Source organism: Nerophis ophidion, linkage group LG04 (assembly GCF_033978795.1).
Source record: "Nerophis ophidion isolate RoL-2023_Sa linkage group LG04, RoL_Noph_v1.0, whole genome shotgun sequence".
Taxonomy (NCBI): Eukaryota; Metazoa; Chordata; class Actinopteri; order Syngnathiformes; family Syngnathidae; genus Nerophis; species Nerophis ophidion.
In genome coordinates this window covers 76671329-76743417 of record NC_084614.1, presented here as the reverse complement: position 1 = coordinate 76743417, position 72089 = coordinate 76671329, and the positions used below count along the sequence as shown (strand labels likewise).

Genomic DNA, 72089 nt, shown 5'->3' with positions numbered 1-72089 from the left:
GTTTTTATTTAGTAACTGGGCACACTGACAGTTCCACACACGGCTGCAGGATCAGTGCTTGTGCTCCACAGACACACATTTTAGAGATATCGTCTTTTCAGCAACATCATTTTATAGCTGCTAAAGGACTTAAGGGGCTAATTACAACCAATTTGATCGATGCGTTTTTGTGGCCTTTATTATTTTTTTAAATAATGTTCTTTTTTTCAATATACAAAACCCGAGACCAATGAAGTTGGGACGTTGTGTAAATGGTAAATAAAAACAGAAAACAGTGATTTGCAAATCTTTTTCAACCCATATTCAATTGAATAGACTGCAAAGACATGATACTAAACATTCAAACTGGAAAACTTTATTTTTTGCAAGTATTAGCTCATTTGGAATTGCCTGCAACATGTTTGGAAAAATATGGCACAGGTGGCAAAAAAGACTGAGAAAGTAGAGGAATGCTCATCAAACACTTATTTGAAACATCCCACAAGTGAACAGGCTAATTGGGAACAGGTGGGTGCCATGATTGAGTATAAAAGCAGCTTCCATGAAATGTTTGTTCATTCACAAACAAGGATGGAGCGAGGGTCACCACTTCATGAACAAATGTTTAAAAACAACATCTCTCAACTAGCTATTGCAAGGAATTTAGGGATTTCACCATCTGCGGTCCATAATATAATCAAAAGGTTCAGAGAATCTGGGTAAATCCCTGCACGTAAGCAGCAAAGCTGAAAACCAACATTGAATCCCCTTGACCTTCAATCCCTCAGGCGGTACTGCATCAAAAAGTGGCATCAGTGTATAAAGGTTATCACCACATGGGCTCAGGAACACTTCATAAAACCACTGTCAGTAACTACAGTTGGTTGCTACATCTGTAAGTACAAGTTAAAACTGTACTATTCAAAGCGAAAGCCAGTTATCAACAACACCCAGAAATTCTGCCAGCGTCGCTAAACCCGAGCTCATCCAAGATGGACTGATGCAAAGTGTAAAAGAGTTGTGTGGTCTGACGAGTCCACATTTCAAATTGTTTTTTGGAAACTGTGGCCGTTGTGTCCTCCAGATCAAAGAGGAAAAGAACCATGTGGATAGTTCTAGGCGCAAAGTTGAAAAGCCAGCATCTGTGATGGTGTGGGGGTGTATTAGTGCCCAAGGCATGGGTAACTTACACATCTGTGAAGGCACCATTAATACTGAAAGGTACATAGAGGTTTTGGAGCAACATATGTTGTCATCCAAGCAACGTTATCATGGACGCCCCTGCTTATTTCAGCAAGACAATGCCAAGCCACGTGTTACAACAGTGTGGCTTCGTAGTAAAAGAGTGAGGGTACTGGACTGTTCTGCCTGTAGTCCAGACCTGTCTCCCATTGAAAATGTGTGGCACATTATGAAGCCTAAAATACCACAACCGAGATCCCGGACTGTTGAACAACTTAAGCTGTAAATCAAGCAAAAATGGGAAATAATTCCACCTGAAAAGTTTAAAAAATCAGTCTCCTCAGTTCCCAAACGTTTACTGAGTGTTGTTAAAAGGAAAGGCCATGTAACACAGTGGTAAAAAATGCCCTTGTGCCAACTTTTTTTGCACTGTGTTGCTGGCATTAATTTCTAAGATGATGAATATTTGCCAAAAAAAAAAAAGTTTCTCAGTTCGAACATTAAATATCTTGTATTTGCAGTCTATTCAATTGAATATGAGTTGAAAAGGATTTGCAAATCATTGTATTCTGTTTTTATTTTACGAATTACACAACGTGCCAACTTCACTGGTTTGGGGTTTTGGATATTAATTATGAAATGCTGTTCCTAGATTACATCCATGCTAATAAAAAAAAACTGCAATGATGTATTTTACAGACAAAAAGTTACACACTTTATCCCATGCTTGTGCAACAGCAAACATCTGGGCCCCTGTAGAGGGGGTCCAGACTGAGGCCAAGGGGACAAAAAACTCATAGCCATTGCACACATAAACATGTGTGTAAGAAAGAATCGTCAAAGAACACAAAGGACATTAAAGACTTTAAAAGATGAGAGCTGATGCAACCAGACGCAAAAGTAAAACAACAACAAAAAACAAACATATACACTCTGTGGTGTTCCACGCCAACGTCTGCTGTGGTGGGGGGAGTATGGCCGGAGACAGGAGCAGACCCAACAAAGCAACCAAGAGAGCCAAGTCCGCATGGATGAACGAGGATAGTACTTTATTGATTCCTTCAGTAGAGTTCCCTCGGGAAAATTAAAAATTCCAGCAGCAGTGTACAGAACTGAGATCAAATTTAAAAAGTAAATCATAAATAAGAAGGGCATGTGTTATTGTTTTGCATCCCCTGTCATCCTCGTACAGGGGTGTCCAAAGTGCGGCCCGGGGGTAATTTTTTAACGGCCCTAAGCACATTCTAAAAATACGATTAAAAAAATAAAAAACAGAAAAAGTGCTATAAAAGAGCAAACAGGTGAAATGTGACAAGAAAATGTTGCAATGTTTACTCTAATAACACAAAGCTGCCATCTAGGCTGTTGTTTACTAAAAACATAATAATAAATCAAAATCAGCGTCATTATGGATTATTGACCTATTCAAGGCTCCAACGACGTCACATTAAATATTCCACTTTGAGATGTTTTTGGGGGAAAATGTTGCATATTTTGTGTTTGCCATATTAAAAAAAAATGTTGTTTCTTCTATAAAGCAGGGCCTATAGAAGAAAAAACATAAACACCAATAATACATATATATATATATATATATATATATATATATATATATAAACAAACAAAACCAGGAAGTGCAAAACGTGACTAAATGTCCAAAAACTAAACATTGCATGACCAAAACATAACTTACAGGCGTGACAGATACTTCGGCATGGAATTTAAAATTGCAATTTAGTAAACTAAAAAGGCCGTATTGGCATGTGTTGCAATGTTAATATTTCATCATTGATATATAAACTATCAGACCGCGTGGTCGCTAGTAGTAGGTTTCAGTAGGCCTTTAACACACACAAAAGCACCAATAATCAGTACCTTTGAGTACTGGTATTGATTGCCTGGTACCGGGAGTAAGATAGATGGACATTTTGGTGACGATATACGGTTTGGGTTCAGATGTTAACAGCACCCATCCGTAGTTGTAAATACAATTCTGCAAACTAACTGCAGAGGTCTTGCAAAAGAGGTCAACTTTGAAAAAAACACTGACTCGCCGACACAATTAAGGCCCGCGCGGGCGCTCCCACGTGGTCCTTGTAACGAGGGCCTGCTGGAACACGCAGCTCCAGCCGGGGATCATTCCACTAATGCGCCTCCTCGTGTTGACGGCTTCAGCGCCACAAATCACCCGCCCGTTATCAGCGTGGTGCCAACGGTTAATCTCCCCGTCTGCGGCGGCCAACTACCGCGGGGTGACTCGACTTTTATTGTCGGGGAAGCGAAGAGCGTCGCGTTCTCCGGCTTCATTGCTGAGTCTGAACGGTGCAGGTTCGCCGGTGCTGACGGCGCTTTTTTTTTTTTTTTTTTTTTTAAAGCTTCCCTGAAGTCATCCACCCGGCTGGCAACAACTCGCCGGCGATAACATTGCTGGCCGACAGCGAGGTGGGGGGAGGGTTGGCACCTCCATTAAAAAAAACAAAACAAAAACCACACGCACGCACACAATAGAAAGCCACGGCAGAGCGTTAAAATGATATCAAAACATATCGCGATGGACATATAATATCAATAAAACATGCTTTCGATAAAACATTCTATAAAGTATTTGGCCAGCCATCAAAATGATGAGAATCAGGTGTCCTAATCACTTGGCCCGGTGTATCAAATCAAGCACTTAGGCATGGAGACTGTTTCTACAAACATTTGTGAAAGAATGGGCCGCTTTCAGTGATTTCCAGCGTGAAACTGTCATAGGACGCCACCTGTGCAACAAATCCAGTCGTGAAATTTCCTCGCTCCTAAATATTCCAAAGTCGACTTTATTACAAGAAAAGTGAAGGGTTTGGGAACAACAGCAACTCAGCCACGTAAACTGACAAGAGACGTCAGCGGATGCTGAAGCGCATAGTGCAAAGACTTTATGCACAGTCAGTTGCTACAGAGCTCCAAACCTTTCAATTAGCCCAAGTACAGTACGCAGAGAGCTTCATGGAATGGGTTTCCATGGCCAGGCAGCTGCATCTAAGACATAAATCACCAAGGCCAATGCAAAGCATTGGATGCAGTGGTGTATAGCATGTCGCCACTGGACTCCAGAGCAGTGGAGACTCCTTCTCTGGACTGATCCATCCATCCATCCATTTTCTGCCACCAATTCCCTTTTTAGGGTCGCTGGGGCCTATCTCAGCTACAATCGGGCGGAAGGCGGGGTACACCCTGGACAAGTCGCCACCTCATCGCAGTCTCCGGACTGATGAATCATGCTTTCCCATCTGGCAGTCTCACGGACCAGTCTGGGTTTGGAGGTTGCCAGGAGAACGCTACATTTCAGACTGCATTGGGCCGTATGTGAAATTTGGTGGAGGAGGAATTAAGGTGTGGGGTTGTTTTTCAGGAGTTGGCCCCTTTGTTACAGTGAAATGAACGTTGACTGCTCCAGGATAGCAAAACATTTTGGACAATTCCATGGGATGGCACTTCAAGTTCATATGTGAGTAAAGGCAGGTGGCCAAATACTTTTGGCAATATAGTATATATATATATATATATATATATATATATATATATATATATACACACACACACAGTCGAGAAAATAAGTGTTTGAACACCCTGCTATTTTGCAAGTTCTCCCACTTAGAAGTCACAGAGGGGTCTGAAATTTCCACAGCAGGTACATATCCACTGTATGAGAGAGAACCTAAAACGAAAAATCCAGAAATCACAATCTATGAATTTTTAACAATTTATATGTTTGATACAGCTGAAAATAAGTATTTGAACACCTGTCTATCAGCTAGAATTCTGACCCTCAAAGGCCTGTTAGTCCGCCTTTAAAAGTCCTCCTCCACTCCACTGAATGGTCCTGAATCAGGTGCACCTGTGTGAGGTCGTTAGCTGCATAAAGACACCTGTCCACCCCATACAATCAGTAAGACCCAAACATTCAGCATGGCTAAGAGCAAAGAGCTGTCCAAAGACACCAGAGACAAAATGGTACAACTCCACAAGGATGGAAAGGGCTCTGGAGAAATTGCCAAACAGTTTGGTGAAAAAAGGTCCACTGTTGGAGCAATCATTAGAAAATGGAAGAAACTAAACATGACGGTCAATCTCGATCGGAGTGGAACCCCTTGCAAGATATCACCTCGTGGGGTCTCAATGATGCTAAGAAAGGTGAGGAATCAGCCCAGGACTACACGGCAGGACTTGGTCAATGACCTGAAAAGAGCTGGGACCACTGTTTCCATGGTGACTGTTGGTAATACACTAAGACGTCATGGTTTAAAATCATGCCTGGCACGGAAGGTTCCCCTGCTTAAACCAGCACATGTTAAGGCCCGTCTTAAGTTTGCCAAAGACCATTTTGGATGATCCAGAGGAGTCATGGGAGAAAGTTTTGTGGACAGATGAGACCAAAATTGACCTTTTTGGTCATAATTCCACTATGCGTGTTTGGAGGAAGAAGAATGATGCGTACCATCCCAAGAACACCATCCCTACTGTGAAGCATGGGGGTGGTAGCATCATGCTTTGGGGGTGTTTTTCTGGTCATGGGACAGGACGACTGTACTGTATTAAGGAGCGGATGACTGCAGCCATGTATTGTGAGATTTTGGCCAAAAACTTCCTTCACTCAGTCAGATCATTGAAGATGAGTCGTGGCTGGATCTTCCAACATAACAAGGACCCAAAGCAAACAGCCAGGAAAACCAAAAAAGTGGCTTCGTAAGAACCATATCAAGGTTCTGGAGTGGGCTAGCCAGTCTCCATACCTAAATCTAATTGAAAATCTTTGGAGGGAGCTGAAAGTCTGTGTTACTCAGCGACAGCCCAGAAACCTGACTAATCTAGAGAAGATCTGTGTGGAGGAGTGGGCCGAAATCCCTCCTGCAGTCTGTACAAACCTGGTGAAGAACTGCAGGAAACGTTTGTCCTCTGTAATTGCAAACAAAGGCTACTCTACCAAATATTAAAGTTGGTGTTCAAATATTTATTTTCAGCTTTATCACACAAATAAAGTGTTAAAAAATCATTGATTGTGATTTCTGGATTTTTCTTTTTAGGTTCTCTCTCATACAGTGGACATGCACCTATTATGAACATTTCAGACCCCTCCATGATTTCTAAGTGGGAGAACTTGCAAAATAGCAGGGTGTTCAAATACTTATTTTCTTCACTGTATATATATATATATATACTGTATATATATATATATATATATATATATGCATGGGAGTTTGGCCAACCAGTCTACATGTGCTTTGTGGACTTGGAGAAGGCATTCGACCGTGTCCCTCGGGAAGTCCTGTGGGGAGTGCTCAGAGAGTACGGGGTATCGGACTGTCTTATTGTGGCGGTCCGCTCCCTGTATGATCAGTGCCAGAGTTTGGTCCGCATTCCCGGCAGTAAGTCGAACACATTCCCAGTGTGAGTTGGACTCCGCCAAGGCTGTCCTTTGTCACCGATTCTGTTCTTAACTTTTAAGGACAGAATTTCTAGGCGCAGTCAAGGCGTTGTGGGGTTCCGGTTTGGTGACCGCAGGATTAGGTCTCTGCTTTTTGGAGATGATGTGGTCCTGATGGCTTCATCTGACCGGGATCTTCAGCTCTCACTGGATCGGTTCGCAGCCGAGTGTCAAGCGACCAGAATGAGAATCAGCACCTCCAAGTCCGAGTCCATGGTTCTCGCCCGGAAAAGGGTGGAATGCCATCTCCGGGTTGGGGAGGAGACCCTGCCCCAAGTGGAGGAGTTCAAGTACCTAGGAGTCTTGTTCACGAGTGGGGGAAGAGTGGATCGTGGGATCGACAGGCGGATCGGTGCGGCGTCTTCAGTAATGCGGACGTTGTACCGATCCGTTGTGGTGAAGAAGGACCTGAGCCGGAAGGCAAAGCTGCAGTGCAGTGAATTATATTTATATAGCGCTTTTTCTCTAGTGACTCAAAGCGCTTTACATAGTGAAAGCCAATATCTAAGTTCCATTTAAAGCAGTGTGGGTGGCACTGAGAGCAGGTGGGGAAAGTGTCTTGCCCAAGGACACAACAGCAATGACTAGGATGGCGGAAGTGGGGATCAAACCTGGAACTCGCAAGTTGCTGGCACAGCCACTCGACCAACCGAGCTATACCGCCTGTTTGCTAGATAATTCTATGAAATAAATGAACACCTGTTTTTTCCAACATCAATACTGTACACTACTTTTTCCTTGGCTAATTCTACATGTGAGCACTGAGTCAGCACCAAAGTCCTTGAAAAGATTTACTTGATGGCAAAAGCCTGTCACAAATGCTGATTTGGCGCCGAAAATACTCTATAGAACAATATTTTTACACGCCACTGCTTTTTTTTTTTTTTTTAGAATGTAAAATATTTGACAATTATTGATCTTTATGAGCATATTTATAAGCACAGTATTGTTTGTTTTCATAGTCTGGGAGCTTGAAGAACACTATGGTTCTTTTTTGAATGTATAGTTGCCTCTTGGCAGCTGATACTGCAATTTAAATCCTGTGCAAAAAGATGTTGAAGCGCACTGACCTTACATACTTGACACTTTGAAACAGTTTTACAAAAAAGAGTAGCACATAGGTTCGCTATTTAATTCTAATATTGTATTTAAATAAGTATCAAGAATCGTAGAAATGTTGGTATCCCTAGTTCCATTATTATTAGCATTTTAACAATACTTGTGTTAGGACTGGGCGATATATACTAAATATATCGATATACTCAATATATCGTGGGTTTGTCTCTGTGCGATATAGAAAATGACTATATGGTGATATTGCCTTCACCTCACAGGGGGTCATCAAGGGTCATGGGTCAAATGCAGACAATAATTTCGCCACATTTAGTATGTGTGTGACAATCATTGGTACTTTAACTTTTAATATTGGAGTATACCTTCTCACACAGTTGCTTTTAGCTGCGGGCATTACACTGCATGCTCTTCTTCACTCGTTCTTGTCTCCTTCTCACAGAGGGATGTAAAACAAGAGCACCTTCTTACATATGTCACGTGTGCAACAACACACGCAGCAGAGAGGTGGCCACATGCTAACATTAGCTGTGATGCTAATAATCAGGTGCGGGTGGTAATACGAGAGAGAGAATGTGCCAATCCGGCAACAAATGGAGGAAGAACCAACTCCCAAGAAAAACAGCCCGGGGGGTGCACCGCCTGGCGGTGGTCCGGCTTCAAGCGAGAACACGTCGAACAACCATGCGGCAAAAGCGTTGACACAAAAAGCAGCTCTCAATTTACCGGTCGATCTACGTTCCCATCCTCACCAATGGTCATGATCTTTGGGTCATGACCAAAAGGATAAGATCACGGGTACAAGCGGCCGAAATGAGTTTCCTCCGCCGTGTGGCGGGGCTCTCCCTTAGAGATAGGGTGAGAATCTCTGCCATCCGGGAGGAACTCAAAGTAAAGCCGCTGCTCCTTCACATCGAGAGGAGTCAGATGAGGTGGTTCGGGCATCTGGTCAGGATGCCACCTGAACGCCTCCCTAGGGAGGTGTTTAGGGCACGTCCAACTGGTAGGAGGCCACGGGGAAGACCCAGGACACGTTGGGAAGACTATGTCTTCCGTCTGGCCTGGGAACGCCTCGGGATCCTCGTCTGGCTCTCGGGAAGAGCTAGACGAAGTGGCTGGGGAGAGGGAAGTCTGGGTTTCCCTGCTTAGGCTGTTGCCCCCGCGACCCGACCTCTGATAAGTGGAAAAAGATGGATAGTAGATGGATATATATATATATATATATATATATATATATATAATTGACGGATGTATCTTAAATTGATCTGAAGACAATTGTGTTTAAAGTAAACTGTAAAAAAAATATATTTTCTAAATTTTATTTCTAATGAGTAGGACACTTTTGGATCCCCAATGATTTTAGTAGGATTTTTTTTGGTGTCATTGCTAAAAAAATAATAATAAATTCGAATCAATGTTTAATTTACTCCATCAGCCGAAACATAAAGCTTAGCAAACCAGCCACAATTAAGTGTATTCCCGGGGGCATTGAAGCTAATCTTAGGGAGCTGACTCGCAACAGGCCTAGTAAACACGTACGAATGGCTAACCGCACCACTAGTTATGCGAACATAGTTGTACACGTTGGCTCCAATGACGTTAGGATGAGACAATCAGAGATTACAAAGAGAAACATAACCAGGGCTTGTAATCTCGCTAGAAAGATGTCCAGGCATCGAGTAATTGTCTCTGGCCCCCTGCCTGGGAGAGGCAATGATGAGAGATATAGCAGATTAGTCTCTCTTAACAAGTGGCTGGATAGCTTCTGTAGACAACAGGGATTTACGTTTATTGATAATTGGCCCTCTTTCTGGGGCAAACCTGGCTTGCTGAGGAGAGACGGCCTTCACCCTAACCAGAAAGGCGCTATCCTCTAATCTCGGAACATAGATTTCGCATTGAGCCACATTTGACTAACTGCACTAGTGCAAGCCCGGTCACAGGCAATTATAGAGCCTGCTAGCCTGGGTATGGAGTCAGTTAAGTTAGAACTAGCCAGCGCCAGGCTGGATAATCCCTGTACACATAGCAATTTTCTTAGAATAATACACAACTCACATAATGGTTTTTCTGCTATGACTATGACTACGTCAGAGTTAGACATGCGTTCTACTGAGGTGGCAAATTATGATGCGTTCAGTTTATCGCAGCACCAAGTAGAAAATCTGAAAATTCCCCTCATATCAATTCCTAGATATGGTCGTAATTATTTTAAGTGCACTGCGCATAATAAACGCAACATTATTAATATTGCTACTACGGATAATTTTATCAACAACTCCTTAGAACCGCCCACTACCTATAATATTGGGTTTTCTAAAGATCAGATCATTGTCTCCAAAAACGTTATTAGTTAATGAGGGTCATCCCCCCCCTTGTGGAGGGGGTCCGGTCCGATGACCATGGATGAAATACTGGCTGTCCAGAGTCGAGACCCAGGATGGACCGCTCGTCGGGACCCAGAATGGACCGCTCACCTGTGTATCGGTTGGGGACATCTCTACGCTGCTGATCCGCCTCGCTTGGGATGGTTTCCAGTGGACGGGACTCTCGCTGCAGTCTCGGATCCGCTTTGAACTGAACTCCCGCGGCTGTGTTGGAGCCACTATGGATTGAACTTTCACATTATCATGTTGGACCTGGTCGACATCCATTGCTTTTGGTCCCCTAGAGGGGAGGGGGGAGGGGTTGCCCACATTTGAGGTCCTCTCCAAGGTTTCTCATAGTCATCATTGTCACTGGCGTCCCACTGGGTGTGAGTTTTCCTTGCTCTTATGTGGGTTCTTCCGAGGGTGTCGTAGTCGTAGTGGTTTGTACAGTCCTTTGAGACATTTGTGATTTAGGGCTATATAAATAAACATTGATTGATTGATTGATGCGTTGAAATTTTTAAGCTTCCAATTATTATATACTCTAAATTATTCCACTTTAAAATTCTATTGGGGGAAACTATTGCATATTTTGTGTTTTTTTCCATAACAAAACAGGGTTTTCTTTGACAAAAAGGGCATACAACTTAAATCTTTGAAAAGGTTATATTGACAGATAGACCTAATGTTGATCTACAGATTTAAACTCCAAAATGCCTGTAAAAAAAGAATATTTTATATAAGGAATTTATAAAAAATAGAACTTTAGTAAATGAAAATAAATATAAAAAATATAAAAATAAACTAATCAATATAATCAGAATGTGTAAAAAAGATTATTATATAAATAAACTGGAATATAACAAGAATAATATAAGAGGTGTATGGAAAATATTAAATGGTATTATTAGAAATAAAACTGATGATAATCAATACTCACCATACTTTGTGGAAAATAACAACATGTTTAAGGATAAGGAGGTGATAGTAAATACATTTAATGATTATTTTATAAATATTGGACCGAAACTAGCAGAAGAGATAAATGTAGAAGGGACAAAAATAGATGCAGCAGATTATATCGACCCAAACCCTAAAACAATGTTTTTAAAACCAGTAGTAGAAAGAGAAATCAGGGACATAGTCAAAAGTTTTAAGAACAAAACAAGCAAAGATGTGGATGATATAGACATGCAAACTTTAAAGTATGTGATAGATGGAATTAGTGCTCCATTAGCGTATCTATTTAACCTTTCATTTGAAATGGGAGTATTTCCTCAACTAATGAAAATTGCAAAAGTTGTTCCTATTCACAAAGCGGGAGACGGACACTTATTCACAAACTACAGACCAATCTCAATATTACCACAGTTCTCCAAAATATTAGAAAAAATATTTATAAATAGACTGGATGGCTTTGTAGAAAAAAATAAATTATTAACAGATAGGCAGTATGGTTTCAGGAATAATCGATCAATTGATTTAATTGAAGAAATAACTGATAGTATTGATAAAAATAAATATACAATAGGAGTATTCTTAGATCTTAAGAAGGCTTTTGATACAGTAGACCATAGTATTCTTATTAGAAAAATGGAAAAATATGGTTTTAGGGGTATTGTTCTGGAATGGATAAAAAGTTATTTATCTGATAGAAAGCAGTTTGTACAGATATCACAAAAAAAATCATGTTGGTTAAATATTAAATGTGGGGTACCACAGGGGTCAGTCTTAGGGCCCAAGATGTTCATCATGTATATAAATGATATTTGTAAAGTAACTGAAAACCTTAAATATGTGTTATTGGCGGATGACACCAATGTACTCTGTTCTGATGTGGACTTGCAGCAGCTCCTGAGGACCGTCACCATGGAGATGTGTAAACTAAAAAAATGGTTTGATGCTAATAAATTATCATTAAACCTAAATAAAACTAACTTTATGTTATTTGGAAATAAGAGAAATGATATAGATGTAAAGTTATATATAGACAATGTAAGTATAGAAAGAGTAAACAAAATCAAATTTTTGGGTGTGATCTTGGACCACAGGATCTGCTGGAAGTCACACATTACATACATCAAAGGGAAGTCACACATTACATACATCAAAGGGAAGTCACACATTACATACATCAAAGGGAAGTTGGCGAGAAGTATTGCTGTCCTGGGTAAAACAAGGCACATTCTTCATCAAAAAAACATTACACACTCTTTATTGTACACTTGTTTTACCATATTTGAGTTACTGTCTAGAAGTTTGGGGAAATACATACAGGACGAACATCCAACCACTATTCATAATGCCAAAAAGGGCCATCAGACTGATACATAACACAGGACCCCGAGAACACACTAATGGATTATTTATAAAAACATTTGATTTAAAACTACCAGATCTCATCCAACTCAAGACTGCCCAAATGATTTATAAAGCAAGTAAAGATTGACTTCCAACAGGGTTACAGAAGATTTTTTACAAAGAGAAGGGAATTATAATTTAAGAGGAGAACTACTTTTTAAGATCCAATATTGTAGAACAACGCAGAAACGAATGAGTATAACAATAGCAGGGGTTAAAATATGGAACTGTTTAAAGGATGAAATAAAACACAGCACCAACATAAACCAGTTTAAAAAGCTTTTTAAATCATTTATCATGAGTAAGTATAAGAAAGAAGAGCAAACATTGTTTTAGAAAGACAATAATATATAATATGTATATAAATACAATTTATGATTTCATAATTATACATATAGGTTATATTAAAATGTATATATTACCACTTTATATGGAATTTAAATACATTGTGTATGTATAATATATATGTATATATATATATATACATAAGTGTACAAATGTATATGTTTGATTTAAATGTTTAACTGTGTATATGAGACATGTGCTACATATATGTTGCTTATATATTGTTTAAAAAAAAGTAATATAAGTGAAGCATGTTTTAGATTTTATATATTTTGAACCTTGTTCTTGTTGTGATGGGGTAGGTTTATGTAAGCGTTGCTTCAACCTACACCCTTTCGGCTCAATCATTGCTCAAATGAGTGTTTTTTTTCTTTTTTTGTTGTTGTTCTTTGTTTTATGTGAAGATTGCCGAAATAAAATACATTGATTGATAAACCTGGAATAATAATAATACAAAATAATGACACATTTTAAATATTTTTTTGACCAAAATCCTTTGGGGTCCCTGGGATGAAGCCTGAGTGGAGGCCTAAATGTATGTTTTTATACATATATTGAATATGTTATATAGCAAAGTAAAAGTTGTGTTTCTTATCTAAGTAAATGTAACTCGTTACTACTCACCTACGTGGATAAGTGTGTTCACCTTTGACAGGTACGACAAAATAAAAATAAAAATGATCACCATCGAGTTTAGGTGACTTGAAACAAGCATGCATTCAATGTTTGGCTTTACCGTGTCTACTTTTACTTTCACTTTCTTTGATATTCTGCCAGCAGAAGCGTCTGCCTCACACTTTTCCCCCACGTTCAGTTCCTGGTTCATTTTTCCTGTTTGCGAGTCAAGCGAGTGTTCGTCACTTTTGTCTTTCTCTGCGGGATTAAAAGCGGCAAACATCTTTTTGTTTCGCGCTGACATCATGAACTTGTTTTTATTCTTTCTTCTGGTCGTGCAAATGCACAGCGTGACGCCTGGTAAGTCCTTTTTATAAGTTTATTAATATTTTACTCATAAATCCTCTTTGTGCCTTCACTTAGTTGACTTCTGATAGTTTCTGTTACTTATTAATTAAATTATTGTTGTATTATTTAAGACCTTTATTACTTAATCCTGGTTCTTTTTAAACATATTTATTGTTTTCCCTTTTTCCTAGTAAAAATTTAAAATGTTCCAAGAAGTTTACAGAAGCAGATGAATCCGTTTAGGCTCTTTATTTATTTTCACTTTAGTGTTTCTTGTTCAAAGACTTATTTTTCCAAGGCTTGTAAGAACGAACACAAATCTTCAAACACGGAAGTGTCAGAAACTAATCAAGTGTAGTAACATCACCCCGCCACAAGATGTCAGTAAGAGTCGACATCAAATGGGCAGAACAGGTTGTGTTCAACTCTGTTGTACTTTTTATTCAGCCTCCATTGTAGAAAATATATGTTTATTTTTAAAATGTTCAAACTGTCAACAGATGTTAGTAATATTATTAATGTGTTGTATTTGTCATAGAACATGTGAGTCTTGACTGTGATATCTAGCAGTGTTTGATGTTCACTTTAAGACCCGACTGAAGACGGAAGGAGCTAAAATATTCACAGTGCAAGATTGTTGAACATGAAACAAAATAATAAAAATTCATCCTGTTGTTGTTTTCTTCTTTCAGTGATTCACACGCTGCAGTATTTCCTCACTGCGTCCTCTCAAGTTCCAAACTTCCCAGAGTTTGTGGAGGTTGGTTATGTTGATGGAGTTCAGATTTCTCACTATGACAGCAACAGCAGGAAAGCAGAAGCCAAACAGGACTGGATGAACAAAATCACAGCAGAGGATCCAAAATACTGGCAGAGACAAACAGAGATCAGTGTTGGTAATGAGTTGAGGGACAAACACAACCTTAAAGTTCTTAAGAAGCGTTTCAACCAAACTGGAGGTTTGTTTATGTTGAACTTTCTACTACTTAAATGTATTTGATGTACTCTTTTTATACTGTAGTAAACACACATTACTGCACTGATACTTGTCTCTGTCCATCCCATAATAACCTACACTAATACTGTGTGTGTGTGTGTGTGTGTGTGTGTGTGTGTGTGTGTGTGTGTGTGTGTGTGTGTGTGTGTGTGTCTCAGGTGTTCACATTCTCCAGAGGATGTCTGGATGTGAATGGAATGATGAGACTGATGAAGTTAAAGGTTGGGATCAGAGAGGTTATGATGGAGAAGATTACATATCGTTGGACATGAAGACATGGACATTTACTGCAGCAAAACAACAAGCTTTCCCCACCAAACTCAAGAGGGACCAGGACAAACATCTACTAGAATACTATAAGTTTTACTTCACTGAGGATTGTCCTTCTTACTTGAAGAAGCATGTGAACAATGGGAAGGAGGTCCTAATGAGAACAGGTAGAAACACAACATGTACTTTCACCTTTTAACTTGTTAGCACTCCCCCTATAGGAACATTACTGACATTACACCCTGTCTCTTTATACTCTTCTCTCTTTCTCTCACCTTCTCTCCATCTTTACCTTCATTCTCACCTTCTCTCCATCTTTACCTCCATTCTCTCCTTCACTCCATCTTTACCTCCATCCACACCTTCACTCCATCTTAACTTCTGTTCTCATCTTCTCTCCATCTTTACCTCCGTCCACCTCTTCTCTCCATCTTCCCCTCTGTTCTCATCTTCTTTACATCTTTACATATTTTTTCATCTTCTCTCCATCTTTACCTCCGTCCATATCTTCTCTCCATCTTTACCTCCATTCTCTCCTTCTCTCCATCTTTCCCTCCATCCTCACCTTCTCTCCATCTTTACCTCCGTCCACACCTTCTCTCCATCTTTACCTCTATTCTCATCTTCTCTCCATCTTTACCTCTGTTCTCATCTTCTCTCCATCTTTACCTCTGTTCTCATCTTCTCTCCATCTTTACCTCCTTCCACACCTTTTCTCCATCTTTACCTCCATCCCCACCTTTTCTTCATCCACACTTTCTCTCCATCTTAACCTCCTTCCACACCTTTTCTCCATCTTTACCTCCATCCCCACCTTCTCTCTATCTTTTCCTCTGTCCTCACCTTCTCTCTATCTTTTCCTCTGTCCTCACCTTCTCTCCATCTTTACCTCCATCCACACCTTCTCTCCATCTTCACCTCCGTCCATATCTTCTCCCCATCTTCACCTCCGTCCATATCTTCTCTCCATTTTTACCACATTCTCTCCTCCATTCCATCTTTCCCTCTGTCCTCACCTTCTCTCCATCTTTACCTCAATCTATCCTCTCCATGTTTCCCCCATCTACACCTTCTCTCCATCTTTACATCCGTTCTCTCCTTTTCTCTCCATCTTTACCTCTTTTCTCTCCTTTTCTCTCCATCTTTACCTCTGTTCTCTCCTTTTCTCTCCATCTTTACCTCCATCCACACGTTCTCTCCATCTTTAGCTCTGTTCTCATCTTCTCTCCATCTTTACCTCTGTTCTCATCTTCTCTCCATCTTTACCTCCGTCCACACCATCTCTCCATCTTTACCTCCGTCCACACCTTCTCTCCATCTTTACCTCCGTCCACACCTTCTCTCCATCTTTACCTCCATCCACACCTTCTCTCCAACTTTACTTCCATCCACACTTTCTTTCCATCCACACTTTCTCTTCATCTTTACCTCCATCCACACCTTCTCTCCATCCACACCTTCTCCTCATCTTTACCTCCATCCACACCTTCTCCCCACGTTGTCCTGTGTTCACACGTGACATCACTTCCTGTGCAGAGCTTCCAGAGGTGTTCCTGCTCCAGAAGACGCCGTCCTCTCCGGTCAGCTGCATGGCGACAGGTTTCTACCCCGACGGTGCCGACCTGTTTTGGAGGAAAGACGGCGAGCAGATCTTCGAGGACGTGGAGCACGGAGAGATACTCCCCAACCACGACGGAACCTTCCAGATGTCGGTGGCGCTGAAAGTGGAGGTGACGGCCGACGTGGAGGGCAAGTACGAATGTGTGTTTCAGCTGTCAGGCGTCAAGGAGGACTTGGTCACCAAGCTGGAGAGAAGAAGCATCCTGAGCAACGCAAGCCATGAAGGTGAGAAAGACACATTTAGTTGGAGATGTTTCCCATCACAAGTCCACCTGTCACCATTATTGATCCATGTCACCATGACAACGCTTGACGTCTGCATGCAAAGTAGTCATGAAGGTTTCCTCTTCATGCTTTGTCACTCCACTTGTGCTTTTTTGCTCTCCACAGACAACTTGAGCGTCGCCCTCGCTGCCACGGCGGCGGTCCTCGCTGTGGCGGCCATCATCATCATCATCATCATCATGGTCATGGTCAGGCGTCACAGAAACAGACAAGGTGAGGGACGCCAATGTCCTCTGTCTTCTTCTTCTCGGTGCACTCGGTCCAGGCCGTGAGTTGATGCTTTCATCCGGGCTGCAAAGGTGCGGCCATCTTTTAGTTGCCTTCCAGCCAAACACTCAAAGATCCACAGAGACAGAGCGCACACTCTCACGTAGAAACACGGCGTGACGTGAGGGGAAAAGTCCACTTCACCTTGTTTCTCTTTCATTTCAGCCCAGTACGATCCAGCTGGTAAGTAAAACATCTTTTCTTTGAGCCGCAAGAAACAAAGCCGTGGTGAAGCGTCACTCACATGGAGGTCTGATGTGGACCTTTGTTACAACTTTAGCCGGAAAAGCCCAACTGGAGCTGACTCCTTCACAATAAAAGTCCCTCCTGTGAGCACACGCAATACAAAGTCTGGCATATCTCACTTTTGACAGGAGTCCTCATGATGATGATCAGCCAAATGAGACATCAAGTGTGCTGACTCGTCATGTTTCCAAGTCACACCTCAAAGATCTGATGTGAGTGACGAGGCACCTTTTGGATGTTCTTCCTTCACCGTTTGCGTTTGTCCCGCAGCTCGCCACGGCGGCGTGGAGCTCGACGAGAACGTGCAGGCGGCTGAAGGCTGAGTAAGCTCACATGGACTGTCTGCACCTCCAAATGTTCTTGTGTGAAGATGATGTTCAACTTGGATTCACCTGCTTCTGTCGGGAATGTGCTGAGTGGTCTTCTTCCTCCAGGATGCTTTGTGCACTGGAACACAGGGAGATGTCTCCATCGCTGAGGGACGTCATCACACTCGGAGATGAGATGGAGATGTGCTTTGTTCTTCGTCCGACTGCTCCTCACGCTATTCCATGTATTCTTCTTTGGCCGTTAAAAGACTTTCAAGATCAAACGTTGGTGGCTGTAAAATTGCACGTTTCATGGCCTTGACGTCATGACGAGGATTTCTTCTTTTCTTTCAATGGCCGCTGCTTATGATCAATATCACATTGTGTCACATCTCTGTCAATAAATCCGTTTTTTCTCCACTCGCCTCGCACTGCTTTCTTGGGGACCAGGAAGAGTCTCAGTCATAAAAATGGTAGAAGTAGGTCATTTTTGTTTATGTTTTTACTTTTTCATTCAACACTTAAATCCCTTTATCAATTTCAGGTTTATCCGTCCTTATCAGTCTTTTTTTTTTCATAATTTACGCCATTTTTGTCAAAATCTTGTTTTGTTATGGCAAAAGCACAAAATAATAATTTTCACTCAACTTAATTGCAATCTTAAATATGTCAATAATTCATAACATCATCGATTTTAATTCATTATTTTTTTTTAGCAATGACAATTAAAACTTGTAAAACTGAAATTATTAGGAACCAAACGGGCCCCACTCATAAAAATAAGTCAAACATTATTTTTTACTTTCAACACTTAAGTCCCTCGATAAATTTCAGATCCATCCCTCGTTTCTGTGACGACCTGTCACGTCAGGTGTCACGCGGTCTGTTTGCGTTTGTGTTTATCTCCTAGTCGGCGCTCTTATTTTGGTCCCACTTCCTGTTTGTCTCCCTGAGCCCTTTTCCCTCCTCACCTGTCATTGATTGGCAGCCTGGCCACACCTGGTCATGGGGTGAGGGTGATGGGTCAAATGCAGAGGAAAATCTCACCACACCTAGTGTGTGTGTGACAATCATTGGTACTTTTACTTTAATCAACTGGCTTCTATTTATGCCTGCCTCGCCCTCCAGTCAGGGCTCAAGGATTGTTTTGTGAAACGTTACTTTGGTTTTTCTGTATGCTGCATATGCTTCTGTGCACTTCCCTGCTGCACCTCCTTGTGCTCCCTGTGGGAATTAAAAGACTCTCACCCGCACGTCGTCCTCCTGTCTCCTGCATCTTGGGGTCACAACTAGAGCAGCCATGCAAGTACGTGACAGCTTCTTCGTTTCTTTTTTTTTTTTTTGCCCTATTAGTCAAAACCCCTTTTTTTTTGTAGGATAAACACAAAATATCCTATAAAAATACTCTTTAGTCAAATTTTGTATGTGACGTAATTGGAGCCATGACTATTTTAAATAATTTGTAACAACATTGAGTTTGATTCATTATTATTTTTGAGCAATGACAGCTTTAAAGAGAAAACAACCTGCATGGCAGCTTTATTAGACTCAACAATGCAACTTTTCTTTGTTGCATTTAACATGTTTTCACCTCTTTTATTCCACTATATAGGTTTTTTTTATACACTATCTGTAGAATGTGTCGTGTATGAGCTTATATGGGACATAATGTATAATATTTCTAATTGTCTTTTTCTTTTTCATGCCTTTTTAACCTGAATCTTTCAAGCAAAATCGTTCCAAAAATCAGCAAACCCGCCTTTCTTCTTCCTCCGTCAAAAGTAGGTGAATCCACAAATATAAATAACTACGGACCGATTTCCAAATTGGGTTAATGTTGAATGTCCAATCCAAGATGGCCGACAGGACTGTCTTTTGTTTGTCTGCTTGTCAAAGTGGTCTGAATTTCTATGTGTTTTAGTCTCTTTTTTTAGCCGATTTAAGTAAATTGCACTAGTTTTAAGCGTAACAATTGATGAATGAAGGCTTACTTCCAAAAAGTGGTATTTCTGACTGCTTTTGTTGGATTTGGAAATCTGGAGGCCTCTGACCTGCAGAAGCCGGGGGATGTTTTGCTAGCTGAAATTTTGGCCTTCCATCTGCCACAGTCTGGATCTATACTAGTCTCAGCTTGGCCTTCCACTACCTACAGTCTGAGTCGACTGGCTTCATCTTGGCCTTCCGTCTTCCACGGCCTGGATCCATCTTAGCCTCAGACTGACTAAAGCTGGGCCTCTGCTAGCCTTAGCTTGGTCTTCCAACTCTTGTAGCTTGGACATCTGAACTTTGATTATTGGACCTGGGTAGGTAGTAAAACAATTTAACAATGACTTTGACAAAAGCTCTCTAATATTAATGCTTTTTCCTGGACTTGTTTTCTGCAATTGTAGTGGGGTACCTGACCAGGTGCTCCACCAACCTTTAACTCTACCAAACGCAATAACAATCACCTGGTCCTTTGAAACTACAGCATTTACACAAAGGTTATTGATATCCACATGTGGGTCAGTGCTAAATAATTCTAACCAGCTTCAGTTATGGTGTATTTCTGTGCTAAACAGATGGTTTTCTCCTTCTGATATTACTCATTTTGATATTGTGAAGCCAAATAATGTTGTCATGAGGTCACCTTGCCATATGAAACGGAAAATCTTTATATTGCTCTTACTTCTGCTATCAGGCAATGTGCAACCAAACCCAGGCCCAGCTTTATACAACATCAGTACTCCTGGTGAACTTAGAGCTAGGTCAGGTCTTGGTTTAATTCATTCAAATATTACAAGCCTACTGCCAAAATTAGACTTAGTCAAAATTTGGATTCAAACAACCACCCAGTGGGCACCCGTCCTTAGTTCAACGTCGAGGTGACGTTGAAATTACGTCGCGACGTCACTCAGCCATATCCCGACCAAATCACAACCAACTGACCCCACCACACCATATGTTGCAAATCTGGTTTGTTTTCATCATTGGGGGACATCGTCTATTTAACGTCCTTTCAACGTGTACAATTCAACTTGCCAACCATTCCGCGCGCATCGGCCATTTGCGACAGTTTTCAACGAAAGCGCCGCGTGATGGCAGCGTGAACTAAAAGCCAAGCTTGTGCGCATGCGTGCTGAAGGAGGGCAGTGGTGGTGGAAGCTTCCGGAAGGAGAGACGCGGAACTACCAAACATTTGGAGTGAATTTGGCAGCGGCGAGAGTGTCTAAATCTGTTTTGGCGGTTGAGCATAAGCTGTTTTGTGACTGGATCGAGATGGAAGGGGATAGTGACGGGATGTATGAGGATAGTATGGAAATGGATAGGACTAGAGGGGAGAGAGGAAAGAAGGGGAGAGGAGGGAGTGAAGGAAAGTCGAGTGCTAAAAGAGTGCATGAAGAGGTTTATAAGAGGAAAAGGGTTATGGTGGATGAATATAAGATAATTTATACATTTAAATCAAACCAAGATATGAATGACATTAGTTTGATGACACTGGTTAAGGGATTAAAGAAGGACATTGGAGAGGTGGAGATAGCGAAGGTGCTCAGGGACGGACGGCTGTTGATTAAATGCAAAAATGGAGAGCAAAAGAACAAAGCAATGCGATTGCAAAAACTGTGCAACAAAACAATAAAGGAACAAATCGAAGTGGGAGAACGAAAGGGGGCAAGAGGAGTTGTGACAGGAATCCCAAGAGGAGAAAATTTAGGTGATCTGAAAAGAGAAATAAAAGGAGGAACTGTCACTACGATGAAAAGAATGATGGCATTTAGGAACGGTGAAAAGACTGAGAGACAATCCGTGCTAGTGCAATTTGAAGAGGAGGTCCTACCAGAGGGAATCATGAGCTTCTTTGTTAGAGCTTACGTGCCACCCCCAGTACGTTGTTTCAAGTGCCAACGCTATGGGCACATAGTAGTGTGTGTCATGCTAAGATGAGATGTGGACGGTGTGGAGGAGAGCATGAATATGGACAATGTGGAGAAAATGAACAGGTCAAGTGTTGTAACACAGCAGCGTATGGGGGCTGCATCGTAAGAACACAGGCAACAGAAGTGCAGCAAATCAGAGTTGAAAGAAATATTACATACGCAGAGGCAGTTAAAAGAAGAAATCAAGAAAGTGCAGAACAGGACAGAAGTGAAAATAGTTCAAGAAATAAAAAACAAGAGGCAGCAAATACAGGAATTTCCATGGACAAACTAGTTGTATTCCTGGCTTATGTAATAAACTGTACAGAACAGGCTAGAAACAAGACTGAGAAAATCAAAATAATTGTCAAAGCAGCAGCAAAGTTTGTAAATTTAAAAGAACTATCCTGGGAGCAGGTGCAAGGTGAACTACAGAGAGTAGACGAGACCGAGTCATGTGACCACAATCCAACGCCGTGTTAATTGTTCAGTGGAATGCCAGAAGTTTGATAGCAAACGGACAGGAATTAAAGGGATATATTAATAATATGAAAAATAAACCACATATAATATGTATTCAAGAAACATGGCTGAAGCCAAAATGAAACTTTATAATAAAAGGATATATAACGATACGTAAAGATAGGAATGATGGGCAAGGAGGAGGATGTGCCATATTTATTAAGGAAGATATGCATTATTCAATATTAAAAATGAAACAAGAACTAGAGATAGTAGGAGTAGAAGTATGGAATAATAAAGAAAGATACAAAGTACTAAACTTCTATAATCCATGCAACCAGAAACAATAATGGAGCACTGGAGTGGCAATATTATTTGCTGTGGTGACTTTAATGCACATAGCACAATGTGGGGTGAAAGGGATGACTGGAATGGGGAAACATTGGAAGCACTTTTGGAGGAAAAAGAACTGGTGTGTGTGAATGATGGGTCGGGAACAAGGTTGGATGTCGTCCCGGGTAAAGAAACAGCAATAGATTTAACACTAGTGTCACAAGGGTTAGCAGGAAAGGTGGAGTGGGAAGTAAATAAATACAGCACAATGGGAAGTGATCACTATCCAATCTTCATTCACATAAACAGAAATCATAGGACAGAAAGCACTAGGATAGAAGGAAGATGGAAGTATAATCATGGTGACTGAGGGAAATTTAGGGAAATGACCGACATAACTTTAAAGGAAGTTCTCCCACTTCGATTTTTTCCTTTATTATTTTGTTGCACAGTTTTTGCAATCGCATTGCTTTGTTCTTTTGCTCTCCATTTTTGCATTTAATCAACATCTCCGTAATATCGCTAAAATTCGCTCCATTCTGTCCACTAAAGACGCTAAGATCATTATCCATGCGTTTGTTACGTCTCGCCTGGATTACTGTAACGTATTATTTTCGGGTCTCCCCATGTCTAGCATTAAAAGATTACAGTTGGTACAAAATGCGGCTGCTAGACTTTTGACAAGAAGAAGAAAGTTTGATCACATTACGCCTGTACTGGCTCACCTACACTGGCTTCCTGTGCACTTAAGATGTGACTTTAAGGTTTTACTACTTACGTATAAAATACTACACGGTCTAGCTCCATCCTATCTTGCCGATTGTATTGTACCATATGTCCCGGCAAGAAATCTGCGTTCAAAGGATTCCCAAAGCCCAAAAAAAGTCTGCGGGCTATAGAGCTTTTTCATTTCGGGCTCCAGTACTCTGGAATGCCCTCCCGGTAACAGTTCGAGATGCCACCTCAGTAGAAGCATTTAAGTCTCACCTTAAAACTCATTTGTATACTCTAGCCTTTAAATAGACTCCCTTTTTAGACCAGTTGATCTGCTGTTTCTTTTCTTTTTCTTCTATGTCCCACTCTCCCTTGTGGAGGGGGTCCGGTCCGATCCGGTGGCCATGTACTGCTTGCCTGTGTATCGGCTGGGGACATCTCTGCGCTGCTGATCCGCCTCCGCTTGGGATGGTTTCCTGCTGGCTCCGCTGTGAACGGGACTCTCGCTGCTGTGTTGGATCCGCTTTGGACTGGACTCTCGCGACTGTGTTGGATCCATTATGGATTGAACTTTCACAGTATCATGTTAGACCCGCTCGACATCCATTGCTTTCCTCCTCTCCAAGGTTCTCATAGTCATCATTGTCACTGACGTCCCACTGGGTGTAAGTTTTCCTTGCCCTTATGTGGGCCTACCGAGGATGTCGTAGTGGTTTGTGCAGCCCTTTGAGACACTAGTGATTTAGGGCTATATAAGTAAACATTGATTGATGATTGATATAAATCAAGATATTGAACAATTAAATACAGATATTACAAAGTGCATAATAGAAGCAGCCGAACAGAGCATACCAAGGAATAGTATAGGGAGAAGAAGGAAGATAGTGCTGTGGTGGACACAAGAGTGCACAGATGCAATACAAGAACGGAATAGAGCATTTAGAATATTGAGAAGAACACATAATTTCCAAGACATGATCCAGTATAAAAGGCATCAAGCTAGAGTAAGGTATGTTATTAAAAAAACAAGAAAACACCATTGGAGAACTTTTTGTGAAACACTAAATAGAACTACTCCTTTAAGCCAGGTGTGGGGAATGATCAAGAGAATGTCAGGGCTCAGAAAAGAACATAAAAATCATGTGATGAAAGATGGAATGCGGAGTGTGGGAGGAAATAAAGAAAAAGCAGAACTTTTAGCAAAAACCTTTGTTAAAGTGCACAGTAATGATAATTTGAAAAATGTAGAAAAACAAAAGAGAGAAGAAACAATTAGTGTAAATATTGAGGAAATGAAGGAAGACAACGATAATAGTTTTACCAACACTATGGATAGGACATTTTCTTTGGATGAAATGGTTCGAATTTTGAAAAAAGTTAAAAATACGACGCCGGGGAAAGACCTGGTGAGTTATCAAATGATCAAAAATTTAGGTAGCATCGGCAAAGAAGTGGTCTTGAAATTATAGAATAGGATATATGAAGAAGGAAAATTACCAGATGAGTGGAAAACAGCTGTAATAATTCCAATATGGAGGAGTTCAAGTACCTAGGAGTCTTGTTCACGAGTGAGGGAAGAGTGGATCGTGAGATCGACAGGCGGATCGGTGCGGCGTCTTCAGTAATGCGGACGTTGTACCGATCCGTTGTGGTGAAGAAGGAGCTGAGCCGGAAGGCAAAGCTCTCAATTTACCGGTCGATCTACGTTCCCATCCTCACCTATGGTCATGAGCTTTGGGTCATGACCAAAAGGATAAGATCACGGGTACAAGCGGCCGAAATGAGTTTGGGTCTCTCCCTTAGAGATAGGGTGAGAAGCTCTGCCATCCGGGAGGAACTCAAAGTAAAGCCGCTGCTCCTTCACATCGAGAGGAGCCAGATGAGGTGGTTCGGGCATCTGGTCAGGATGCCACCCGAACGCCTCCCTAGGGAGGTGTTTAGGGCACGTCCAACCGGTAGGAGGCCACGGGGAAGACCCAGGACACGTTGGGAAGACTATGTCTCCCGGCTGGCCTGGGAACGCCTCGGGATCCCCCGGGAAGAGCTAGACGAAGTGGCTGGGGAGAGGGAAGTCTGGGTTTCCCTGCTTAGGCTGTTGCCCCCGCGACCCGACCTCGGATAAGCGGAAGATGATGGATGGATGGATGGATAATTACAATATGCAAGCCAGGGAAAGATCCGGAAGAGGCAGGAAATTATAGGCCGATAGCATTGACCTCACATTTGGGCAAAGTAATGGAAAAAATGATTAATGAAAGATTAATATATTATTTAGAGTCAAAAGAAATTATAAAAAACTACCAAAGTGGTTTTGGCAAAGCAAGAAGCACAAATGACCCAGCAGTGCAGCTGGAAGAGGAAATTAGAGTAAGCTCACATGGACTGTCTGCACCTCCAAATGTTCTTGTGTGAAGATGATGTTCAACTTGGATTCACCTGCTTCTGTCGGGAATGTGCTGAGTGGTCTTCTTCCTCCAGGATGCTTTGTGCACTGGAACACAGGGAGATGTCTCCATCGCTGAGGGACGTCATCACACTCGGAGATGAGATGGAGATGTGCTTTGTTCTTCGTCCGACTGCTCCTCACGCTATTCCATGTATTCTTCTTTGGCCGTTAAAAGACTTTCAAGATCAAACGTTGGTGGCTGTAAAATCGCACGTTTCATGGCCTTGACGTCATGACGAGGATTTCTTCTTTTCTTTCAATGGCCGCTGCTTATGATCAATATCACATTGTGTCACATCTCTGTCAATAAATCCGTTTTGTCTCCACTCGCCTCGCACTGCTTTCTTGGGGACCAGGAAGAGTCTCAGTTATAAAAATGGTAGAAGTAGGTCATTTTTATTTATGTTTGTATTTTTTCATTCAACACTTAAATCCCTTGATCAATTTCAGGTTTATCCGTCCTTATCAGTCTTTTTTTTTTCATAATTTACGCCATTTTTGTCAAAACCTTGTTTTGTTATGGCAAAAGCACAAAATAATAATTTTCACTCGACGTAATTGCAATCTTAAATATGTCAATAATTCATAACATCATCGATTTTAATTCATTATTTTTTTTGAGCAATGACAATTAAAACTTGTCCCACTGAAATTATTAGGATCCAAACGGGCCCCACTCATAAAAATAAGTCAAATATTATTTGTTTTACTTTCAACACTTAAGTCCCTCGATAAACTTCAGATCCATCCCTCGTTTCTGTGACGACCTGTCACGTCAGGTGTCACGCGGTCTGTTTGCGTTTGTGTTTATCTCCTAGTCAGCACTCTTATTTTGGTCCCACTTCCTGTTTGTCTCCCTGAGCCCTTTTCCCTCCTCACCTGTCGCTGATTGGCAGCCTGGCCACACCTGGTCATGGGGTGAGGGTGATGGGTCAAATGCAGAGGAAAATCTCACCACACCTAGTGTATGTGTGACAATCATTGGTACTTTTACTTTAATCAACTGGCTTCTATTTATGCCTGCCTCGCCCTCCAGTCAGGGCTCAAGGATTGTTTTGTGAAACGTTACTTTGGTTTTTCTGTATGCTGCTTATGCTTCTGTGCACTTCCCTGCTGTACCTCCTTGTGCTCCCTGTGGGAATTAAAAGACTCTCACCCGCACGTTGTCCTCCTGTCTCCTGCATCTTGGGGTCACAACTAGAGCAGCCATGCAAGTACGTGACAGCTTCTTCATTTCTGTTTTTTTTTTTTTTGCCCTATTAGTCAAAACCCCTTTTTTTTTGTAGGATAAACACAAAATATCCTATAAAAATACTCTTTAGTCAAATTTTGCAAGTGACGTAATTGGAGCCATGACTAGTTTAAATAATTTGTAACAACATTGAGTTTGATTCATTATTATTTTTGAGCAATGACAGCTTTAAAGAGAAAACAACCTGTATGGCAGCTTTATTAGACTCAACAATGCAACTTTTCTTTGTTCCATTTCACATGTTTTCACCTCTTTTATTCCACTATTTAGTTTTTTTATACACTATCTGTAGAATGTGTCGTGTATGAGCTTATATGGGACATAATGTATAATATTTCTAATTCCTTATTTCTTTTTCATGCCTTTTTAACCCGAGTCTTTCAAGCAAAAGCGTTCCAAAAATCAGCAAACCCGCCTTTCTTCTTCCTCCGTCAAAAGTAGGTGAATCCACAAATATAAATAACTACAGACCGATTTCCAAATTGGGTTAATGTTGAATGTCCAATCCAAGATGGCCGACAGGACTGTCTTTTGTTTGTCTGCTTGTCAAAGTGGTCTGAATTTCTATGTGTTTTATTCTCTTTTTTTTTAGCCGATTTAAGTAAATTGCACTAGTTTTAAGCGTAACAATTGATGAATGAAGGCTTACTTCCAAAAAGTGGTATTTCTGACTGCTTTTGTTGGATTTGGAAATCTGGAGGCCTCTGACCTGCAGAAGCCGGGGGATGTTTTGCTAGCTGAAATTTTGGCCTTCCATCTGCCACAGTCTGGATCTATACTAGTCTCAGCTTGGCCTTCCACTACCTACAGTCTGAGTCGACTGGCTTCATCTTGGCCTTCCGTCTTCCACGGCCTGGATCCATCTTAGCCTCAGACTGACTAAAGCTGGGCCTCTGCTAGCCTTAGCTTGGTCTTCCAACTCTTGTAGCTTTGGACATCTGAACTTTGATTATTGGACCTGGGTAGGTAGTAAAACAATTTAACAATGACTTTGACAAAAGCTCTCTATTTAATATTAATGCTTTTTCCTGGACTTGTTTTCTGCAATTGTAGTGGGGTACCTGACCAGGTGCTCCACCAACCTTTAACTCTACCAAACGCAATAACAATCACCTGGTCCTTTGAAACTACAGCATTTACACAAAGGTTATTGATATCCACACGTGGGTCAGTGCTAAATAATTCTAACCAGCTTCAGTTATGGTGTATTTCTGTGCTAAACAGATGGGTTTCTCCTTCTGATATTACTCATTTTGATATTGTGAAGCCAAATAATGTTGTCATGAGGTCACCTTGCCATATGAAACGGAAAATCTTTATATTGCTCTTACTTCTGCTATCAGGCAATGTGCAACCAAATCCAGGTCCAGCTTTATACAACATCAGTACTCCTGATGAACTTAGAGCTAGCCCATAGCAAAGCAAAATTGAAGATGAGATCTCATATATGTCTTATATATATCTCCTAGACATAAAAGAGCACTAATCGAGACCAAAGTAGATTTCTCATTCTTCTCAAATGTAGCTCCTGAGAAATAAGGCTCGCAGTGAGCACTGTGAGAGATCTCAAAGTTGTCTAACAGTTATCTCTTTTTCCGATTTCAACAAAGACCAAAATGAGAGATGAACGAGCTGGTCTCCAATATGTCTCAATAATGACTCAGTGAGAGATACACATGGTTTTGTTTCTCACTACTCACTGTTTGAGTTCTCAGATGTCTCTTTGCTATTTCGGCAAAAAGACAATCAATGAGTATTGGTTTCAATATGTCTCAATGATGTCTGAGTGAGAGATATACTTGGTTTTGTCTCTCACTGTTCACTATTTGAGTTGTAATATACCCGTTTTCTGGCTTAGAAAAAATAATTTCAAAAATGCATTTTAATTGACACAGTTTAATTATACCTCAATCATACTCCAGTTTATCTCACGCTAACATTTGGAGAAAATAATTAATTCAGGCAATATGGATATATGGTCTGTAATCTAAATGGTTTATTTAAATAATTTTCTACTTAATTTGTTGATTTCTTATCCACACGCAATGTACAGTAACTCAGTGACTACAATTGTGAGATTTAAAACTGAACCCAAACAATACTGATATGATCACAAGACACTTTTTAAGAGCTTTTAACATTTGTGAACTTTCTAGAGCAGTGGTTCTCAAACTCTTTTAACAAGGTACCACTTCAGAAGATATTTGGCTCTCCAACCACCATTATAAGGACTAATATTAAAATACAGTAGCATAGTAGGCCTATGTATTCATTAAAAAAAGACAGTGGTTTTATTAAACAAGTACATTTAATAAATTGGCCACTGAAATATTACACACAATGCAAAAACATAATCAACAATGATACTCCATATACAGTACATATTTACAGACTTTTACAGCATCCACGGCAACATCACATCAGTGTGTATTTTCAGAGCATTTATAACAATGATCAAAAAATTGATTTGTGGCTTCTTAGGCCAGTTCAGTTCTTAATTATCTAAAACTTTTCAAGTGTATTGGGGAAATGAACTGCAAACACAATGCCAAGCATAGATGTGAAGTCAAGGAAAACAACTTTACCCAATATGTCATCCAAGAATACTACTGTACTGGCAGAAGTTTCCAATAGGGGAATAACATAACTGCATGTCTCATATGTTACACTATCTTGCAGCAAAGAAAAACCTGCATGTTTAAATTCACGAACGAGGGCCCGTTTGGCACATGAATGTGCTACGGTAAAGAAGAAATCAATCTGTACATACTTTAAAAAAAAGGATGAGAATCTTTTTTCTGACACACTAGTCCCACAAAACAGGCATTTTATTTGTTTACTTTCTATTGGCCCAAAACAATTACTGGAGGATTTATGTAATACAATAAGCGATGATGCAGAGTGGGATAAAAAAAAGTTTTTGAACTTCTGCACACTGTTTAAGCAGTCTGTGTTCAGACTATCGGGATAAAGCAACTTGAACATTTTGAGCATATCGCTTAGGGCCTTATCAGTGACTTTATGACAGTTTACATAACCCATGATGATCAGAAAGCTCTCTGCCATGGCTTCTGATGCATTGTCATGTATTGGTTTGTCTGTTGTGTCCTTGAAATTTGACTCTTCTGCACACTCCTCACTCAAACTATCTTCAAATCCTTCATAAAACGTATGTCCGTCATTGTACATCCAATCCCCTATATCAGGGAGAGCTTCCTCAAATGATTGAGATGAATCATACTCAGCATCGACATGTAGTTTAGTTGTTAGGCCATCAGGAGGATCTGTGAGGGCTGTTCTGGAAAATGTTTTTCCATTGTCTTTGATAGTCAGAAGTAGAAATATTTTCATGTGCTGAAATTAAAATAGAATACAAATCATTAAAGGTTTTTTATAACATTTTGTCAAAAGGCAAAACGTATAACATCTCAGCATATCGCTCACATTCTTACACTCAAAAGTTTGTCATATTTTAGCAGGATTTGCTTCGTGACAAAATTCACAACAAAACAATAGTCAGACACAGAAGACGGTGGGTGTACCTGGCAGGTAGGGAGAGGCTTGATGTTCCAGAGTGGTACATCCTGCACGGTCACCTGAAGGTTGGATGTGTTCCATTTGAAGAGCAGTGTTTTGGGATCCTTCAGGAGGCACCGCCTCCTTCAGTGTTATTCTGCTGCTATCCCCTGACACAAAGAAGAGGAACCAAAAAACTCAAAAGACTAAGATTTAGTAAACACACAGCATCAAACCAAACCTATGAGAAAGGATCTTGACGAGGGATGCAACATTATTGTAAATATTACGTTATATTGGTTTCAAAATTCTCACAATAATGCCGTGATGTGTGACGCTATCAAATGAGAACTCCAGTGGGTGTGTTTTTTTCTGACAATATTAAGTGGGCTCATCTGAGAAGTAAACTCGATCTCCCATGATAACCCGCGTAGTGTGGGACAACAAAGTTCAAACAGGGGACATTATATAGGGGTGAAAAAGTGGAAGTGTGCAGGAGTGACGGGAATGTTTGTGCTTCGGTGATCCGAGGAATTGTTGCTGTGAAATATTTCTGTGCCTATAACTGTCGTGCTTGTTTAACCTTAAATAAAGTCTGCATACTGCAAGGTAAAGCTTGCCACGTTCATCCAGACCATTTCCAAGTCGGCCCAGAGCTGTTGCAGCTGACCAAAGGAAATGTGGACATGCACAAAATAAGAAATTTGCCGACACTTCACACCACAATGTCTACAATAAGTTAAGGAATATGAGTAATATATTAGAATGAGTTATATGTTAGAACCATTATTTGGAAAATATCATTGTTGTGAAACCAAGACGTCAGCAAGGGAAAATATCCATTTGTGAGGTATTTACATGATTAAAAGTCAAATTATTACGGTAGTTAATTCTTAAGAATCAGTATTTTACAAACTAATACTAACATTTCCATTGCAAATGACAGTTTCTTAGGAAGTTAAAAGTAAAAAAACACTAAACAGCAGTGATGTAACAATACCAAATTGTCATATCACCGTTACTGTGACCAAAATGATCACTGTTTGCATTATAATCGCAGTATTGTTGAATGTGCTAAAAATGTAATCAAACCCACAATAATACAAAGTTGTATTTTAAAAAAAAAACATACCAGACAAACACAGTATAGTTTCTTGGCTAAAGAAACATTATTGTTCTACATTAGTTACACTGCAAGTTTACTGTTAATGTCAGTTTAAAGACACATATTTGAAAGTTTTGTTTTTTGTTTGTCTTTGTGTGTTACTTGAAATTCTGGAATTCCGCACCATTCCTTTGCACCTGAAATACCTGTTTATAATAATAAATATGACTACAACATATGAACATTATGTTTGTGTTCAATTATAGTAAGTCTGTTTATCCTAAACATTCCTGCTACTTCATTTAACACCATCCATCTATCCATTTTCTACCGCTTATTGCCTTTGGAGTCGCAGGGGGCGCTGGTGCCTATCTCAGCTACAATCGGGCGGAAGGCGGTGTACACCCAGGACAAGTCGCCACCTCATCGCAGGGCCAACACAGATAGACAGACAACATTCACACTCACATTCACACACCAGGGACCATTTAGTGTTGCCAATTAACCTATCCCCAGGTGCATGTCTTTGGACTTTGACATTTTTGTAACAATATCTTATTGTGGCTTTAACACTGTGACGATATCATACAGTGAAATGTTGATATTGTTACATCCCTAATCATGACCTGATGTTACCTACCAGCCTTAACTTGAAGGTGAAAGATTCAAAAACATTAATTACACATGCTGAGATTACTTATATTTCAAGTTTCATTCTTCATACTGTAATCAGGGTAAAAGAAAGCAATATTTCCATGCTTGTTCCTGACAAACTGTGGACAGCTTTTTATCCTTCTATCTGGTCTGTAAATCTCAATCAGAACTAATCCATTTAAACAAAGAAAACGCGTATACATGTAACTTACTTAGCCATTGCTCATCAGTCTTCACATAGGTGGTTGCAGGACGGGATGACTGCAGCAAGAAAAATAAAATATCATATATCTGCTGCCAGTTTAATGCACCACAACTATGCCAGTCTACTTACCAGCTTTACAGTCCTTCTTGATCATTTATTTGAGTCGACTTCTTTACCAGTTCTTCTCCATCGTTTTCCAGGTTTTCATTTTGTCATTTCGACACTCCAATACTATGTAAATACAGACAAAGGTTGCTGGAATATACAGTGGAACTTCTTGTAAATGTAAAACTCTATATCATGTCGAAGCAGTGTATGTTCAGTAATTTATATTGTTCAACTTCAAATGTTCTCTAAACATTTACTTCTATCATTGCTATTTCACTATGGGATGTATGAAGTGTAGTTTATCACTTGAGATGCCTCGCTGGAGGTAACTTTCATAGCTTCTAGCAAGGTTGAATGCGGCATTTATAGCTATATTTCCGTAAATCAGTGACGTTACAGTAGTTTAATAAATACTAACTCGTGTATGTTAAAGTAATTTAAATACCAAAACAAAAACAATAAATGGTATTACTTACTTGCAGTTGTTATTCCTTCAGTGCCGAATTGTTTCTTCAAGTCACATCCGCCCACTAAATGCGCATGCGTGTTTTTCAGGTAGAGCAAATATGATTGGACAGATTCATGGGGCGCGGTGCCAAATCTCGCGAGAGTGTCGTTGAGATCCACATCTCAGAATTTTGATAAAGTTGATTTTCTCCTTATATGACCATCTGAAAATAGCCATTTTTGGCTATGAGTAACTTTCAAAGGAAGAAAATTTAGAAAATTTACGCTTTCTATCAGACGGCGGCGGACATGACGCGTGGTTTGCCGTCAGTTAACGTCAGAAGAAGAAGAAGAGGCGGGGAAACAGTAGGTGGCGTAACATTTCAACGTCGTCTGTGCGCCTACCTTAAACTAAAATGAGGAAGAAGAAGAAAGCGAAGAAGAAAGAGAAGAAGAAGCGGGAAAGTTTTTGGAAACGACAGTCGCAACGCTTGCGACATGAGACTTGGAGAGGTAAGTATGCTAATATTTTTTAGTTGGTCAACCATGTAATGTTGTGAAATGAAAATATTTAACTGTTGTGAAATGAAAATATTTAACTGTTGTGACAACGGAGCGGTCCTTTTAGGAGGCTGCGGTAACCATAATGGCGTCTGCCCAACAAGTAATGTTAGCATACATAATGACCTTCACAATTGGATTCTACAGTGCATATTAATTTGGGGAGCTTAACTTAAAAATGTTTTTTATAATACTGTTGTAGATAAAGTGACACTCGACAAAGGAGGTCCGGGTTGAATTTTATCAGTAAGGCTGGCTATTTGCAATAAATAAGAGATTACATCCAAAAGTATTAAATTATTCACTAATTTGCCCCGCCATTTTGAAAGCAGCAGTATATTTGCTTACTCGCTGGCAGAGGCACAGTATGTTTTGTATCATGCTATCGATTGTATAAACTGTATATATTTAGGAAAATAAAGTAGGTATGTGTGTAAAATGTTAAACATTCATTAAATGAATCCGGTATTATCAGACAGGTCTTGTTAAGACTAGCAACATGATATAAGAATAGTTTTCCTGTGATACATGTTTAAAAAATTATGATTGTTTTAACCTGGTCAAAATGCACTAATTATGGTCAACCTCTTCAATACAAAGTCATTGGGGCTCGAGATTATATTCATGACCTTTTTGTTAAAAATACTATAACTTTCCTAAAATGTACCCCATTTATAAAAAGGTGCCATCAAGCCCACAGCACATCAAAATAGATACGAATTAAAATAAGAATTAAACTGTCTGGTTTAAGATTTTTTTTTACTATAGCCAGAACGATCATAAATTATAATTTTGTTTACTTGTTTTTAACAGAAGTTAAATATGATTCACCCTAAAAGTTACCATCCATATGGAGTGACCCCATATATGTAAATAATTTCAATTTATATAATAGTTCCATCCATATATTTTCTACTGCTTTTCCCTTTCGTGTCGTGGGGGTGCTATGTCCTATCCCAGTTCCGCTCGGGCGAAAGGCGGGGTACACCATGGACAAGTCAACTTAGATCGACAGACAACATTCACACACGCGTCAATTTAGTGTTGCCAATCAACCTATCCTTAGTTTGTGATCCAAAATGTATTTTTTCATTTACAGCATGGACCAAAAGGAAACGACTACAAGAAAGAGGTTAAGAGTTCCCACAAAGAAAATGAAGGACCTGCATAATTCTCCTCCCCCAATTAAGCAATCTGGTAACTTTCTATGTATGTGTGGCAAAGCGGACTACGGTTTAGCCAAATTGCAGTACATGCAGCTAACAAACTGGAAAAATGACTTTATTAATGTGTGTAGTATTTAAAGAACAGCTGAAAATACCACCTTGAGAAAGTCGCCCCTAGGCAGTTAGGTAACAATACCCTAATTGTAATGAGGCCACACACCTCTAAGACAGCGATGGGCAAGCTCTTCCTACTGCATCTGCTTTAAAATGCAAATAGGGATGGGGAGAGGGAATAATCATAACATTGATGTCCAAATGAGATGACAAATACCAGTCCAATTTTTTATACTCAAATAAACAATTTTAAACACTTTCTCTTTTGCACTCTCTCTTTCAGATTGTTTGGCATTCGTCAGATGGGAGGACGGTTATACGGGCAAAATCTTTACAGGAGCAGACATTTTGCCAAGAGATGAAGCTTTAACGAGTAGAACACTTTGGGATCCCCAATTATTTTAGTGTGATTTGTTTTTAAGTGTCATTCCTCAAAAAAAAATAATGATTAAATATCCAAAATTAAGGCTCCAATTATTATATAATCTCAAAAATTCCACCCCAAAAAGTTATTGGATGAAAATATTGCATATTTTGTGTTTTTTCCATTTTTTTTTTCCTAATGTTGATCTAGAGATTTAAAACATGAATAATGATAATAATACTGAATAATGACACATTTTTAATATTTTTTTGGACCAAAACCCTTTGGGGTCCCGGGATCATAACTAAGTGGAGGCCTAACTGTATATTTTTTTATACATTTATTGTATTGGTTTTTAAAATATGAAAATGGCCCCCGCTTGCTTTGATTTTTCAGTGTGCGGCCCTCAGTGGAGAAAGTTTGGACACCCCTGCCATATGGTCTCAACATAAAAGGTCCATTTCCCTACGAAGACCATGCATCCTGCCCATCAACCAATGGCCTCACCACCGAAGGTTGATCACTCTGGAGGCTGTACACCCCGCCTATCCCCACACGACTTCAACACCGCTGGCCCATCACCAAATGTCCACAACACCTCTGGTCCTTCACCCGGCGTACACAATAGCTTGCCACCTAGCCGGGTGAATCCACTTGAGAATAAAAACGCAGCTTTCCTGGCGCCAGACAGGAGAGATGCACTCAACCCATCTGTTGAGGACACTATCTGTTATCAACCACAGGCAGAAAAATCATGGACGCCATGTGATGGATGTAGGGAGGAGTTGGAAAAAATCCGGCGAGAAAAGCAACGAATCAAAGAAGTCCTCTTGAAAATAGGTAAGTACCCAATGCTAATTCATTCATGATGTAATTGTTTTGTTTACTTAAACTTGTGATTGGGCCTTGAACACATTATTTTCTCATTCTGGTATTGTTTGTGCTATTTTTTCCCTTTCAGATCCGGGCCAAGTCAGAGTACTTCAAACTCCCTGCGACCTCGTTGGAGACAAATACACCGACGGCCCTCATTAATCGGACCAGCAAGAGCTCTTTCCTGAGAGCGGCGTATTCATATCATCGTTCCGCCTTGCTGCCATGAGACATGCTTCAAAGCCCAAATGTATGCGTTTCTTCCACGCACTTTTTGACCTCTTTTTTACAGTAGAGGAGTGTCCCTTTTGGTCGCCCTGAAAACAAACCTGCAGGAACACGAAAGCGCATCCTTGACCGGAAAAAAGTTGAAGGAATCCTAAGTAAGTTTTCCCAAACTGAGGGTGTTTTCAGGCCAAAATTGGGTAACAATAATTAAAAAGAAGTTCAATATGAGAAATGTTGATCCCTTATCGATTACAGCACACTGGAAGTATAACTCAATGTTACATAATTACAATTTGTGATTGACTAAAAACTAGCGTTATGATGAGCAATATAGTGTTATGTCCATCAACTTGAAGTGTGGTTGTGTGTATTAATGATTTTGCGTAAATGAACGCTTTAAACGGCAATAAAAAGCATTAAATGCTTTGCCCAGAGGCATTTAAAAAATTTAATACGATTGTAGGACATGGCGGACAGTCAATATGTCAAACGGTAAATGAAAATTAACTTAAGAAGGTTACGGTCATCGAAATTGTTAGTCTTCCTGTGTGTTTCTTTTTTTAACTGCGGCTGTCAAACTGCATACAAGAGGTATTGTAAGGTGGGAACACGACAAAAGCACTGCTTCAATAAAGAAAAATGAAACTGCTCTGGGGGCCTAAACTTTTCCATTCTTTGGTCACTGTAGGCGTGTAGTCCTTAACTGTGACACCATGTCAGGATAATGGAAAAGCTGAGCTTTTTTAATACACTGAGTCGTTTATTTCAATCATCTGCACTTCAACACATATGAGCTAACTTGCCTAACATTAGCAACTGTTGTGACGCAAGTGATCTACGGTAGCGAGGCAATTTTCACAGCAGACCACAACTCTTTTATTTTCTGACATTCCCACAATAAATGAATACAAGTTCCTTCAGCTGCCGGACACTTGATACATACTTGCTATTTACTGTAAACATTTTAAACAGAGAAGGTGTAAAATACAATAAATTCAAAATGTTTAATTGCCATAGCTTTTTTTCAAATGCATCTTATTGGCATTTTTACCAATATTGTTCTGTATTTTTCTAAAATGTTTAAATAGATCATCCATTTCCAAACACATGCATAATTTGCAATCCTGGTATGATGTTCATTTATTATTCCATAAAACCTTTTAACTACTTAAAACAAATTGTATCCTGATTAAAAATGGTATCCTCCAGTTTGTGGCTATTATAAATCATATTTTCAGAGAATATATATATATACTTACAGCATGTTTCAAACAGACACAACTAAATAAATGGCTAATGGGTATATTATATTGATCATCTGATGCAGAATGGGATGTTTGTTTAGAGGGTTTAAGTGCAGTTCTCCCTTAATATTTTTGATAGCCTTTTAATTAGCGATTGTCTACGGCCATGCATACGGTCAAAACACCAGATGCTACTCCACAAAAATAAATAAATAAAAATACATTCTCCAATTAAACAGCTTTGTAAGCCAATTCTAATACATTAGATAGTAACAGTTAATGTAAACGTTTCAACTAATTAACTAATGCTTGCAACTGTGTGTATACAGATAGATAATTGTAAGCTTTTGACTATATAAAAAAACAACAACTATATGCAGTCGCACATGGGCATTACATTTTTTCAAGTACCAAAAAATGGCATTAAAAAGCATTACATTTGAATTTGCATTATTATTGTTATTGCATTGCATTGTATAGATTTGATACCTGTAGAAACTGATGTGGGACAAAATTACGAATGGCTGATTATTATGTTCTTGCCTTGCAGCGTATGTCCTGAGATGCGGCACCTTTCCTGATTGGGACAATATTGAGGAGGCCAAGCTCAAGAAAGCTTTGGTAAACAAATGTCGGGCCAGAGCCGGTTTTAAGTAGGCCCTTGTACCTGTCAAGTTCATTCTATGGTAGGATGTTTCCTTGGTAAACATGTTCAATATTTTGGTCTAGGTTTGCGCAGTATATATTGTAAAAAATTGCCCTATGATGTAGCTTTTAGTACCACGTTATTCTGTGATAATGCATATTGAGCTGTGCTGTGCCAAGCAAATTTGGCACTGATGCCAGCGCCCCCCGCGACCCCAAAAGGGAATAAGCGGTAGAAAATGGATGGATGGATGGATGGATGCAACCTCACTAACAAGCTAGCGGCTAATATCCTTTCACAGTGCAAAGTTTTTTCCAAATAAAAAAATAATGCAACCGGAAATTACGCAGTATGTTGCTGCTTACATAATCAGGTATATTAGTAGCTTTTGTAACCAATTTCAAAATATTTCAATGATCATGTGTGTACCAAATGTTATATTGTTATCGCAGGAGGCTGTTCTATTGTTTACAACAGTGTTTCTTAATCATAGGGCTGGGGCCCACTGTTTGGCTGCGAGTACCCCTTGGAAGCCGCCAATAAATATCTGTTTCTTAGCTGTTGTCCGTCCATATGGGCAGCAATGGTACTCGGTTGTCTTACACTTTGGTGTAAGATGACTAATTCAGTGTTTATATTTCAGTTGGTCCCAGACCCTTGTGTAGTGGAAAAGTTGGTCGTGCCCCAAGGTAAAAATGTTAAGTATCCCTGGTTTTCAATGTGTGATTATTTTTTGTATGTAGACTAGTTCCACACAGCACAGTTACAATTTTATAAATGTATTTCAGTTTTTACTTGGAATATTTCAAAAATGGAAATTTTGTCATTTACTCACCCTCTTACTGAGATGAAGTCAAGTGTTTTTTTAACTAAGGTACATGGTTTGCTCAACAAGGAGTTAAAAAGCTACACCTGACTTTTTCACAATAGCAAAGTGAGTACTCAAGGTCAAATTCATTTATTTTTGTATTTGTTTTATTGTTTGTATATTGTTTTCTGTTTTAAGTATTGTGAATGTCAATATATACATTATGTATGTACTAATTAACTACATTTACATTTTTGTATTTAATCTATTTTTATATTATATTTTGTATTTTTGTGTAGCCAAATAAAGTGATACACCTTTCAATATTTGAGTATTTGTTTAGTGTTATTTCTAATTAAGTCAGATGAATATTTTAATTGCACTCTCAATTTGTTCTCATGATTCTCAAATTTGAGATATGATAATACATTTAAGAGAAATAATCAAGACATGAAAAAGACATACATAAGATCTCTTTTATTGCTCATACATCTTGTTTCTTTCTCTTTTTATTATCCTTCAAAATAAATGTGACATAATTGAGATCAATGGCATACATATATGAGCTCTCGTCAGTGTATCCCACTTCTCAAATATTGCTCAAAGGGTTGTCTCAACTCAACCTCCTTTGTCTCAGTGATGTCTTGTCTCTTTTTAGCTTATTTATTGCTCCTAAGGGTCCCTTAGGAGCAATAAAAGAAACAATTGATCACAGAATTAGACAGATATGAGAAGCTCAAAATGTTCTCAAGATACGAGATTAAGCAACAGATGAGCAAGCAAATTTTTGCTATGGGGAGTTATTTGACAGAGTTGATCACTCATGAGTTAGTTTAACTCTGCTGAGATGCAATTAAGCCCCGCCCTGCATTTCACTTCAGTTGGAGGGAAAAGAGACAATAGGAACCATTTCGCTTCTCTCGTGCAGTTCCACAAGGTAAGTGCAATTTAATCAAATGTACTGAAACAGCTGCAAATTAATGCTGTGAAATGTAGCATGTACAATAAAACATGTATGGAGAATATGTGTTTTAGCAACTAAGCTTTTTTTGTCACCAGTTCTGAACAACAAAATCGGTCATGCTATTAGCTTGCATTTCTAAGCTAGCAGACAGTAGTAGCAAGTCACTTCAACTTTAAAAATGACAGTAAGTCACTTCCTCAAAGCCATGATAAACAAAGTTTTTACTGTACAAAATATTATTTAAGGCTGGAACTAACAGTTGTGGGGGCTTTTGTTATTTTGTCCCTCACACTCTAAACTTCAAAAAACTGCAAAAACCTGTGGAGACATGTTTCTCTTGTCCAATTTTGTCTGCGGAGGGATAAGCTCAGTAGTTACTGGTTCATTTATTGCTACTCTTCAAGTTTTGGTGTTATTTATTATCAGGGTATTCACTGGGTCATGGACATATTGTATTAAATATTAAATGAGATTTAATTTAATTTAGTATTTAATTCATACCAGGGCCTTTACAAGCATCTGAATCTGTCTTGACCTAGGAATATATAAATGTAAGAACTGATTGTTGGGTTTTTTTTTTTTTTTGATTTGGTACAAATTAATATAGCTGCAGCCTCTCCTCTGTTCTCAGGGGCACAGAAACACACGCACGTCAGTGAGCAGCAGAGCAGAGGTTACGGTGGATCCCGTGAAATGACAGTAACTGTAACATCAGTTTGATGACATCTAACTGTAAGTACTGTATGTGAAGAAAAACCTCCTCGAGTATAAACATCTGTAAAACCTGCGCAAATATGTGAAATACTTTTTAATCCGTTTGCTCCTCCATCTCTCATTTATCCTCTGACACAGCATGCTGGCTCATCTTTAAGCTGTAGCAAACAATCTAGCAGTCGTTGTCCTTATACTTTCTGCTAACCATAACTCGCCACTGAAATGATTGTGTTAAAAGTTTCTGCTGGCAGAGCCAACCAGCCCTCACTGCCACATAAACAGCTGAGAAAGGAGGAAAGAGATAGGACAGGAAGAATAACTAATGTTTTTTTTTCTTTTTTGCTGTGTTTTTAATCTTATTTTGAAATTATTCAATGTTGTGACAACAGGAATATGATTAAAATGACTTGTTTCCAGTGAGATATTGTTCAGATGATATTGTGACTTTTCTGTTGTAGAAATTACTGTTATTGCTCTAACATTTAGTTTTAATTACAATATTCAATTGTGATCCCTTTCAAAATTCTCTCCCTCTCTCTGTCTCATGTATACATAAATATAGACATATATATATATATATATTATAAAGCAATCATTTAGGAATGAAAAAGAAAATTATTGATAGAGGCCCCTGCAAAATATTAACAAATCTTATCCTTTACTGTGACACATTGACCTCTAAACTGTTCTTTCTTTAAATATTGACTTTCTTTAATATATGTTTTGCATGTCTCAGTGAAGATGCTGGTCCAGGTGAAGTACAACCAACAGCAGAAGTATGTGAAGCTGGATGACGTTGAGGGACAGTTTGACTTTCTCCAATTCCATGAAAAAGGTGTTTCAATTTACTTAATCTTACCTTAAAAACTGTTTAAAAATAGACCCACTTTCTTTAAAAACCTCATGTTGTATACTCTGGTGTCTTTACATGCCTGAAGCAGATTCCTTTATAAATGGGGATAATTTACTCAACATGTGTGCCACCTAGAATGTAAAGCATTTTATACACAAGAACAGTTAACTGAGAAAAGCCAATACTTAACTTTTAAATTTGGACTTAAGAAGTGTCAGGGTTACTTGAGGGAAAAAATCACCAGTGGATGACTCCATCTAACTTGAACAGTCATTTGCTGTGAGACAAATGAAACTGCACATAAAGCACATAAATCACAATTTTCTCATACTGTTTTCCAGTCATTGAGAGATTTTGCCTGCCACCCGATGCAAGCATTATGTACAAGGATGCAACAGGGACAGAAGTTGATGCGGAAATATTCAGCGACCTGGTTGGACAAGGCAATGTGGTGCTGACAATATTCTCAAGCCAGGGTGAGATATAACATGTATTATCAGGCACTCTGTACACTACTGAATAAAATGATCAAATATTTTTTTCTTTTATTCCTTTTAGAATTTTCAGACCTGTCCTTGTCCTCTGCATCTGAGATCTCTGACTCTAGCTTCAACTCAAGCGGAACTCTTACCATGGATGAGATCCCTCGCAAGAGACAGCGAAAAGAGAATAAGCATGATGCAACATCAGCTAAACAGGTTTGAACAAAGCTTGATTCACTTGAGTTTTTTTACACATTAAAACAGTTTTTGCGTGTCAAGGATAGCTGTTTATCACCATATTTTGCATTTTCATGTTTTTGTTTTTTATCAGTTGATTGAAGCTGTAACAAGCTATGACGGAATGACAGACAGAAATACCCATTTTTTTATACATATAGATTTATTTATTAAAGGTAGATTGAGCAAATTGGTTATTTCTGGCAATTTATTTAAGTGTGTATCAAACTGGTAGCCCTTCGCATTAATCAGTACCCAAGAAGTAGCTCTTGGTTTCAAAAAGGTTGGTGACCCCTGATATAAATGAATGTAACGATGGTAATAAAATGTTATATAGCAAAGTAAAAGTTGTGTTTCTTATCTAAGTAAATGTAACTCGTTACTACTCACCTACGTGGATAAGTGTGTTCACCTTTGACAGGTACGACAAAATAAAAATAAAAATAAAAATGATCACCATCGAGTTTAGGTGACTTGAAACAAGCATGCATTCAATGTTTGGCTTTACCGTGTCTACTTTTACTTTCACTTTCTTTGATATTCTGCCAGCAGAAGCGTCTGCCTCACACTTTTCCCCCACGTTCAGCACTTTGGCCACAGCGAGTCCATCTCATGAAGGCTTTCTGCTGACTTTTTTACTCAGGATGAAACTTCCTGATGCAACCCTGGCCAGGAATCGAACCCATGCGAGGCAGATGCGTGTCCCGTTACCAGAGGTGGGACCAAGTCATTTTTTTGCAAGTCACAAGTAAGTCTCAAGTCTTTGCCCTCAAGTCTCGAGTCAAGTCCCGAGTCAAGACAGGCAAGTCCGAGTCAAGTCCAAAGTCAATACTGGAAAGTCTCAAGTCAAGTCCCAAGTCCTGCATTTTGGGTTTCGAGTCATTTCAAGTCTTTTTAACCACAGACTAATATATGTACACAGATTGTGTATGCTTTTAAAACACTGTATGTATTTATTATTAAAAAAAACAGTGCTGACATTGCACTTCATAATAGCACTATTAACCAGTTATTCTAAACATTTAACTCATTCCTTTACAGTACAAACACATCTGAAAAAACAAGTGCAACTGTACTTATTTGCACAAAAGTGTTAACATTGTATTTCCATGGAATATTGCATTGTAACTAGTTCATCAGCAGTTTATGTCATGTTGTCACCTTATCTCATTGATCTCATCTCATACTGTATGTGTTTATGTCTGTGTACACATGAAAAACCACAAATACATGAACATAACAATGAACAGTGCTGTACTTGTTAGATGTCAGGGCCCTATGCAATATGTACACATATTCTTAATATAGTATACATTTTAACTGACCTTTATTTGACTATGTTTGTCTTTTTGTAGGTGGCTAAAATATGCGGTGCTGCTGACCGCCGTCTAATATTACGTTACTGTGTGTGATACATTCATTAACGTAACGTTATGTGTAGGTACCTCATGCAACCCTGCTTAAAAAAAATCACTTGACAATAAGTATGAATAAGGTAACATCTGCAGTGGACGCAACAGATTGCCGTGTTTGCAATGACGTTATAACCATAGACATCTTATAAGTAGACGCAGAATTGGCTGCTGTGACGCAAGCAATTTGGCCGCCATCTTGAAGTGGTGATGAGGAGCCGGCAAACAGCCTAAACTAACATTTGACAGGTAGAAAAAAAAGATGCTGGGCTGGTATTCAGCGTTTTCCTGCTCAATTGAGCGGACTGTTGAAAATAGGAATTGGAGGATTACTTTTCACAAGTAAGAATTTACATTAACATACTATTGGTTGTATTTTGTGAAAATAATATTACCTCAGAGTTAAGCAGGAGCAAAGAACTACAATATTTGTATGTGAAAATCACAAAGAAATCTTCTGGGGGAGGATGACCCCACTACAGGTATGTGGTTTACAAACTTTCAGGCCCAACTAAAACAAAATTCACCAGCCGCCACTGATTATGATGCATTCTCATTTTATTGTAACCGCAGATAAGTCTTCAAGTAACAATATTCAAATACTAACTTTGTTGAGTAAGACAGAATTGTTTTATTCTGAATCCAGTGAAACAGATTGGTGGTTTTAGCTGAAATAAAGACTTTCAGGTGTTTATATATGTTTAAGTATTTGGCAGACACTTGTACCCCCTGTGAACATTTTTTTAATTCAAGTACCTCCTAATCAGAGCAAAGCATTTTTGGTTGAAAAAAGAGATAAAGAAGTAAAATACAGCACTATGTCATCAGTTTCTGATTTATTAAATTGTATAACAGTACAAAATATTGCTCATTTGTAGTGGTCTTTCTAGAACTATTTCGAAAAAAAAAAAGATGTAAAAATAACTAAAAGCTTGTTGAAAAATAAACAAGTGATTCAATTTTAAATAAAGATTTCTACACATAAAAGTAATCAACTTAAAGTGCCCTCTTTGGGGATTGTAATAGAGATCCATCTGGATTCATCAACTTCATTCTAAACATTTCTTCACAAAAAAAAAAACTTTAACATCAATATTTATGGAACACGTCCACAAAAAATCCAGCTGTCAACACTGAATATTGCATTGTTGCATTTCTTTTCACAGTTTATGAATTTACATTCATATTTTGTTGAAGTATTATTCAGTAAATATATTTATAAAGGATTTTGAATTGTTGCTATTTTTAGAATATTTAAAAAAATATCATGTACCCCTTGGCATACCTTCAAGTACCCCCATTTGAGAACCACTGGTCTATAGGTCCGTAAGATATATAGATATCTAATGTATTCATACATTGTTTATGTAAGATATACACATGTATATATAACCTAATCATATTGTTTCTTTAACTTAAAAATAGCTGACTGTTTTTTTCCCCTTCTCTGGGATTATATTCCCAGTTTTGATCTCCGACGTCTGGTCACTTATAGCATATAAGAATATTCTATTACTGTTAAGCAAATTATGAACATGCCAAGACATGTGTCTTTTATCATAGTTACACGTATGACAAAAAAAGCGCGTGAGTATCAGTGGTATTCAGTGAGTTAATATGAATTAAATGTGCTGACAATTCATTGCTCCTGCCAAAGGAATTGCCCTGAGTGGAGCGGATCACCACTCCAAGATGGCGGCCGCGCGTCACGTCAGCGGCAATAGGCAGTAGCGCTCGATGCTGTGTCTACTTATAAGATGTCTATGGTTCTAACGTTAGCAGTGAGTTTACAGCCTCACTCATTTAACTACACAACGAATAAAAGTTACGTTACTCAGCCAATAAACGTTAGCTTACATTCAAAACGTACCCTTCTTTGTGCAACTTCAAATGTCGAACGAAGTTGGAAGTTGTTGCGTCTCCGTCTGTAATCTTCCAACCGCATGTTTTGCATACGGCGATTCCTGTTTTGTTGACCAAGTCGTACTTTTAATACCCGAACGAAACACTTTATGGCATAATTTTATTCACTTATTCTTCTGTTGTTTGAAAGCTCTTCTTTGTTGGTTTTCCTGCAATTTGATTGGATGAATGCTGTGTGACGAAAACAACGCGGGTGTAATTTGATTGGGTGTTGTACTGACAGGTAGCACACAGGCTGTCATCGCACACATGTTGACAAACACGCGTACACAATGGAAGATACGGAGCGCTCCTGAATAACTTTTTAATTGTTGGGTTTTGGGGAAAGTAGCAAGTCATGTCAAGTCAAAAGGCTCAAGTCCAAGTCAAGTCACAAGTCATTGATGTTAAAGTCTAAGTCGAGTTGCAAGTCTTTTTACATTTTGTCAAGTCGAGTCTAAAGTCATCAAATTCATGACTCGAGTCCAAGTCATGTGACTCGAATCCACACCTCTGCTTAATACTGTACTGGGGCACAAATAATCCATGTGAGCGTGCAAAGCGCGCAAGCAAAAACATTTTTAGCACTTATTTATCATAAAAAAGACATAAATAGTGCTTTAAACTATGAAATCATATCAGATTATGTTGTATGGATCTTTGATGAACCACCTGAAATTATCTCATGCATTTGACCTACTTGTGCACTTTTTTTACTCCAGACTTCTAAACTGCTACTGGTAAAAGCAAAAAGGAAGAGCAATGAATCTTTTTGAAATATTTATTGCAGTAATCATCTGCAAATTTAACATCTACAAAAGTAAAACAAAAATTAAAGCACCCCTACATCTCTGGGTTCTTTTATATTATTTAATTTCCATTTATGGTAATGTGGCGAATCCTATTTCAGATACACACAACTATAAAATATACACAAAACAATAAAGCCACAGTAGTAGAATAAATGAACAACTGTTGTGTGTCTGTTCAGGGAATCATTTTCTGAGAAGTAAACTGTAACGTCTCCTTTTCATTTTTGCAAAGTGGTCAATCACTCTGGACAGACATGGAAATATTACAGTAACTGTTATACAGTTGACCAGTGGTTCCCAACTGCTGGCTCCTGACATAAAAGTGGATTGTGTGTCATTTTCAGTCAGATGTGTGCATGAAAAAAAAAAGTTTAGGGAGAAAAAAATCAAATTGTGGCAACAAACCCAGATATTTTTTGCCATTTTTCTAGTGACTATTAGTGAGTATTTTAGCAAAAGGCAAACCGACTAACAAGTTGGAGGAGGACTCAGGACAGACATGGAAATATATTTAAAAACAATCTAAATGGGGCAACAAAACCCGATATTTTCAGCCATCTTTCTGAAAACAAATACAGAAATGTTACTATTTTTTCTGGAAACAAAACCAGATGCTTTAGCTGTAGCCATTTTTCTGGTGACAAAACAAGATTATTTTAGTCAAAGTCACAGCGATTAACAAGACAAGTCTACTGTGCTATTTTTCTGTGAAATAAACTTGAATGATTTAAAAATTTGGCTGATAACTTGATATGGAAAAAAAATTTTCTTCCTGAAGATAAACCATTTGAGAAGCACTCAACTCACACATGCTGACTCCAAATCATCATTGATGCAGAAGCAGCAGACAATAACCAACATGATGTTTCATGTTGATTGGAAATTGCCCCGACAGCTCGTACAGCAAATGAATATGTTTGTCTTGATACAAGGAATAACGTTAGCTAACTTAGCATCAACTCAAGACAATGATGTTGCCTAGCTAGCTAGGACTTCACTTACATCTCTCATTCCTTGCTGCTTCTTCCCTGCTGCGGGCCAATAACTTTCTTAAATCCATCTAGGAGTTACAGTTTGAGTCAAATAAAAATAAAAATAATGTAATTAACAAATTGTTGTTGGCTAACGTCACCTACCTCACACAGTGATTCTCATCCTCTCTCTCTCTCAACTGAAGTCTCGATCCACACGTGAATAAATTACCATATTAATTAGCCATGTGCTCATTGGAGTGAATACAGTAGCAATCAATTACCATACTAAGTAGTACGTGCGCTGTTGTCTATGTTATGTAGACTTAAAACTGTGAAGCGTTTTTTTTTTATTGGTGAAATTTCTACTGGGGCACGTGCCCCAGTGAAATTTGTCTGGCGACACCCCTGGGTTCTAACGTTAGCAGTGAGTTTACAGCCTCACTCATTTAACTACACAGCCAATAAAAGTCACATTACTAAGCCAATAAACTTTAGCTTACAATCCAAACTCACCCTTCTTTGTGCATCTTCAAATGTCGAACGAAATTGGAAGTTGTTGTGTCTACATATTCGAACTGCATGTTTTGCATACGGCAATTCGTTTTTTGTTGACCAAGTCGTAGTTTTTATACCCGAACGAAACCAACGTTGGCATATTTTTTTTCAACGGCGCGTTGTTTGAGAATTATTCTTCCTTGGTTTTCCTGCAATTTGATTGGATGAGTGCTGTGGGACCAAAACAACAGTACTAATTTGATTGGCTGTTGTACTGAGAGCATACAAGCTGATGGGAACAACACGCAGACAGACACAAGTACAAAATGAAAGATACGGAGCGCTCCTGAAAAACTTTTTAATCTTTGGGTTTCGGGGAAAGTAGCAAGTCATGTCAAGTCAAAAGGCTCAAGTCCAAGTTAAGTCACAAGTCATTGATGTTAAAGTCTAAGTCGAGTTGCAAGTCTCTTTACATTTTGTCAAGTCGAGTCTAAAGTCATCAAATTCATGACTCGAGTCCAAGTTGTCACACCTGGGTGAAGTATTGTCTGGGTTTTGTTTGGTTTCATGTTGTCTTGTCATTTCCTGTTTTATTTTGAAAGGTTAACTCTCCCTCTCGTTTCAGGTCACTTGCCCTTCCTCCTGTTTCACTGGTCTGATGTCTCTCCTGATTGCCTGATTGTGCCCACCTGTGTCACCCTCGCTCATGTGTATAAATGTCTGGTCTTCCTCTTGTCTTGTGCCAGAGTATATCGTCTCGCTACGTGCCTCCAGCCTTGTCCACGGCCTTGAACCAAGTTTTGCTAAGTATTGCCTTGCCTTATTTATTGATTTCTTTGTTTCCTCTGAGAAAGACTTATTTTGTTTGTTAAAGTTTTTGGTCAAGAATTTTGTGTCTAATTTCAGTGCTTTGCCTTCTTTTTTCCCCCTCCTCTTGGAGCGCTTTAGTTTGTAGTTTTCTCAGCTTTTTATAGCGCACTTTCTGTTAAGTTATTTTCTCCTCTGCGTGAGTGATTTACCTTTTTTTTTTAGCTAATCATAGATTGTTGTTGTTTTGTTAGAAGATTTGTGTGTAATTTTGCTATTGCCTTTTTCATCCCTATGGAGTGATTTTCTGTTTATTGCGTTTTGCCTATGTCTTTATCATAGATTCCATAGCCGCTTTGCTTTAATCACTCTGTTCAAAGAGATTTCAAAGAAAACTTCAATAAAGCCTGTGTCAATTGTCCCCCTTCTGCACCTGAGTCCTCATTCTCACCAAGGTTTAACACAAGTCATGTGACTCGAGTCCACACCTCTGGCACAATGTCACTACAATAATCCATGGTATGTTTCATTCACCCTGCAAGTTCATTAATAAACATGCATTAACTGGACTTCTGACTGGACCTCACTTCATTGCAATGTTTGCTGCTGCCTAGGATCACTCCCTCAAACCTGTTGAGTAGTGACAATAAAATTGAACATTTGAAGGTGAAGATTGCCACTACAGTAGGGTTCTAATTCTTTTTTAAAGGGACAAAAAACAGGTTGGTTATTAAGAAACTTACATTTATGAATATAAAACTTAGCTAATAGTATAAGGAGGTTGCAAAGGTAAAATTCCTTTTCATGTTTTTTTTTTTCATACAGTGTAAATCCAAATAGCACATCTTGTTTGGGACCAACTCTGAAACCCAGTTGTCCGTACGGTGACGACAACGGGACAAACAGGAGGTCAAAGTTGAATGTATGCTTTGTAAGGGCAGCGGTGGGTAGAGGAGCCAAAAATTGTACTGAAGTAAAAGTACCATTTATTTTGAATAATATGACTCAAGTAAAAGTCAAAACTAGTACTTCAAAAAAATTACTTGAGTATATTTAAGTATTATGTGGAAAAAAAACTACTATTGTGTTACTTTTTACTGTCAGTTAAGTTTCCATGCAATAACTGAGTCTCATTTCCCATGTTTTTCTATTTTCACAGCCACATGTGAAGTTATTTTCCACGTTCTAGCTCTATTGCAGGTGTGTCCAAAGTGCGGCCCGGGGGCCATTTTTTAAAAATACGATTGAAAAAATTTTAAGCGCAAAAATTAGGAGCAAACGGGTGAAATGTAGCAAGAATATGTTGCAATGTTTACTCTAATAACACAAAGCTGCCACGCAGGCTGTTTCTTTCTTTAAAAAAAAAAATAATGAATCAAAATCAATGTCATTATGAAATATTGATCTATTCAAGGCTCCAATTAAATTTTCCACTTTGAGATATTTTTGGGGGAAGATGTTGCATATTTTGTGTTTGGCACATAAAAAACTGAGCTGTTTTTTGTTTTTTTTTTAAAGAAGGGTCTAAAATGAACAAACAAAAAACATTAACTATAAAACTTATAATTGACGGACAGATCTGAAGTTGATATTGAGATTATTGTGTTAAAAGTAAACAGTAAAAACATGTATAATTTATTTTTTAACACTTTAATGAGTAGGACCCTTTTAAATCCCCAATAATTTTAGTGTGATTTGTTTTTAAGTGTCATTGCTCAAAAAATACAAATGAATTAAAATCAATGGTTTTATGAGTTATTGACCTTTTTAATGCTCCAATTATTATATAATCTCAAATATTCCACTTGAAAAAATATTGGGTGATAATATTGCATATTTTGTGTTTTTTTTTCCATTAAAAACAGGGTTTTCTTTGACAAAAAGAGCATACAACTTAAAGCTTTAAAATCATTATATTGACAGATGGACCTAATGTTGATCTGGAGATTTAAAACTTGAATAATAATAAAACAAAAATAATACTGAATAATGACACATTTTTAATATTTTTTGGACCAAAACCCTTTGGGGTCCCCGGGATCAAACCAGAGTGGAGGCCTAAATGTATATTGGTTATACATGTATTGGTTTTTAAAATTAAAAAAAATGTCAAAATGGCCCCGCTTGCTATGATTTTTCAGTCTGCGGCCCTCAGTGGAAAAAGTTTGGACACCCCTGCTCTAATGTGACGGTTGGCCATACGCAGTGTGCCTCTTGTACGCTAGGGGGCGACTGTGGTCATTTGATGGAGTTTAGCTATGTTGGAATGTAAACACAGTAGATGAAGAGAAGGGTGCATGCTAATAAAGTAGCCAGCGTTAGTAACTGTCCAGCTCCACCAAAATGAAAGGAATATAATTGAAAATTAACAGAATATACTCTACAAATTATTTTTTGAAACAAAAATGTAACATGTAGGTTGACGGCTGTTATACATGTGGAGCTGTAGAGCAGTGGTTCTCAACCTTTTTTTCAGTGATGTACCAACTGTGAACATTTTTTTAATTCAAGTACCTCCTAATCAGAGCGATTTTGGTTGAAAAAAAGAGATAAAGAAGTAAAATACTGTCAAAGTTAGTTGGTGACGAACCCCAAGATGCAGAGAAGGAGACAGGCTTTTTGCAGGTAAAAATGTTTTGATTAAAATAATAGAATAAGAACAAACAAAAGGGTACTAACAAAGGACGCACACAAGGCGGATAACAAACAAAAGGATCTTAAGCTAGCAACAAACAAAAAGGGGCCTAGCGTGGAAGCTAGCGGGTAGCGAACAGGAAAACAGAAGTCGTTACTTGTAGAATGAAAACAAAACGGAAGCAGGGAACAAAAGACAGTAAGATACAAACAGATACCGAAAGATAGCTTACCGCTACGCTGCAATGACACGACATGACAGGAGCGACAATACGGAAGTGACATCGACAAGACAATAATCCAGCCCTGACTGGAGGACAAAAGCAGGTAGAAAAAGGAACGGGCTGATTGACACCAGGTGTGGCCAGGTGCCAAGAAAATATTTTAAAGACTTGGTCTTCACTTGTCTAAATAAATTCTTTTATTTTTTTACTTTGCTTCTTATAACTTTCAGAAAGACAATTTTAGAGAAAAATTACAACCTTAAAAATGATTTTCGGATTTTCAAAAACATAAACATTTTTACCTTTTAAATTCCTTCCTCTTCCTGACAATTTAAATCAATGTTCAAGTATTTTTTTTTTTTTGTTGTAAAGAATAATAAATACATTTTAATCTAATTCTTTATTTTAGCTTCTGTTTTTTCGACAAAAAATATTTGTGAAATATTTCTTCAATTATGATTAAAATTCAAAAGAATTATTGTGGCAAATCTAGAAAAACCTTTAGAATCAAATTTAAATCTTATTTCAAAGTCTTTTGAATTTTCTTTTAAAATTCTTCTTCTGGAAAATCTAGAAGAAATGATGATTTGTCTTTGTTAGAAATATAGCTTGGTCCAACTCGTTATATATTCTAACAAAGTGCAGATTGGATTTTAACCTTTTAAAACATGTCATCAAAATTCTAAAATTAATCTTAATCAGGAAAAAATACTAATGATGTTCCATAAATTCTTTTTTTTAATTTTTTCAAAAAGATTCAAATTAGCTAGTTTTTCTCTTCTTTTTTTCGGTTGAATTTTGAATTTTAAAGAGTCGAAATTGAAGATAAACTATGTTTCAAAATTTAATTTTCCTTTTTTTCCTGTTTTCTCCTCTTTTAAACCGTTCAATTAAGTGTTTTTTTCATCATTTATTCTCTACAAAAAACCTTCCGTAAAAGGAAAAAAAAATGTATGACAGAATGACAGACAGAAATACCCATTTTTTTATACATATAGATTTATTTATTAAAGGTAGATTGAGCAAATTGGTTATTTCTGGCAATTTATTGAAGTGTGTATCAAACTGGTAGCCCTTCGCATTAATCAGTACCCAAGAAGTAGCTCTTGGTTTCAAAAAGGTTGCTGACCCCTGATATAAATGAATGTAACCATGGTAATAAAATGTTATATAGCAAAGTAAAAGTTGTGTTTCTTATCTAAGTCAATGTAACTCGTTACTACTCACCTACGTGGATAAGTGTGTTCACCTTTGACAGGTACGACAAAATAAAAATAAAAATAAAAATAATCACCATCGAGTTCAATGTTTGGCTTTACCGTGTCTACTTTTACTTTCACTTTCTTTGATATTCTGCCAGCAGAAGCGTCTGCCTCACACTTTTCCCCCACGTTCAGCACTTTGGCCACAGCGAGTCCATCTCATGAAGGCTTTCTGCTGACTTTTTTACTCAGGATGAAACTTCCTGATGCAACCCTGGCCGGGAATCGAACCCATGCGAGGCAGATGCGTGTCCCGTTACCCCAGCAGGGACGCCTCACGCTTGGGAGACATAACGGAGGTGAAAGTTAAGACGTGAAATAAAAAGAAGTGAGGATGTCCTGCGGTGTAGCGACTTTATGTCTATCAATCATTATTTGTATTGATGCTTTCTTGAGAGGACTACAATACGATCACTGATCGGATGTTCCAGCCCTGTCATTACTTTTAACTCTCAATCTCACCTTCATTCCTCTTTCTTTCTTTTCTTTCCAAGTTTGGCGGCCAACTTGACACACCTTTTTGTTGTCAAGTCACGTGATTGCCCAGAAAAGCCACACAAGCATTTACCTGACGTGGCCACAAGGGGCGCTCTCTAGTGAGTCCAGTAGAAGACTTCTTGTCAGTTGACTGCTGCCACTTTTCTGTGCAGAATAGCGTTTCGTTTTCTCTCCTCACTGTGACGTCACAGAATGCTGACTCCTCATTGGCTCAGGTGGAGTATTATAAAAAGAGCCTCGACAGTTCCTGGTTCATTTTTCCTGTTTGCGAGTCAAGCGAGTGTTCGTCACTTTTGTCTTTCTCTGCGGGATTAAAAGTGGCAAACATCTTTTTGTTTCGCGCTGACATCATGAACTTGTTTTTATTCTTTCTTCTGGTCGTGCAAATGCACAGCGTGACGCCTGGTAAGTCCTTTTTATAAGTTTATTAATATTTTATTCATAAATCCTCTTTGTGCCTTCACTTATTTGACTTCTGAGAGTTTCTGTTACTTATTAATTAAATTATTGTTGTATTATTTAAGACCTTTATTACTCAATCCTGGTTCTTTTTGAACATATTTTATTGTTTTCCCTTTTTCCTAGTAAAAATTCAAAATGTTCCAAGAAGGTTACAGACTTTGAGAAATCCATTTAGGCTCTTTATGTATTTTGACTTTAGTGTTTCTTGTTCAAAGACTTATTTTTTCCAAGGCTTGTAAGAACGAACACAAATCTTCAAACACGGAAGTGTCAGAAACTAATCAAGTGTAGTAACATCACCCCGCCACAAGGTGTCAGTAAGAGTCGACATCAAATGGGCAGAACAGGTTGTGTTCAACTCTGTTGTACTTTTTATTCAGCCTCCATTGTAGAAAATATATGTTCATTTTCAAAATGTTCAAACCGTCAACAGATGTTAGTAATATTATTAATGTGTTGTATTTGTCATAGAACATGTGAGTCTTGACTGTGATATCTAGCAGTGTTTGATGTTCACTTTAAGACCCGACTGAAGACGGAAGGAGCTAAAATATTCACAGTGCAAGATTGTTGAACATGAAACTAAATAATAAAAAGTCATCCTGTTGTTGTTTTCTTCTTTCAGTGATTCACACGCTGCAGTATTTCCACACTGCGTCCTCTCAAGTTCCAAACTTCCCAGAGTATGTGAGTGTTGGTTATGTTGATGGAGTTCAGATTGTTCACTATGACAGCAACAGCAGGAAAGCAGAAGCCAAACAGGACTGGATGAACAAAATCACAGCAGAGGATCCAAAATACTGGCAGAGACTAACAGAGATCAGTGTTGGTAATGAGTTGATTGGCAAACACAACCTTGAAGTTCTTAAGAAGCGTTTCAACCAAACTGGAGGTTTGTTTATGTTGAACTTTCTATTACTTAAATGTATTTGATGTACTCTTTTTATACTGTAGTAAACACACATTACTGCACTGATACTTGTCTCTGTCCATCCCATAATAACCTACACTAATACTGTGTGTGTGTGTGTGTGTGTGTGTGTGTGTGTGTGTGTGTGTGTGTGTGTGTGTGTGTGTGTGTGTGTGTGTGTGTGTGTGTGTGTCACTCTGCTTTACAACACTGTGTGTGTCTCAGGTGTTCACATTTTCCAGTGGATGTCTGGATGTGAATGGAATGATGAGACTGATGAAGTTAAAGGTTGGGATCAGGAAGGTTATGATGGAGAAGATTTCATATCGTTGGACATGAAGACATGGACATTTACTGCAGCAAAACAACAAGCTTTCCCCACCAAACTCAAGTTGGACCAGAACAAACATCTACTAGACCACCATAAGTTTTACTACACTGAGGATTGTCCTTCTTACTTGAAGAAGTATGTGAACAATGGGAAGGAGGTCCTAATGAGAACAGGTAGAAACACAACATGTACTTTCACCTTTTAACTTGTTAGCACTCCCCCTATAGGAACATTACTGACATTACACCCTGTCTCTTTATACTCTTCTCTCTTTCGCTCACCTTCTCTCCATCTTTACCTCCGTTCTCTCCTTTTCCCTCCATCTTTACCTCCATCCTCACATTCTCTCCATCTTTACCTCCATCCACTCTTACTCTCCGTCTTTATCTCATTCTCTCCTTCTCTCCATCTTTACCTCATTCTCACCTTCTCTCCATCTTTACCTCCGTTCTCTCCTTTTCCCTCCATCTTTACCTCCATCCTCACTTTCTCTCCATCTCTACCTCCATCTACACTTTCTCTCCATCTTTACCTCCATCCACTCTTACTCTCCATCTTTATCTCATTCTCTCCTTCTCTCCATCTTTATCTCATTCTCACCTTCTCTCCATCTTTACCTCCGTTCTCTCCTTTTCCCTCCATCTTTACCTCATCCTCACCTTCTCTCCATCTTTACCGCTGTCCACTCTTACTTTCCATCTTTATCTCATTCTCTCCTTCTCTCCATCTTTACCTCATTCTCAACTTCTCTCCATCTTTACCTCCATCCACACCTCATCTCCATATTTACCTCCGTTCTCTCCTTCTCTCTATCTTTACTTCCATCCTCATCTTCTCTCCATCTTTACTTCCGTTCTCATCTTCTCTCTGTACCTCCATTTTCTCTGTCTTTACCTCCATTGACACCTTCTTTCCATCGACACCTTCACTCCATCTTTACCTCTGTTCTCATCTTTTCTCCATCTTTACCTCCGTTATTACATTCTCTCCATCTTTACTTTAATCCACACCTTCTCTCCATCTTTGCCTCCATCCACACCTCTCCATCTTTACTTCCATTCTCTTCTTCTCTCCATCTTTACCTCCATCCCCACCTTCTCTCCATATTTACCTCTGTTCTCTCCTTTTCCCTCCATTTTTACCTCCATCCTCACGTTCTCTCCATCTTTACCTCATTCTCAACTTCTCTCCATCTTTACCTCCATCCACACCTCATCTCCATATTTACCTCTGTTCTCTCCTTCTCTCCATCCTTACCTCCGTTCTCATCTTCTCTCCATCTTTAACTTTGTCTCCATCCACACCTTTTCTCCATATTTTCTCCAGCCACACCTTCTCCTCATCTTTACCTCCATCCCCACCTTCTCTCCATCCACACCTTCTCCTCATCTTTACCTCCATCCCCACCTTCTCTCCATTTTTACCTCCATCCACACCTTCTCCCCACGTTGTCCTGTGTTCACACGTGACATCACTTCCTGTGCAGAGCTTCCAGAGGTGTTCCTGCTCCAGAAGACGCCGTCCTCTCCGGTCAGCTGCATGGCGACAGGTTTCTACCCCGACGGTGCCGACCTGTTTTGGAGGAAAGACGGCGAGCAGATCTTCGAGGACGTGGAGCACGGAGAGATACTCCCCAACCACGACGGAACCTTCCAGATGTCGGTGGCGCTGAAAGTGGAGGTGACGGCCGACGTGGAGGGCAAGTACGAATGTGTGTTTCAGCTGTCAGGCGTCAAGGAGGACTTGGTCACCAAGCTGGAGAGAAGAAGCATCCTGAGCAACGCAAGCCATGAAGGTGAGAAAGACACATTTAGTTGGAGATGTTTCCCATCACAAGTCCACCTGTCACCATTATTGATCCATGTCACCATGACAACGCTTGACGTCTGCATGCAAAGTAGTCATGAAGGTTTCCTCTTCATGCTTTGTCACTCCACTTGTGCTTTTTTGCTCTCCACAGACAACTTGAGCGTCGCCCTCGCTGCCACGGCGGCGGTCCTCGCTGTGGCGGCCATCATCATCATCATCATCATCATGGTCATGGTCAGGCGTCACAGAAACAGACAAGGTGAGGGACGCCAATGTCCTCTGTCTTCTTCTTCTCGGTGCACTCGGTCCAGGCCGTGAGTTGATGCTTTCATCCGGGCTGCAAAGGTGCGGCCATCTTTTAGTTGCCTTCCAGCCAAACACTCAAAGATCCACAGAGACAGAGCGCACACTCTCACGTAGAAACACGGCGTGACGTGAGGGGAAAAGTCCACTTCACCTTGTTTCTCTTTCATTTCAGCCCAGTACGATCCAGCTGGTAAGTAAAACATCTTTTCTTTGAGCCGCAAGAAACAAAGCCGTGGTGAAGCGTCACTCACATGGAGGTCTGATGTGGACCTTTGTTACAAGTTTAGCCGGAAAAGCCCAACTGGAGCTGACTCCTTCACAATAAAAGTCCCTCCTGTGAGCACACGCAATACAAAGTCTGGCATATCTCACTTTTGACAGGAGTCCTCATGATGAGGATCAGCCAAATGAGACATCAAGTGTGCTGACTCGTCATGTTTCCAAGTCACACCTCAAAGATCTGATGTGAGTGACGAGGCACCTTCTGGATGTTCTTCCTTCACCGTTTGCGTTTGTCCCGCAGCTCGCCACGGCGGCGTGGAGCTCGACGAGAACGTGCAGGCGGCTGAAGGCTGAGTAAGCTCACATGGACTGTCTGCACCTCCAAATGTTCTTGTGTGAAGATGATGTTCAACTTGGATTCACCTGCTTCTGTCGGGAATGTGCTGAGTGGTCTTCTTCCTCCAGGATGCTTTGTGCACTGGAACACAGGGAGATGTCTCCATCGCTGAGGGACGTCATCACACTCGGAGATGAGATGGAGATGTGCTTTGTTCTTCGTCCGACTGCTCCTCACGCTATTCCATGTATTCTTCTTTGGCCGTTAAAAGACTTTCAAGATCAAGCGTTGGTGGCTGTAAAATCGCACGTTTCATGGCCTTGACGTCATGACGAGGATTTCTTCTTTTCTTTCAATGGCCGCTGCTTATGATCAATATCACATTGTGTCACATCTCTGTCAATAAATCCGTTTTTTCTCCACTCGCCTCGCACTGCTTTCTTGGGGACCAGGAAGAGTCTCAGTCATAAAAATGGTAGAAGTCGTTCATTTTTATTCATGTTTGTATTTTTTCATTCAACACTTAAATCACTAAATCAATTTCAGGTTTATCCGTCCTTATCAGTCTTTTTTTTTTCATAATTTACGCCATTTTTGTCAAAACCTTGTTTTGTTATGGCAAAAGCACAAAATAATTTTCACTCAACGTAATTGCAATCTTAAATATGTCAATAATTCATAACATCATCGATTTTAATTCATAATTTTTTTTTGAGCAATGACAATTAAAACTTGTCCCACTGAAATTATTAGGATCCAAACAGGCCCCACTCATAAAAATAAGTCAAACATTTATTTTTACTTTCAACACTTAAGTCCCTCGATAAACTTCAGATCCATCCCTCGTTTCTGTGACGACCTGTCACGTCAGGTGTCACGCGGTCTGTTTGCGTTTGTGTTTATCTCCTATTCGGCGCTCTTATTTTGGTCCCACTTCCTGTTTGTCTCCCTGAGCCCTTTTCCCTCCTCACCTGTCGCTGATTGGCAGCCTGGCCACACCTGGTCATGGGGTGAGGGTGATGGGTCAAATGCAGAGGAAAATCTCACCACACCTAGTGTGTGTGTGACAATCATTGGTACTTTTACTTTAATCAACTGGCTTCTATTTATGCCTGCCTCGCCCTCCAGTCAGGGCTCAAGGATTGTTTTGTGAAACGTTACTTTGGTTTTTCTGTATGCTGCTTATGCTTCTGTGCACTTCCCTGCTGCACCTCCTTGTGCTCCCTGTGGGAATTAAAAGACTCTCACCCGCACGTCGTCCTCCTGTCTCCTGCATCTTGGGGTCACAACTAGAGCAGCCATGCAAGTACGTGACAGCTTCTTCATTTCTGTTTTTTTTTTTCTCCCTATTAGTCAAAAACCCTTTTTTTGTAGGATAAACACAAAATATCCTATAAAAATACTCTTTAGTCAAATTTTGTATGTGACGTAATTGGAGCCATGACTAGTTTAAATAATTTGTAACAACATTGAGTTTGATTCATTATTATTTTTGAGCAATGACAGCTTTAAAGAGAAAATAACCTGCATGGCAGCTTTATTAGACTCAACAATGCAACTTTTCTTTGTTCCATTTCACATGTTTTCATCTCTTTTATTCCACTATTTAGGTTTTTTTATACACTTTCTGTAGAATGTGTCGAGTATGAGCTTATATGGGACATAATGTATAATATTTCTAATTGCCTTTTTCTTTTTCATGCCTTTTTAACCTGAGTCCTTCAAGCAAAATCGTTCCAAAAATCAGCAAACCCGCCTTTCTTCTTCCTCCGTCAAAAGTAGGTGAATCCACAAATATAAATAACGACAGACCGATTTCCAAATTGGGTTAATGTTGAATGTCCAATCCAAGATGGCCGACAGGACTGTCTTTTGTTTGTCTGCTTGTCAAAGTGGTCTGAATTTCTATGTGTTTTAGTCCCTTTTTTTTAGCCGATTTAAGTAAATTGCACTAGTTTTAAGCGTAACAATTGATGACTGAAGGCTTACTTCCAAAAAGTGGTATTTCTGACTGCTTTTGTTGGATTTGGAAACCTGGAGGCCTCTGACCTGCAGAAGCCGGGGGATGTTTTGCTAGCTGAAATTTTGGCCTTCCATCTGCCACAGTCTGGATCTATACTAGTCTCAGCTTGGCCTTCCACTACCTACAGTCTGAGTCGACTGGCTTCATCTTGGCCTTCTGTCTTCCACGGCCTGGATCCATCTTAGCCTCAGACTGACTAAAGCTGGGCCTCTGCTAGCCTTAGCTTGGTCTTCCAACTCTTGTAGCTTGGACATCTGAACTTTGATTATTGGACCTGGGTAGGTAGTAAAACAATTTAACAATGACTTTGACAAAAGCTCTCTATTTAATATTAATGCTTTTTCCTGGACTTGTTTTCTGCAATTGTAGTGGGGTACCTGACCAGGTGCTCCACCAACCTTTAACTCTACCAAACGCAATAACAATCACCTGGTCCTTTGAAACTACAGCATTTACACAAAGGTTATTGATATCCACATGTGGGTCAGTGCTAAATAATTCTAACCAGCTTCAGTTATGGTGTATTTCTGTGCTAAACAGATGGTTTTCTCCTTCTGATATTACTCATTTTGATATTGTGAAGCCAAATAATGTTGTCATGAGGTCACCTTGCCATATGAAACGGAAAATCTTTATATTGCTCTTACTTCTGCTATCAGGCAATGTGCAACCAAATCCAGGCCCAGCTTTATACAACATCAGTACTCCTGATGAACTTAGAGCTAGCCCATAGCAAAGCAAAATTGAAGATGAGATCTCATATATGTCTTATATATATCTCCTAGACATAAAAGAGCACTAATCGAGACCAAAGTAGATTTCTCATTCTTCTCAAATGTAGCTCCTGAGAAATAAGGCTCGCAGTGAGCACTGTGAGAGATCTCAAAGTTGTCTAACAGTTATCTCTTTTTCCGATTTCAACAAAGACCAAAATGAGAGATGAATGAGCTGGTCTCCAATATGTCTCAATAATGACTCAGTGAGAGATGCACATGGTTTTGTTTCTCACTACTCACTGTTTGAGTTCTCAGATGTCTCTTTGCTATTTCGGCAAAAAGACAATGAGTATTGGTTTCAATATGTCTCAATGATGTCTGAGTGAGAGATATACTTGGTTTTGTCTCTCACTGCTCACTATTTGAGTTGTAATATACCCGTTTTCTGGCTTAGAAAAAATAATTTCAAAAATGCATTTTAATTGACACAGTTTAATTATACCTCAATCATACTCCAGTTTATCTCACGCTAACATTTGGAGAAAATAATTAATTCAGGCAATATGGATATATGGTCTGTAATCTAAATGGTTTATTTAAATAATTTTCTACTTAATTTGTTGATTTCTTATCCACACGCAATGTACAGTAACTCAGTGACTACAATTGTGAGATTTAAAACTGAACCCAAACAATACTGATATGATCACAAGACACTTTTTAAGAGCTTTTAACATTTGTGAACTTTCTAGAGCAGTGGTTCTCAAACTCTTTTAACAAGGTACCACTTCAGAAGATATTTGGCTCTCCAACCACCATTATAAGGACTAATATTAAAATACAGTAGCATAGTAGGCCCATGTATTCATTAAAAAAAGACAGTGGTTTTAATCAAACAAGTAAATTTAATAAATTGGCCACTGAAATATTACACACAATGCAAAAACATAATCAACAATGATACTCCATATACAGTACATATTTACAGACTTTTACAGCATCCACGGCAACATCACATCAGTGTGTATTTTCAGAGCATTTATAACAATGATCAAAAAATTGATTTGTGGCTTCTTAGGCCAGTTCAGTTCTTAATTATCTAAAACTTTTCAAGTGTGTTGGGGAAATGAACTGCAAACACAATGCCAAGCATAGATGTGAAGTCAAGGAAAACAACTTTACCCAATATGTCATCCAAGGATACTACTGTACTGGCAGAAGTTTCCAATAGGGGAATAACATAACTGCATGTCTCATATGTTACACTATCTTGCAGCAAAGAAAAACCTGCATGTTTAAATTCACGAACAAGGGCCCATTTGGCACATGAATGTGCTATGGTAAACAAGAAATCAATCTGTACATACTTTAAAAAAAAGGATGAGAATCTTTCTTCTGACACACTAGTCCCACAAAACAGGCATTTTATTTGTTTACTTTCTATTGGCCCAAAACAATTACTGGAGGATTTATGTAATATAATAAGCGATGATGCAGAGTGGGATAAAAAAAGTTTTTGAACTTCTGCACACTGTTTAAGCAGTCTGTGTTCAGACTATCGGGATAAAGCAACTTGAACATTTTGAGCATATCGCTTAGGGCCTTATCAGTGACTTTATGACAGTTTACTCTGACCAAAATGATCACTGTTTGCATTATAATCGCATTATTGTTGAATGTGCTAAAAATGTAATCAAACCCACAATAATACCAAGTTATATTAAAAAAAAAAACATACCAGACAAACACAGTATAGTTTCTTGGCTAAAGAAACATTATTGTTCTACATTAGTTACACTGCAAGTTTACTGTTAATGTCAGTTTAAAGACACATATTTGAAAGTTTTGTTTTTTGTTTGTTTTTGTGTGTTACTTGAAATTCTGGAATTCTGCACCATTCCTTTGCACCTGAAATACCTGTTTATAATAATAAATATGACTACAACATATGAACATTATGTTTGTGTTCAATTATAGTAAGTCTGTTTATCCTAAACATTCCTGCCACTTCATTTAACACCACCCATCTATCCATTTTCTACCGCTTATTCCCTTTGGAGTCGCGGGGGGCGCTGGTGCCTATCTCAGCTACAATCGGGCGGAAGGCGGTGTACACCCAGGACAAGTCCCCACCTCATCGCAGGGCCAACACAGATAGACAGACAACATTCACACTCACATTCACACACCAGGGACCATTTAGTGTTGCCAATTAACCTATCCCCAGGTGCATGTCTTTGGACTTTGACATTTTTGTAACAATATCTTATTGTGGCTTTAACACTGTGACGATATCATACAGTGAAATGTTGATATTGTTACATCCCTAATCATGACCTGATGTTACCTACCAGCCTTAACTTGAAGGTGAAAGATTCAAAAAACATTAATTACACATGCTGAGATTACTTATATTTCAAGTTTCATTCTTCATACTGTAATCAGGGTAAAAGAAAGCAATATTTCCATGCTTGTTCCTGACAAACTGTGGACAGCTTATTATCCTTCTATCTGGTCTGTAAATCTCAATCAGAACTAATCCATTTAAACAAAGAAAACGCACATACATGTAACTTACTTAGCCATTGCTCATCAGTCTTCACATAGGTGGTTGCAGGACGGGATGACTGCAGCAAGAAAAATAAAATATCATATATCTGCTGCCAGTTTAATGCACCACAACTATGCCAGTCTGCTTACCAGCTTTACAGTCCTTCTTGATCATTTATTTGAGTCGACTTCTTTACCAGTTCTTCTCCATCGTTTTCCAGGTTTTCATTTTGTCATTTCGACACTCCAATACTATGTAAATACAGACAAAGGTTGCTGGAATATACAGTGGAACTTCTTGTAAATGTAAAACTCTATATTATGTCGAAGCAGTGTATGTTCAGTAATTTATATTGTTCAACTTCAAATGTTCTCTGAACATTTACTTCTATCATTGCTATTTCACTATGGGATGTATGAAGTGTAGCTTATCACTTGAGATGCCTCGCTGGAGGTAACTTTCATAATTTCTAGCAAGGTTGAATGCGGCATTTATAGCTATATTTCCGTAAATCAGTGACGTTACAGTAGTTTAATAAATACTAACTCGTGTATGTTAAAGTAATTTAAATACCAAAACAAAAACAATAAATGGTATTACTTACTTGCAGTTGTTATTCCTTCAGTGCCGAATAGTTTCTTCAAGTCACATCCGCCCACTAAATGCGCATGCGTGTTTTTCAGGTAGAGCAAATACGATTGGACAGATTCATGGGGCGCGGTGCCAAATCTCGCGAGAGTGTCGTTGAGATCCACATCTCAGAATTTTGATAAAGTTGATTTTCTCCTTATATGACCATCTGAAAATAGCCATTTTTGGCTATGAGTAACTTTCAAAGGAAGGAAATTTAGAAAATTTACGCTTTCTATCAGACGGCGGCGGACATGACGCGTGGTTTGCCGTCAGTTAACGTCAGAAGAAGAAGAAGAGGCGGGGAAACAGTAGGTGGCGTAACATTTGAACGTTGTCTGTGCGCCTACCTTAAACTAAAACGAGGAAGAAGAAGAAAGCGAAGAAGAAAGAGAAGAAGAAGCGGGAAAGTTTTTGGAAACGACAGTCGCAACGCTTGCGACATGAGACTTGGAGAGGTAAGTATGCTAATATTTTTTAGTTGGTCAACCATGTAATGTTGTGAAATGAAAATATTTAACTGTTGTGAAATGAAAATATTTAACTGTTGTGACAACGGAGCGGTCCTTTAGGAGGCTGCGGTAACCATAATGGCGTCTGCCCAACAAGTAATGTTAGCACACTTAATGACCTTCACAATTGGATTCTACAGTGCATATTAATTTGGGGAGCTTAACTTAAAAATGTTTTTTATAATACTGTTGTAGATAAAGTGACACTCGACAAAGGAGGTCCGGGTTGAATTTTATCGGTAAGGCTGGCTATTTGCAATAAATAAGAGATTACATCCAAAAGTATTAAATGATTCACTAATTTGCCCCGCCATTTTGAAAGCAGCAGTATATTTGCTTACTCGCTGGCAGAGGCACAGTATGTTTTGTATCATGCTATCGATTGTATAAACTGCATATATTTAGGAAAATAAAGTAGGTATGTGTGTAAAATGTTAAACATTCATTAAATGAATTCGGTATTATCAGTCAGGTCTTGTTAAGACTAGCAACATGATATAAGAATAGTTTTCCTGTGATACATATTTAAAAAATTATGATTGTGTTAACCTGGTCAAAATGCACTAATTATGGTCAACCTCTTCAATACAAAGTCATTGGGGCTCGAGATTATATTCATGACCTTTTTGTTAAAAATACTATAACTTTCCTAAAATGTACCCCATTATAAAAAGGTGCCATCAAGCCCACCGCACCTCAAAATAGATATGAATTAAAATAAGAATTAAACTGTCTGGGTTAAGATTTTTTTTTTACTATAGCCAGAACGATCATAAAATATCATTTTGTTTACTTGTTTTTAACAGAAGTTAAATTTGATTCACCCTAAAAGTTAACATCCATATGGAGTGACCCCATATATGTAAATAATTTCCATTTATATTATAGTTCCATCCATATATTTTCTACTGCTTTTCCCTTTCGTATCGTGGGGGTGCTATGTCCTATCCCAGTTCCGCTCGGGCGAAAGGCGGGGTACACTATGAACAAGTCAACTTAGATCGACAGACAACATTCACACACGCGTCAATTTAGTGTTGCCAATCAACCCATCCTCAGTTTATGATCCAAAATTAATTTTTTCATTTACAGCATGGACCAAAAGGAAACGACTACAAGAAAGTGGTTAAGAGTTCCCACAAAGAAAATGAAGGACCTGCATAATTCTCCTCCCCCAATTAAGCAATCTGGTAAGTTTCTATGTATGTGTGGCAAAGCGGACTACGGTTAAGCCAAATTGCAGTACATGTAGCTAACAAACTGGAAAAATGACTTTATTAATTTGTGTAGTATTTAAAGAACAGCTGAAAATACCACCTTGAGAAAGTCGCCCCAAGGAAGTTAGGTAACAGTACCCTAATTGTAATGAGGCCACACACCTCTAAGACAGCGATGGGCAAGCTCTTCCTACTGCATCTGCTTTAAAATGCAAATAGGGATGGGGAGAGGGAATAATCATAACATTGATGTCCAAATGAGATGACAAATACCAGTCCAATTTTTTATACTCAAACAATTTTAAACACTTTCTCTTTTCCACTCTCTCTTTCAGATTGTTTGGCATTCGTCAGATGGGAGGACGGTTATACCGGCAAAATCTTTACAGGATCAGACATTTTGCCAAGAGATGAAGCTCCTGTGCAGATCTTAGATCTTAAAACAGGAGATTCTGTTTTAGCAAAGTGGTCAGATAGTAAATTTCATAGGGCAACTGTTGAACATATTTTAGGAAAAGATCAGACTAAGTCACCAAAAGGCTGCCAAACTCCACAGGAGTTATTTTTAAATATGTTGGAAGCCAGTGAGCCATCACACTCAACATCAGGGTCTGAAACCATTACAGTAGATCAGAACCCACTGTCTGAACATGATAATATTACAGCGCTAAATCTATCAAATGACGGGGGACTTCTAACAGGCGGCAACACTGCCTATGGGTAAGCTTGACATTTATTACCTCATGCCTATGGGTCTACAAGTTCAAAACGTTTAATCTTTAGCAAATTTAGTGAATTTCGAAACCAAAAAAACAGCATTAATTTAAACATTATTTTATTTGCCATCAAATCATTGTTTCAGTAAATAGTATGTTAATGACAAATACAAATATTTGATGTATTAAGTTGCCCAAAACCCAACATCTGTATCCACTCTGATTTCAGGATTAAAAGTTCTGAAATTGTGGACCCTGAAAACAATTTGTTGCCATCATTTTATTACTTTTTAGTTATGGTCAAAACGTTCTTAGAGTGTAAATATCCACTCTACAATCTCATGTGTTAAAACTAGGGAGTAACAAAATGAACATTTCATGTCATGGTTACAATTGTTATCACAGTATTGATGAATGTGCTCAAGAAGTACTTGAACACACACTGAAATCTTATAAACAAGTTTTATTGAGAAAAATTTACACAATATGTACTTTCTTAACAGTTTTTAAACATTCAGTTTCACGTCAAAATATAAATTCCGTTTGTTTTTTTTTTTCAATTAAATATAAATAAGAATATGAGAAATATAAATAAAAGTAGTTTAAGGATGGGAGTTCAAGGATGAGTGTCAAAAAATCCGGAGCTAACTTCTTATCAGCAATCAAGTATTAACGAAACACTTGTAGGTTCTCAGAGCAACACTCATGGGAAATGTGTCCAGTAAAAACCTGTCCGATCGGAGCGTTCAACAATAACAAAAATTCCATGGATGAATTAAGTAAACAATATCCAAAAAATAGGATCCAAACAAAATTTGTGGAACGCTCTCCTTGGCCGCTGGTACTTGCTGCTGCTCTTGCCTAAACACCGCACTGAATTTCAGGACAGGGACACCAAAACAAGCTTGGCTTGCTAGTTAGCATAATTATCATCATCGAGCTAGCTTACTTGTTGTTGATACTGTTACATGATTGGCTGTTGGCGTGTCCCTTCCATTGCTCAGTAAATACTGTTAACTGATTGTCTGTTGTAGCATGTCACTTCCATTGCTCAGTGACACTTCCTGTTTTCTGTTTACTGGGTTCCCAAAGCACGAGTGACCTCATGCAGCGAATCATGCTGGCTCGAATATTTTATCGAAAGCATTTAATATTGATATGATTATGTGTATTGCGATGTATAATTATTGTTTTATTGGCCCAGTGCTATGTAGTATTGATTCTTAAAAAATATTTTCGGGGCTTTTGTCGGAGCCCTACATGCGGATGGAAATGTTCCTCTTTTTTGTGAATTTTCCTCCTCTTTTGTCAAAGGGTGCTCACATGCCTGTGCTTCCTTTGTGGAGAAAGGAGGTAGGGCAGAAATCTCAATAAGCAATAGTTTAAAAAAAAACATTTAAACCAAATATAAGTACTGGTTTGACAGTTTATACTTAATTGTACATTTCATAAATAATCCTGAGATATATAAAGTAATAACTTTTTCGTGATAGTCAATGTTATGTATCACTTACTATTAAAAAAATCTGTTATTTGTTATTGTTGACTAAGTGAGTTGTCTATTTCCTTGCAGTCAAGATGATTTCATCTTCAGTACTGGTCCAGTTCCTTTGTCTTTGATGTGAAATGTTTTTGTTAAGGAGTACTGTACAGAATGATTATAGATATAGTCAATTTTGGTCATGGTACATTTATTTTCATTATTGGTACTGTCCATCATAGAATGAGGAGAACAAATCATTTATACATTGGTGATTTTGTAGTTCGATGTCTGTTACTTATATTATTATTTTTAGTAATATCATTATAGGCACACTTCAATTGTAAGTGATAGAATCCAAAACAAAAATCCGTAAAATCACATTGTATGAATTTTTTAAAAGTAATTCAATCAATCAATCAATCAATGTTTACTTATATAGCCCTAAATCACTAGTGTCTCAAAGGGCTGCACAAACCACCACGACATCCTCGGTAGGAAAACTCACACCCAGTGGGACATTGGTGACAATAATGACCCAGTGGGACGTCGGTGACAATGATGACTATGAGAACCTTAGAGAGGAGGAAAGCAATGGATGTCGAGCGGGTCCAACATGATACTGTGAAAGTTCAATCCACAATGGATACAACACAGTCGCGAGAGTCCAGTCCAAAGAGGATCCAAGACACAGCAGCGAGAGTCCCGTTCACAGCGGAGCCAGCAGGAAACCATCCCAAGCGTAGGCGGACCAGCAGCGCAGAGATGTCCCCAGCCGATACACAGGCGAGCAGTACATGGCCACTGGATCGGACCGGACCCCCTCCACACCGGAGAGTGGGACATAGAAGAAAAAGAAAAGAAACGGCAGATCAACTGGTCTAAAAAGGGAGTCTATTTAAAGGCTAGAGTATACAAATGAGTTTTAAGGTGAGACTTAAATGCTTCTACTGAGGTGGCATCGCGAACTGTTACCGGGAGGGCATTCCAGAGTACTGGAGCCCGAACGGAAAATGCTCTATAGCCCGCAGACTTTTTTTGGGCTTTGGGAATCACTAATAAGCCGGAGTCCTTTGAACGCAGATTTCTTGCCGGGACATATGGTACAATACAATCGGCAAGATAAGATGGAGCTAGACCGTGTAGTATTTTATACGTAAGTAGTAAAACCTTAAAGTCACATCTTAAGTGCACAGGAAGCCAGTGCAGGTGAGCCAGTACAGGCGTAATGTGATCAAACTTTCTTGTTCTTGTCAAAAGTCTAGCAGCCGCATTTTGTACCAACTGTAATCTTTTAATGCTAGACATGGGGAGACCCGAAAATAATACGTTACAGTAGTCGAGGCGAGACGTAACAAACGCATGGATAATGATCTCAGCGTCTTTAGTGGACAGAATGGAGCGAATTAATTTGCATCTTATTGCATGAAATTTATATTTGATACTTCAGAGAAGTAGAGGTTATAGGTGATCAATTCCGTGGAGAAAAAAAAATGCAAGTTACTTGAAAATAATAAAATGTGTAATTTTTTGTTTTGTTTTAGATTTTACAGAACCGCCAGTCTATTAAATACTTGTTCTCCTCACTGCACATAGACTAAGGTCCACTTTGGCCGCTGCAGGTTAAAATATACTGGAGGTCATTTCAGTAATTTTTTTGTAGTTCAGTATTTCTCATCTCTTTTGATGTTGTATATACATATATGGACAAATTGGGTTTATACAATTGTAATCTATTGTTCAATGAAATATCACGATAGGTTTACCAGAGAGGGAACCATTGGTCCATCACCCTACAGCGGCAATACAGCCATCCCATCACTGTATGGCCTCCACATCAATGGTCAATTTCCTTATGGAGGCCATATATCTAGCCTATCACCATATGACAGGGGTGTCCAAAGTGCGGCCCGGGGGCCATTTAGGGCCCCCAGGTCATTCTTTAACGGCACATTTTAAAAATACAACTGAAAAAAATAAAAAGTGATCAAAAGCGCAAACAGGTGAAATGTAACAAGAAAATGTTGCAATGCTTTAATAACACAAAGATGCCATGCAGGCTGTTTCTTTCTTTAAAAAATAATGAATCAAAATCAATGTCATTTTGAATTATTGACCTTTTCAAAACTTCAATTACGTCACGTTAAATATTCCACTTTAAGATATTTTTTGGGGAAAATGTTGCATATTTTGTGTTTTGCCATATAAAAAAACTGAGCTGTTTTTTTTTTTTTTTTTAAGAAGGGCCTAAAACAAACAAACCCAAAAAATTAAACAACAATAAAAGTTCTAAAATTGACGGATATATCTGAGGTTGATCTCGAGATTATTGTGCTAAAAGTAAACAGTAAAAAAAATGTATTATTTATTTTTCAACACTTTAACGAGTAGGACACTTTGGGATCCCCAATTATTTTAGTGTGATTTGTTTTTAAGTGTCATTCCTCAAAAAAAAAAAAAAGATTAAATATCCAAAATTAAGGCTCCAATTATTATATAATCTCAAAAATTCCACCCCAAAAAGTTATTGGATGAAAATATTGCATATTTTGTGTTTTTTCCATTTTTTTTTTCCTAATGTTGATCTAGAGATTTAAAACATGAATAATGATAATAATACTGAATAATGACACATTTTTAATATTTTTTTGGACCAAAACCCTTTGGGGTCCCGGGATCATAACTAAGTGGAGGCCTAACTGTATATTTTTTTATACATTTATTGTATTGGTTTTTAAAATATGAAAATGGCCCCCGCTTGCTTTGATTTTTCAGTGTGCGGCCCTCAGTGGAAAAAGTTTGGACACCCCTGCCATATGGTCTCAACATAAAAGGTCCATTTCCCTACGAAGACCATGCATCCTGCCCATCAACCAATGGCCTCACCACCGAAGGTTGATCACTCTGGAGGCTGTTCACCCCGCCTATCCCCACACGACTTCAACACCGCTGGCCCATCACCAAATGTCCACAACACCTCTGGTCCTTCACCCGGCGTACACAATAGCTTGCCACCTAGCCGGGTGAATCCACCTGAGAATAAAAACGCAGCTTTCCTGGCACCAGACAGGAGAGATGCACTCAACCCATCTATTGAGGACACTATCTGCTATCAACCACAGGCAGAAAAATCATGGACGCCATGTGATGGATGTAGGGAGGAGTTGGAAAAAATCCGGGGAGAAAAGCAACGAATCAAAGAAGTCCTCTTGAAAATAGGTAAGTACCCAATGCTAATTCATTCATGATGTAATTGTTTTGTTTACTTAAACTTGTGATTGGGCCTTGAACACATTATTTTCTCATTCTGGTATTGTTTGTGCTATTTTTTCCCTTTCAGATCCGGGCCAAGTCAGAGTACTTCAAACTCCCTGCGACCTCGTTGGAGACAAATACACAGACGGCCCTCATTAATCGGACCAGCAAGAGCTCTTTCCTGAGAGCGGCGTATTCATATCATCGTTCCGCCTTGCTGCCATGAGACATGCTTCAAAGCCCAAATGTATGCGTTTATTCCACGCACTTTTTGACCTCTTTTTTACAGTAGAGGAGTGTCCCTTTTGGTCGCCCTGAAAACAAACCTGCAGGAACACGAAAGCGCATCCTTGACCGGAAAAAAGTTGAAGGAATCCTAAGTAAGTTTTCCCAAACTGAGGGTGTTTTCAGGCCAAAATTGGGTAACAATAATTAAATAGAAGTTCAATATGAGAAATGTTAATCCCTTATCGATTACACCACACTGGAAGTATAACTCAATGTTACATAATTACAATTTGTGATTGACTAAAAACTAGCGTTATGATGAGCAATATAGTGTTATGTCCATCAACTTGAAGTGTGGTTGTGTGTATTAATGATTTTGCGTAAATTAAGGCTTTAAACGGCAATAAAAAGCATTAAATGCTTTGCCCAGAGGCATTTAAAAAATTTAATACGATTGTAGGACATGGCGGACAGTCAATATGTCAAACGGTAAATGAAAATTAACTTAAGAAGGTTACGGTCATCGAAATTGTTAGTCTTCCTGTGTGTTTCTTTTTTTAACTGCGGCTGTCAAACTGCATACAAGAGGTATTGTAAGGTGGGAACACGACAAAAGCACTGCTTCTATAAAGCAAAATGAAACTGCTCTGGGGGCCTAAACTTTTCCATTCTTTGGTCACTGTAGGCGTGTAGTCCTTAACTGTGACACCATGTCAGGATAATGGAAAAGCTGAGCTTTTTTAATACACTGAGTTGTTTATTTCAATCATCTGCACTTCAACACATATGAGCTAACTTGCCTAACATTAGCAACTGTTGTGACGCAAGTGATCTACGCTAGCGAGGCAATTTTCACAGCAGACCACAACTCTTTTATTTTCTGACATTCCCACAATAAATGAATACAAGTTCCTTCAGCTGCCGGACACTTGATGCATACTTGCTATTCACTGTAAACATTTTAAACAGAGAAGGTGTAAAATACAATACATTCAAAATGTTTAATTGCCATAGCTTTTTTTCAAATGCATCTTATTGGCATTTTTACCAATATTGTTCTGTATTTTTCTAAAATGTTTAAATAGATCATCCATTTCCAAACACATGCATAATTTGCAATCCTGGTATGATGTTCATTTATTATTCCATAAAACCTTTTAACTATTTAAAACAAATTGTATCCTGATTAAAAATGGTATCCTCCAGTTTGTGGCTATTATAAATCATATTTTCAGAGAATAT

The 72089-nt window shown here is 38.8% G+C and overlaps 2 protein-coding genes and 1 long non-coding RNA gene across 3 annotated transcripts; all 3 read left to right on the top strand.

Moving 5' to 3' along the window:
• Positions 1-13546: 13546 nt before the first annotated feature.
• On the top strand, positions 13547-18150 carry LOC133551924 (class I histocompatibility antigen, F10 alpha chain-like). The gene is made up of 8 exons (XM_061899131.1): positions 13547-13749; positions 14430-14696; positions 14893-15171; positions 16541-16849; positions 17015-17122; positions 17342-17359; positions 17693-17745; positions 17857-18150. The coding sequence occupies exons 1-7, from the start codon at positions 13695-13697 to the stop codon at positions 17743-17745; spliced, it is 1089 nt and encodes a 362-aa protein (XP_061755115.1). The 5' UTR covers positions 13547-13694; the 3' UTR covers positions 17857-18150.
• Positions 18151-42763: 24613 nt separating this feature from the next.
• On the top strand, positions 42764-48945 carry LOC133550606 (uncharacterized). Its single transcript, XR_009806338.1, has 2 exons — positions 42764-42838; positions 48343-48945. It is a non-coding gene; the product is annotated as an uncharacterized LOC133550606 (long non-coding RNA).
• Positions 48946-54053: 5108 nt separating this feature from the next.
• Positions 54054-57941, top strand: LOC133551925 (class I histocompatibility antigen, F10 alpha chain-like). The gene is made up of 7 exons (XM_061899132.1): positions 54054-54496; positions 54740-55018; positions 56332-56640; positions 56806-56913; positions 57133-57150; positions 57484-57536; positions 57648-57941. Exons 1-6 carry the CDS (start codon positions 54181-54183, stop codon positions 57534-57536), a joined length of 1083 nt encoding a protein of 360 aa, XP_061755116.1. The 5' UTR covers positions 54054-54180; the 3' UTR covers positions 57648-57941.
• The last annotated feature ends 14148 nt before the right edge of the window (positions 57942-72089 follow it).

Excerpts from the sequence above, each read along its gene's own strand:
- LOC133551924 (XM_061899131.1), top strand. The coding sequence starts at position 13,695 with ATGAACTTGTTTTTATTCTTTCTTCTGGTCGTGCAAATGCACAGCGTG. Across the intron at positions 14,697-14,892 it reads GCGTTTCAACCAAACTGGAG|GTGTTCACATTCTCCAGAGG; the intron begins GTTTGTTTATGT and ends TGTGTGTCTCAG. Across the intron at positions 15,172-16,540 it reads GGAGGTCCTAATGAGAACAG|AGCTTCCAGAGGTGTTCCTG; the intron begins GTAGAAACACAA and ends CTTCCTGTGCAG.
- LOC133551925 (XM_061899132.1), top strand. The coding sequence starts at position 54,181 with ATGAAACTAAATAATAAAAAGTCATCCTGTTGTTGTTTTCTTCTTTCA. Across the intron at positions 55,019-56,331 it reads GGAGGTCCTAATGAGAACAG|AGCTTCCAGAGGTGTTCCTG; the intron begins GTAGAAACACAA and ends CTTCCTGTGCAG. Across the intron at positions 56,641-56,805 it reads GAGCAACGCAAGCCATGAAG|ACAACTTGAGCGTCGCCCTC; the intron begins GTGAGAAAGACA and ends TGCTCTCCACAG.